The sequence below is a fragment of the Schistocerca serialis genome, chromosome 1 (genome assembly GCF_023864345.2).
Source record: "Schistocerca serialis cubense isolate TAMUIC-IGC-003099 chromosome 1, iqSchSeri2.2, whole genome shotgun sequence".
In the NCBI taxonomy this organism is placed as follows: domain Eukaryota; kingdom Metazoa; phylum Arthropoda; class Insecta; order Orthoptera; family Acrididae; genus Schistocerca; species Schistocerca serialis.
This window is the reverse complement of record NC_064638.1, coordinates 50,463,049-50,535,137: the sequence shown is the minus strand read 5'-3', so window position 1 is coordinate 50,535,137 and position 72,089 is coordinate 50,463,049.

The following is a 72,089-nucleotide window of genomic DNA, read 5'->3' as shown; positions in this document are numbered from 1 at the left end:
GAGTCGAAACAAAGCCCCCGGAGTAGACAATATTCCATTGGAACTACTGACGGCCGTGGGTGAGCCAGTCCTGACAAAACTCTACCATCTGGTGAGGAAGATGTATGAGACAGGCGAAATACCCTCAGACTTCAAGAAGAATATAATAATTCCAATCCCAAAGAAAGCAGGTGTTGACAGATGTGAAAATTACCGAACTATCAGCTTAATAAGTCACAGCTGCAAAATACTAACACGAATTCTTTACAGACGAATGGAAAAACTAGTAGAAGCCAACCTCGGGGAAGATCAGTTTGGATTCCGTAGAAACACTGGAACACGTGAGGCAATACTGACCTTACGACTTATCTTAGAAGAAAGATTAAGGAAAGGCAAACCTACGTTTCTAGCATTTGTAGACTTAGAGAAAGCTTTTGACAATGTTGACTGGAATACTCTCTTTCAAATTCTAAAGGTGGCAGGGGTAAAATACAGGGAGCGAAAGGCTATTTACAATTTGTACAGAAACCAGATGGCAGTTATAAGAGTCGAGGGACATGAAAGGGAAGCAGTGGTTGGGAAGGGAGTAAGACAGGGTTGTAGCCTCTCCCCGATGTTGTTCAATCTGTATATTGAGCAAGCAGTAAAGGAAACAAAAGAAAAATTCGGAGTAGGTATTAAAATTCAGGGAGAAGAAATAAAAACTTTGAGGTTCGCTGATGACATTGTAATTCTGTCAGAGACAGCAAAGGACTTGGAAGAGCAGTTGAATGGAATGGACAGTGTCTTGAAAGGAGGATATAAGATGAACATCAACAAAAGCAAAACAAGGATAATGGAATGTAGTCTAATTAAGTCGGGTGATGCTGAGGGAATTAGATTAGGAAATGAGGCACTTAAAGTAGTAAAGGAGTTTTGCTATTTGGGGAGCAAAATAACTGATGATGGTCGAAGTAGAGAGGATATAAAAAGTAGGCTGGCAATGGCAAGGAAAGCGTTTCTGAAGAAGAGAAATTTGTTAACATCCAGTATTGATTTAAGTGTCAGGAAGTCATTTCTGAAAGTATTTGTATGGAGTGTAGCCATGTATGGAAGTGAAACATGGACGATAAATAGTTTGGACAAGAAGAGAATAGAAACTTTCGAAATGTGGTGCTACAGAAGAATGCTGAAGATTAGATGGGTCGATCACATAACTAATGAGGAAGTATTGAATAGGATTGGGGAGAAGAGAAGTTTGTGGCGCAACTTGATCAGAAGAAGGGATCGGTTGGTAGGACATGTTCTGAGGCATCAAGGGATCACCAATTTAGTATTGGAGGGCAGCGTGGAGGGTAAAAATCGTAGAGGGAGACCAAGAGATGAATACACTAAGCAGATTCAGAAGGATGTAGGTTGCAGTAGGTACTGGGAGATGAAAAAGCTTGCACAGGATAGAGTAGCATGGAGAGCTGCATCAAACCAGTCTCAGGACTGAAGACCACAACAACAACAACATATAGAGAAACGTAATGTAATTTTAATCGATCGGGTTTGAAGCTTATTTTCTTTTTATAGTAGTCCAATGTAGGACCACGCCGGATTTATTGTAATGTCGTCGCCTCCTTACGTTTTTAGATAATCTGATGATGCACTGTACGGGCAAAACGCGTCGTTCTTTAGTTAGTGCAATGCTGAGTTCATAAAAAGGGTATGTCCTTCATTAGACAGAGACGATCTTATAACAAATATATGTTGCTTTGCGTAACGCTTTTCCTTGGTTTTCCACATTTCTGATCGTTGGTAAGAAGATGCACACTTCCACTTACAGCACTGTTATGTTTCGTGTACTAGTAATTCTGTCACTAGTTGGTAATATATTTACCTGTAAAATTCACCCAGGTCCATTTTGTAGCTGAATTTTTTTATGATTATGATGGTTCTTCCTACCTATTCATCAATCTGAAAGTGCCGTGCTGGCGTCTCGTCGCCGCGCCTGTCCGCTGTGGCTTAAGACTCGGCGTCTCAACAGGTTGACTGCAGCGGCTGCAGTGATTGGGGGGCGGAATGTGTTAGCTTTGTTACGGAAGTAGTTTGGGAATACTGTGACTTAATCGGAAGTATCCGGCATTTCTTGGATTCGCAACTCACCTTAAATGTTCGGAGAAACTGTATACCTTACATTAATGAGTCATCTCTGGGTTCAGTCAACTCATACAACAGTGTAACAATGTGTGAATTCAGCTTCATCCGACCACAAACAGTCTTAGAACAACGGAAAATATGAGGCCTCCTTAAGTGACCTGTATTAAGCTAGAAAACTGCAGTCGTCGAAGGAGATTACGCACAAGACATTCGTTTGACCTATCCTAGCCGGCCGCTGTGGCCTATGATTTCTAGGCGCTTCAGTCCGGAATCGCTTTGCTGCTACGGTCGCAGGTTCAACTCCTGCCTCGTGCATGGATGTCCTTAGGTTAGTTAGGCTTAAATAGTTCTAAGTCAAGGGGACTGATGACCTCGGATGTCCCATAGTGCTTAGAGCCATTTGTTTGACCTATCCTAGAATGCTGGTCAAGTGTTGGGGACCCTTGCTAAATGCTACTACAAGATAAAGAAGGTGTCCAAAGTAGGACAATACAAAATTTAGATAGAGAACAAAAATAAGTTACTATTTAGATGCTGGATTTGGTCGACTAAGTAGTTAAATCACGAGTATTCGCAGTTATTATAAAAATCTTCGGTTGAATAAGTCAGTGCTCGGCGGTTAGTAATTCAACGCAATGAATTATGTGCCAGACAGTAGAATGTGTCACACTGCACTTGTTTTCGCCCTGCTCTTGTTTACACTTGAAATGGATTACATGCACATTGTTTTGTTTACTAGTGGTCTATGTCTAGCTCCAGGCAACACACGTAACAGACAACACAGCTGACTACCTGGGTTGCTGGGCCCAGTAGGAGCAGCACTTAAGCTTCTAACTACTCCTAGAAACACCACATTCAAAGTTTCAGAAACTAGCACTACGTGGCAAATCTGGGAGTATATTACTACCCAGTGCTTCCCTCCCATACGGCCCGCAAAGACGAGAGTAAACTTGTTACAGCGTGCACAGAGACAGTTAACCAATTGCTCAGCCCACACTTCATTTTTGGCAGTGAGACACCTTTGACCACAATTATTGTCAAGTATATGTACCGCTGAATGGTGAAATTGAGAAATAGTCTCAGAACTGCCTCCTCCAACCTACGTCGTCCAAAAAGACCGTAGCTGACCAGACGTTTCATTCCCACCTATACTTCACAAATTACCTGAGGTATACTCGATAATGCAAGCGCACCTTAAGAGACGCGAAGGCTTTTTCTAGAATAAGTTTTCTGCAACGTCAAGTTACGCAAGATGTCTGAAGTCTTCAGGAAAATTTGAATACATTGTAGGGAAAGACCCGCAATATTCAACGTGTGTGAGACCCAAAAAGGTAACAACAGTAATAGCGACAGTGATTTAAGAACTCAATTCAGGACCCAAGGTACTGTTGATCGTCTTTCCAACCTGTGTACTGAGGAAGAAATTAAGGACTTGATAACGTTCTAACGTGGGGGGTCATAATTCAAGGTGAAAAGATATCAATCTTCAGAGAATCTTAAGACATCCTCTCATGTCAAACTGTTCAGTGGAATGAATTGTCTAGCAGAAGACAAGGTGGACTGAGCACAAAACAAATAGTAAACATTAGATATGCGTCAATTTCTGATGTTCTTCAAACTTAACATTGAAAGTGTCGACGACCTAGTAGGAAGAGTGAAGGAACAATGCTGCATTCGAAGCATAATGCATACTGGATTAAGAAAAACGGAAATAGGAACCAGACTAGCATAAGCAAATAAACATTTGTTGCTAAAAGGAATGTGGTACTATTACTTATAGTCCTTACTCTGAGAAACATTAGCCGGTGAATGTTTGTTTGGAACAAGATATTGCATCGAGGTAACTCATGGACTAGGGAAAGTCGGAAAACTAAAACAGGAAGTCTAATTTTATGAGTTTACTGTATACTGCGCATCCTTCTCTAATACCACCTCTAAAACTATCGTCGTGCTCACCGAACAAACTGATTCGAGATAGTCCTGTACTCGGCTACTTCGCAGAAAACATCATTTACAGTAATAGAGTTGTACCTGTCAGCTTTTGTGGGCGGGTTAGGCAACGCAGCCTGAATTTAATTAACAAGTAGTATTACCTGCAGTCTCACCTTCACTACAAGCTGAAAGAGTAAGAAAGATGTAGCAGTCATCCTACATTCATAAAAAACTCTTAACAAAGCAGCTTTGATCTGCTGTATTAGCCGTCTTCAGAATGAAGACTTGACATCGGGCAAGCTGAGTTTCGCACGAGCGATGCTTTCTAAAACTCTGCTGATTCGTGAACTTAAGCTTCTCCGTGTCAAGAAAGATTAATGTATTCCCACTGAGAATATGTTCAAGGATTCTGCAGCAAACCGAGGTAGTAATGTTGGTCAGTAATGTTGCGGATCCGTTCTTTTAGCCTTCTTATATACTGAAGTCACCTGGGTTTCTTTGCAGCTCACTTGGGACTTTGCCGTTGGCGAGACATTCACGATAAATGCAGGCTAGGTGGGGGCCAGTGCCATAGGGTAGTCTGTTTTTTTTTTTTTTTTTTTTTTGTGGTTTTAGGGCGCACAACTTCAATGGTCATTAGCGCCCCGACTACGTTAAGAATGCACCGCGAGGCACAAGTTTAAAACAACAACTAAAAGGGAAAACGTGATAAAAGACAGACTGACAGGCATAGAATTAAAAAACAGCATCATCAAATGTCCTTAGAGAGGTTTGTCAAATTGATAAAACGAAGAACGCGAGCAGCTGCTCGTGGGTCATCAGCTAAAATGGCATCTAGAGTACACGGCAGGCCAAGATCAAGACGCAGTGTGTTAAAATCCGGACAGGACATTAAAATGTGGCGGACCGTCAGCAATTGCCCACATGGGCAGAACGGCGCCGGCGCAGCCGTCAGCAGATGGCGATGGCTGAACCGGCAGTGTCCAATGCGTAACCGGGCCAGAACGACCTCCTCCCGCCGAGAAGGGCGGGAGGAGGACGTCCAAGCCGCGGGAAGAGGTTTCAAGGCCCGAAGCTTGTTGTCTGTAAGTGCAGCCCAATCGGCATGCCACAGCGATAAAATGCGCCGACAAATTACCCTGCTACAATCCGACGAAGGGACACAACAAGAAGCTGTCCGACGCTGGAGGACCGCAGCCTTGGCCGCGGCATCTGCAGCTTCGTTCCCAGGGATACCGACATGGCCACGGACCCACATAAAGCTAACCGGAGAACCAACGTCCACCAGCTGCTGAAGAGAGCGTTGGATCCGGTGCACGAAAGGGTGAACCGGATACGGATCACAGAGGCTTTGGATGGCGCTCAGGGAATCGGAGCAGATGACATAAGCAGAATGTCGGTGGCGGCAGATGTAAAGAACAGCCCGGTAGAGGGCGAAGAGCTCAGCTGTGAAGACCGAACAATGGCCATGGAGCCGGTATTTGAAACTTTGTGCCCCGACAATAAAGGAACACCCGACCCCGTCATTGGTCTTTGAGCCATCTGTATAAATGAAGGTCATATTAATGAACTTCGAACGAAGTTCAACAAAACGGGAGTGGTAGACCGAACCGGGGGTAACCTCTTTTAGGAGCGAGCTGAGGTCAAGGTGAACGCGGACCTGAGCCTGGAGCCAAGGTGGCGTGTGGCTCTCGCCCACTCTAAAGGTTGCAGGGAATGAAAAATTAAGGTGTTGAAGGAGGCGACGAAAGCGAACTCCACGGGGTAGCAGGGCAGAGACATACAACCCGTATTGACGGTCGAGAGAGTCGTTAAAAGAGGAACGATGAGACGGATGGTCGGGCATTGACAGTAGCCGACAGGCATACCGACAAAGCAGTATATCGCGCCGGTACGTGAGTGGCAATTCGCCAGCGTCAGCATGAAGACTCTCTACGGGACTAGTATAAAACGCTCCGATCGCAAGTCGTAAACCCCAATGTTGTATGGAGTTTAGGCGGCGTAAGATGGATGGCCGTGCAGAGGTGTATACGAAGCTCCCGTAATCCAGCTTGGAGCGGACGATCGACCGATCTAGACGAAGTAGGACGGTTCGATCCGCTCCCCACGACATACCACTGAGAACACGGAGGACATTTAAGGTTGGTTGGTTGAGGTGTAAGGGACCAAATAGCAAGGTCATCAGTCCCTTGTTTCAAATATACTCCATTCTGCTAACAGGACATCTCACAAAAGTAAGAACAATAAAACGGAAAAAGAGAAAAACGTAAAAGGGCAGTCACGTTGTCATTGGTAAAAATCAAATGAGGTAAGTTGGCAAGAGAAACCAACCCAACACTATGCTGAAGCAGCATAGGCAAGACCACCTGTGACTTAAAAGGTACAACTGCTATAATGCACAAAGTACGTATGGGAATAGAAAGACAAACCAAGCCTTAAAGAAGGGGGGTAAAAACAAAGTAAAAGGGGAAGAAAAAAGAAATTCCGGTCAGGGAGGTGAATCGGGAATCCCTGAACACTGCCTACAATGGGAGACACCCAAACACTCACCACCCCGCCCCAACACCAGAGAGAGATTAAAAACCTTAAAACTGAGAATAAATACCACTCTTCCGGAGGAAACCGAGAACCAGAGAGACCATCCGGGAATCGTCAGCCAACATCAAAGGTAAAGTGTGGGGGAGTCTGTACTTAGCACGCAGAGCCAAGAGAAGGGGGCATTCAACCAAAACGTGGGCCACTGACTGGAAGGCTCCACAACCACATAGCGGGGGTGGCTCATCACGCAAAAGAAAAACATGGGTCAGCCTGGTATGGCCAATGCGGAGACGACACAGTGTGGTCGAGTCCTTGCGGGAGAGGCGAAAGGAAGAACGCCATGGGCCTGGTGTCACCTTAATAGCACGAAGTTTATTAGACAGTGGAGTAGCCTCCCAAGAATTGGCCCATGACTGTGAGAAGTGGGATTTGATGTGAAGCCGTAAATCCGCTGCAGGAGGGGTTACAAAAAACGGGGGGTAAGTAACTGCTCCCCCAGCCAAACGATCAGCGAGCTCATTATCTGGGATACCCACATGGCCAGGGACCCAAAGGAAGTCAATGGAACAAGCAGCACAGTGAATATCAGCGAGATGGTCATGGATGGCAGAGACCAAGGGATGGCGCGAAAAACACTGGTCAATAGCAAGAAGGCCACTCCGAGTCCGTACATAACAAAACGCGGTTGTGTTGGGATTGTTTAATAAAGGTAAGGGCCCGGGAAATTGCCATCAATTCCACAGTAAACACCCCACATGTAGGTGGCAGCAGATGATTTTCCGTTCCAACAGAGGACGTGAAGGCATACCCAACATGATCAGCAGATTTAGAGCCATCAGTGTAAAAAACAACAGCATCCCGAAACTCCCATAAAATTTGGCGGAAAAAGGTACGGAACACCACCGGGGGGATGGAATCTTTCGGACCGCGGCGGAGATCCATCCGAATTCGAGGCCGAGGAACTAACCAAGGAGGGGTGGAGGGGAGGGAGCGAGGAAGACAGCACAAAGAACGAAGCTGAAAATCACGGTAAAGAGACGCAAGGCGCAGCCCAACCGGTAAACCCGCCCAAGGGCGGCAGTCGGGTGGGCGACGGCCATGGTCTGGGAACAGGATAGAATAGGAAGGATGAGTGGGAGAAGAACGGATAGTGAGGGCATAAGACACCAGAAGCTGGGACCGCCGAACTGAAGGGGGGGGGGGGGGGATCCCAGCTTCAACCAGGAGACTATCAACAGGGCTAGTAGGGAAGGCACTGGTGGCCAAACGGACACCACGATGGTGGACTGGATCCAGCACGTGCAGTGTGGAAGGAGCAGCTGAACCATAAACTTGACAACCATAGTCCAAACGAGACAGAACGAGAGCACGATAAAGACGGAGGAGGAGGGAACGGTCCGCACCCCAAGAGGAGTGGGCAAGGAAGCGAAGGACATTGAGTTTACGGAAACATCCTACCTTCAGGAGTGTGATATGGGGCAGCCAAGTGAGCTTGTTGTCGAAAAGAAGACCCAGGAAATGAAACTGTGGAACCACAGGCCATCGTTGTGCAGCGAGATAGAGCTCTGGATCAGGGTGGACCGTAGTACGGCGACAGAAGTGGACCACCCGCGATTTTAAAGGAGAGAATTGAAACCCGTGTGAGTGGGTCCATGTAGAGGCACGCCGTATAGCCACCTGGAGCTGCCGTTCTGCAGATGCCATCGAGGAGGAACTAACCCAAATGCAGAAATCATCCACATACAGGGCAGGAGCGACCAAGGGACCGACAGAGGCCACAAGTCCATCGATAGCAATGAGGAAAAGAAGGACACTCAAGACAGAACCCTGTGGGATGCCCGTCTCCTGGGTCCATGGAGAACTAAAAGCAGTACCAACTCGAACTCTGAATGACCGATGGATCAGGAACTGGCGGATAAAAATCGGAAGTGGGCCCCGAAGACCCCACTGATGAAGGGTTAGTAAGATGTGATGGCGCCAGGCCGTGTCATAGGCCTTGCGAAGGTCAAAAAACACTGCAACCAAATGGCAGCGCTGGGAAAAAGCCTGCCGAACGGCGGATTCCAAGCGAAGTAAATGATCGATTGGAGATTGTCCCTCGCGAAAGCCGCACTGGTAAGGGGACAATAGATCCCAAGATTCGAGGACCCAAGTGAGCCAACGGGCTACCATCCGTTCAAGTAACTTACAAACAACATTGGTCAAACTAATTGGCCGATAACTGGCAACAGATAGGGGGCTCTTACCAGGCTTAAGGACAGGAACCACAATGCTATCCCTCCACTGAGAAGGGAAGTCACCCTGGAGCCAGATACGGTTAAACACCCGAAGAAGATGTTGCCGTTGTGGAGCACTGAGATGTTGAAGCAGTTGGTTATGAATGGAATCTGTGCCAGGGGCCGTATGATGAGAAGAAGATAGAGCAGAAAGAAATTCCCATTCAGTAAAAGGTTCGTTGTAAGATTCTGGCTCACAAGTGGTGAAACATAAGGTGAGAGCTTCAGCCTGCTGTTTTTGATGAAAGAAAGCAGCTGGATAGGAGGCTGACGCTGATGCCACTGCAAAATGGGTCGCAAGATGTTCTGCAAGAACTAATGGGTCCATACAAATGCCATCTGGGAGGTGAAGGCCTGGGAGGGTGGACTGCCAATGGCAACCTTGGAGAGAGTGAAGTGTAGCCCATACCCGTGACAGAGGGACAGTGGAACCAAGGGAAGAAACGAATCGTTCGCAACATATCCGCTTGCTCTGTTTGATTAAATAACGGGCTTTAGCGCGAAGGTGTTTAAAGGTAGTAAGACTGGCTACGGATGGGTGCCTCTTGAAGTGTTGCAAAGCTCGACGGCGATCACGGATTGCAATGGCAATGGCCGTATTCCACCACGGGACTTGCCGGCGACGAAATGGTCCAGATGAGCGCGCGACAGCAAGGTTAGCAGCGCGAACAATGGCGTCAGACACGTCACGTAGAACGTCATCAATACAACCCGACAAAGAGGGAGAAAACTCGACCTGTGCAGTGTATAGAGGCCAATCGGCGCGGTGGAAAGACCAACGAGGTAACCTGTCCATCGGGGAGCGGGAAGGGAGCGTGATAATCAACGGGAAATGGTCACTATCACAAAGGTCGTCGTGTGGCGACCAGTGTAATGAAGGGAGGAGAGAGGGAAAAGAAAGAGAAAGACCAATGGCAGAAAAGATACCATGACCGGCACTGAAATTAGTAGGGGAGCCATCATTAAGAACGCACAGGTCGTGGTCTGCAATAAATTGGTCTATAAGAAGACCTCGTCGAGATGGAAAAGCACTGCCCCACAAAGGATGACGAGCATTAAAATCCCCAAGGAGGAGGAAGGGAGGAGGAAGTTGCTGAAGAAGGGTGGTTAAGGCAGCAGGGGTAAGAGTCCTGTCAGGAGGGAGATAAAGATTGCAAACTGACCCTGCAGAGTCTAAGTGGACCCTAACAGCAACCGCTTCCAATGTAGTTTGGAGAGGAATCCATGTGCTAGCAATGTCTGTACGGACCAACGTACAAACGCCACCAGAAGCCCGTAAGGGTCAGACACGATTTTGACAGAAATCACGGAACCCCCGGACGGTTGGTGAGTGAGCATTAATAAAATGAGATTCCTGGAGAACCACACAAGCTGCAGAGTAGGACGAAAGAAGGGATTTCAATTCCGGAAGGTGACGATAGTAGCCATTAGAATTCCATTGGAGAACCACAGAATGATGGTTTAAATGAGGGCTGAACACGCTAAATCCAGTCATACCGCCGGGTCCCCACCCGTCACCGACAAGGATGGGGTGACATCCATGAACGACAGGTCAGAATCCGGTTGTGAAGTCGGGGAAAGGACCTCTGGTGACACCAGACGCTCTTTGTCCCAGGACTGATGTTTCTTCTTCTTTTCAGGCTGAGATCGAGGAGGGCTGCATGGCATAAAGGAGCCAGCTACAGCAAGATCAGGAACAGAAAGAGACCGGGTGACCTGGGGGCCGACAGCCCGCGGCTCTCGCGGTCGCCGCGCGGCAGCAGACCTGTGACCTGGAAGGTGCCGGGAAGGGGCATCCCATGAGAGGCGCCCTTGACCGGCAGACGCCGAAGGAGTGAGACACTTCTCCGGCTGGGGAGAGGGAGCAGCGCCCAGAGGAGAAGGTGTGGGAGCCGCAGGGGTGGGGGGGAAGAGAGGGGTCCGGGATGGGGGTAAGGAAGGGGAAGGAAGGGGTGAAGATGTAACCAAGGCGTAACTAGATGTCATGGACACAGTGTGCAGTCGTGCATATTTCTTACGGGCCTCTGTGTAGCTTAAACGATCGAGGGACTTATACTCCTGTATCTTTTTTTCTTTCTTATATACTGGACAATCTGGTGAACGTGGAGAATGACTACCATGACAATTTACACATTCAGGAGGGGGAACACAGGGACTCCCCTCATGGAGTGGACGTCCACAGTCACCACAGAGAGGGTCCTGAGAACAGCGAGAAGACATGTGGCCAAAACGCAAGCACTTAAAACACCGCATAGGAGGTGGGATGTATCATCACATCACAGCGATAGACCATAATCTTAACTTTCTCAGGAAGGGTATCCCCTTCAAAGGCCAGGATAAAGGCACCAGTATCAATACGATTATCTTTAGGACCCTTCTGAACACGACGAACAAAGTGAACACCCCGCTGTCCGAGATTTTCCCGAAGTTCCTCATCAGTTTGAAGGATGAGGTCCCTGTGAAAAATCACACCTTGTACCATATTTAGAGACGTGAGGGGGTAATGGACACAGGAATTGTGCCAAGATGGGTACAGGCACGAAGGGCCGCAGATTGGGCAGCTGAAGCGGTTTTTATCAGCAACGAACCCGACCGCATCTTGCTCAGGGAGTCCACTTCGCCGAACTTGTCTTCGATGTGTTCCACAAAGAATAAAGGTTTGACACTGGTGAAAGTATCTCCATCAGTCCTGGTGCAAACTAGATAACGGGGGAAAGGTTTTGCCCCTAGATGACGGGACTGACCCTCTTCCCAGGGGGTAGCCATGGAAGGGAAGGCCGAAGGGGCAAGAGAAGCAGCACTTGAGGAATCAGTACCACGCAGAGAGACGGCCGCAGAAGAACGGCCAGAGTTTTTGACCCGTATGCGTTTCATCTGCATAGTGTCCGCCCTGATACCACCCACTCCGATCAGAGGCTCTCCTCACGGGCGCCACCCAGCCACAGCAAGGGCCGTCTGGCACGGCGGCCATTGCCGGGAGTTCCGATGCTCCAGAATGACGATCAACCACTCCAAGGCATGCATGAGAAGGTCACAGCTCAGGTATCAGAAGTGTGATCCCTGTGTGTTCAGGGGGCTCAACCAAAAGGGTACATAGCGACCCCACCACACGGGCTGGCTACCGTGCCGGCTATGCACCCTAGCATCAAACAACGACGTGAAAGAAAAGGTGGAATGTACTAGGAGGGCGCACGTCGGAGACACTAGGTAAGGTGCTCTTCCCCAAATGGCTCACACTATGGAGGAGAAATTTTGTAATGGAGGTCAAACCCCAGAGGGGGACCAAGGAATGCCAAACGGAGGAGACGATTACGCAACAAAGCTGGAGTGTAAAACCAACAGAACCATGAGGATAGCAGGGGCCAACATAAGCAAGGACACCAATAGAGGGAGAGGAGAGGGCGAGGGGAAAGAAGCATGGAGGGGAAAGGAGGGGAAGGGAAAGGAAATGCAGCCCGGGAGGGAAAGAAGGCTGCAACGGCTCGGGGCCCCGTGCTCGCCACGCACATATCCACAAAAGAGTTGTGGATCCCCTGGGGGGGAGGACATTTAAAGAACAGGTTCAACGGGCAACCAAATATGACACATGTGGAGACCAGCTAAGTTTCCTGTCGAATGTAAGACCTAAAAATTTTGTTGTCTCCACGTTTGGGAGAGCAACGGGACCGAGTCGTAAGGACGGTGGGAGAAACTCTTTGTAGCGCCAGAAGTAAATACAGACCGTCTTCTCGGCAGAAAAACGGAAGCCATTGGCGACACTCCAGGAGTAAAGACGGTCAAGAGAACGCTGAAGACAGCGCTCCAGGACACGTGTACACTGCACGCTGCAATAGATGGTAAAATCGTCCATGAAAAGGGAGCCTGATACAGCAGCTGGGAGGCAATCCATTATTGGATTGATCGCGATGGCGAAGAGAGCGACGCTCAAAACTGAGCCCTGTGGCACCCCATTCACCTGGTGAAAGGTGTCTGGCAGGTCAGAACCCACACGTACCCTGAACTGTCGATCCATTAAAAAGGAACGAATAAAAAGAGGGAGGCGACCGCGAAGACCCAATGTATGCATGGTGCGGAGAATGCCCGCCCTCCAACCGGTGTCTTAAGCCTTCTCCAAATCAAAGAACACAGCCGCGGTCGGGCGCTTCCGCAAGAAGTTATTCATAACGAAGGTCGACAAGGTAACCAGATGGTCAACAGCAGAGCGGCGCCCACGAAATCCACATTGTGCATTGGTAAGTAGGCGTCGAGACTCGAGGAGCCAAACCCAACGAGAGTTAACCTTTCGCTCCATCACTTTACAGACACAGCTGGTAAGCGAGATGGGTCGATAACTGGAAGGCAAGTGCTTGTCCTTCCACGGTTTAGGAATCGGGACAACAATAGACTCGCGCCAGCATGCGGGAACATGTCCCTCAGTCCAGGTGCGATTGTAAGTACGAAGAAGAAAACCATTACCCGCAGGAGAAAGGTTCTTCAGCATCTGAATATGAATAGAATCAGGCCCTGGAGCGGAGGACCGTGACCGGGCAAGTGCGTTTTCGAGTTCCCGCATGGTGAATGGGGCATTATAACTTTCACGATTCGAGGAGCGGAAGTTAGGTGGCCTAGCCTCCTCTGCCTGTTTGCGGGGGAGGAAGGCAGGGTGGTAATGGGCGGAGCTCGAAACCTCTGCGAAAAAGCGGCCGAAGGCATTGGAGACATCCTCCGGGGCCACAAGGATGTCATTCGCGACCATCAAGCCAGAAACTGGGGAGTGGACCTTAGTGCCAGATAGCCGGCGCAGGCTACCCCAGACAACAGAAGAAGGAGTAAAACTGTTGAAGGTGCTTGTAAAAGCAGCCCAGCTGGCTTTCTTGCTTTCTTTAATAATACGACGACACTGTGCACGTAATCGTTTGTAAGTGATACAATTAGCCACTGTAGGGTGGCGTTTAAAGGTGCGTAAAGCACGTCGACGAGCACGTAAAGCGTCTCAACATGCTGCGGTCCACCAGGGGACCGGTATGCGACGTGGAGAAGAAGTAGGGTGAGGGATGGAATATTCAGCAGTAGTGAGAATGACTTCCGTGAGGTGGGCAACCTGAGATCGCAGCTTGTGAAGGTTTGATCCTGAAAAGTCGCCCTGGAAGAGAAGAGCACCTAGTCTGCTTTGGAGATGTTCCAACTAGATGAGCACGGGGAGGTGGTATGCTGCAGGAGATGGATAACACACGGGAAGTGGTCGCTCGAATATGTATCAGAAAGTGCATACCACTCAAACCGGCGTGCAAGGTGGGTAGTACATATAGAGAGGTCTAAATGGGAATAGGGGTGAGATGTGTCCGAAAGAAAAGTAGGGGCGCCAGTATTGAGGCAGACAAGATTGAGCTGGTTGAAAAGGTCTGCTAACAGGGAGCCCCTCAGGCAGGATGCCGGAGAGCCCCAAAGGGGATGGTGGGCATTGAAGTCACCAGTTAACAAAAATGGGGCAGGTAGCTGAGCAATAAGCTGCATCATGTCTGCCCTGGTAACGGCAGATGACGATGGAGTGTAGACGGTACAAATGGAAAATGTAAAAGCGGGGAGAGTAATGTGGATGGCAACTGCCTGCAGGCCGGTGTGCAATGTGATAGGATCGTAGTAAATATCATCCCGGACCAGCAACATAACCCCTCCATGAGCCGGAATACCTACCACTGGGGGTAGGTCAAAACGCACAGAGGTGTAGTGTGCCAAGGCAATTTGATCGCATGGGCGTAGCTTCGTTTCCTGGAGAGCTACGACGAGCGGACGGTGCAAGCGGAGCAGCAACTTCAAGTCCTCTCGGTTGGAGCGAATGCTGCGAATATTTCAGTGAATAAGTGCCATCGTAAGAAGAAAAGGAAGATGAAAGAAGGGATCACCTCAAATGCCGCTGAGGGCCTGGCTTCGAGCGAGCACTGCCGCCGCTATCAGTAGACGGACAGTGATCGTCCATTGGGTCTATAGGTTCATCGGCCATCTTGGTAAGATGGCCGGGAGGGGGAGCTTCCTCCGCCGGTGAGCGGCCAGATGTTCGGCTACCAGCGGTGCGGCCAGGCGAAACGAATGACGGCCTGCGGCGGCAACCGCTGGGTGGCGCAGGAGAAGAAATGCGCCGTGGCGGAGAAGGAGAACTGTGCTTCCTATGAGCCTTCTTGGAAGGTCGTTTGGTGGAAGTACCAGTCGAAGGCTGGGAGGTCGAGGTACGTAGGAAGTCAGCACAGGACGGTTCCTTCTTGAAGGCCCGTGCATCTGACTTCTGGGTCTTCGTCTTAGCAGAAGCTGATGAAGGGGCTGGTGTCTGTGGGGTGATGGGAGGAAGAGGAGACGTCGACCACGCGATCTTAGCACTGGCCGAACTGACGACCGTGGTGCTGAAGGTCAGATCGCATGTCTGGGTTGCCACCTCCCTGGTAGTCCGAGGAGAGGCGAGGACAGTACTGTATTTCCCAGCTGGGAGCAGCGTGGGCTTCCTACTAGCCAACAGCTTGCGAGCAGCCGAGGTGGACACTTTCTCTTTGACCCGAATTTCTTGGATACAGCGTTCGTCCTTATGGACAGGACAGTCACGGGAGGATGTGGCTTGGTCACCCTGACAGATCACACAACGAGGAGACGGAGGTGGACTGTCAATCTCATGGACATCCCTGCCACAAGTGACACATTTAGCCACATTGGAACAAGACTGTCGAGTGTGATTGAAACGCTGACACTGGTAACACCGCGTAGGTGTCGGGACATAGGGGCGAACAGAAATAACCTCGTAGCCCGCCTCGATGCGCGATGGCAGCTTAACACTATCAAAGGTCAAGAAAAGTGTCTGGGTCGGTACAAGGTCATTGTTGACCTTTTCCATGACCCTATGGACAGCCGTCACACCCTGCTCAGCGAGGAAAGATTGAATCTCCTCGTCAGTCAATCAGTCGAGGGATCTAGTATAGACAACACCACAAGACGGATTCAAAGTTTGGTGAGCCTCCACCCGGACAGGGAACGTGTACAGGAGTGTGGCCCGAAGCAGTTTTTGTGCCTGAAAGGCGCTCTCAGTTTCTAGTAATAAGGTACCGTTACGCAACCTGGTACAAGATTTGACAGATTCGGCTATGGCATCTATGCCCTTCTGGATAACGAAAGGGTTGGCAGAAGAAAAATCCTTTCCGTCCTCAGAGCGAGAAACGACGAGGAACTGTGGGGCAGGCGGTAGTACTTTTGTCACTGGTGGCTGGTCAAGTTTCCGTTTTTTGGCAGAAGTCGAGAGAGATGGAGTGAAATCCATTGCGGAGGAATCCCCCATGATTTCCAGCGTCTCCGATGGCGCGCTCCTTCCTTGTGGCGACCCTCTCAGAGGGCACTCCCGCCTTAGGTGAATGTTTACACCTCAGGTCACACCTCCCGTGATACAGACGGAGGGACCAATCGGCATGGTCAGAAGGTATCAGCTCAGGCAATCACCCCTCCCTGGGCCTGGCCTTTACCAGGGGGTACGTGCGTGCCTTACTTGTCTACCCAGTGTGGGGAATTACGCGTTACCCCGTCACCGGCTACGCGTGCGAACGCGTGGGTCGGCCTTCAGGCGCGCACAGGGAGGAAGGGAGAAGAGGAAAAAGAAGAGAGAGAGGGAGAGAGAGGACAGACTGTCTCAAACGCCGAGGCGGAGACCAGAGAAGGCAAGGAGGAGAAGAAGGCAATGAGAAGGCAAGGAGAATGAGGCAACGAGAAGGAAAGGAGAAGGAGGCAACGAGAAGGAAAGGAGAAGAAGGCAATGAGAAGGCAAGGAAAAGAAGGCAAGGGAAAGAGTAATGAAGACAGTGAGGTGGTAAAGAGCAAAGAAAAGAACCAATCAAAGGAAGGAAGAAACGAGAAGTGAAAAACCAAAAAGACCACAAATATAGGTCGTGGAACCGTCCGTCTCCCTACGCAGGCGCTAACTACCCCCTTGAGGGGGATGGACTTCTTTTAGTCGCCTCTTACGACAGGCAGGAATACCTCTGGCCTATTCTAACCCTCGGACCCGCAGTGTGCGGGGGGGGGGGGGGGGGGGAGGGGGGTAGTCTGTGTAAAACCTAAGTGGGAATCCATCCGGACCTGGTGGTTTATTCGGTTTAATATCTTTCAGCTGTTTATCTGCGCCAGGGTTGCTTATTACAATGTCGTCCATAATGGAGTCTGTCTGATGGTCAAATTATATGTTTTCACGATTCTCCAGTGTGAAAGATTTTTTGATCGTGAATTTTAATACTTCGACTTTCGTTTCGCTGCTACACCATAACGAGTTTGTTTTGAATAAGACCAGTCAACTGTTGAAAATTTATGTTCATATTTAGCGACGTATTACCTTCCAAGAGCCGTCTGTCACTTGCGTCGGAAGAGCTTTATCGTCTGACAGATGTTTAGCCTACACTCGCATTCGGAGACTACACACGATGATTTGTCGCGTCATTCTTATTCTCTAAGGTTTCAAAAAATGTTCGAATGTGTGTGAATTCCTAAGGAACCAAACTGCTGAAGTCATCGGTCCCTGGACTTACGCACTGCTTAAACTAAATTATTCGAAGAACAACACACACACACACACACACACACACACACACACACACACACACACACACACACACACACACATCCGAGGGAGGACTCGATCCTCCGGCGGCAGGGACCACGCAGTCCGTGACATGACGCCTCTAATCGAAAGAAAATGTTGCTCAGTTACGAAACCTTGGCGCCGAGCGTAGTGGACGGGCGGTTAAAGTGTTTTTATGGAATATGTAATTTACATCCGCTTTTAAAGGTATTTCATCACACTATGAATGGATTACAACTTGTTGTCGGAAAGGATACTCAGGAAACGAAACTGTGTGACATCAGGTAATCGTGGTGCATCGAGTTAGAGCTCCGGATCGTGGTGGATTGTAGTACGGCGACATAAGTTGACCACCCGCGATTTTAAAGAAGAGAACTTAAACCCGTAAGAGAGGGTCCATACAGAGGCACGCCGTACAGCTCCCTGGAGCTGCCACTCTGTATGTGGATGATTTCTGCATTTGCAGTGGTTATCGAAGAGGAACTAAGCCAGAGCAGGGGTGACCAAAGTACGAAAGGACATCACAAGTCCATCTATAGCAATGAGCAAAAGAAGTTCACCCAATATGGCATCCCACAGGTTTCCATTGTCCTGGGTCTGTGGGGAACTAAAAACAGTACCAACCCGAACCCTGAACAACCGATGGAACAGAAACTGGCGGATAAAAACCGGGAGTTGGCCCTGAAGACCACACTCATAGATTCGTGCCATTGTATCTTACTTCATGTCATAGGCCTTGCGATGGTCGAAACATACTGCAACTAAATGGCGGCGCTGGGAATAAGCCTGCCGAACTGCGGATTCCAAGCGAAGTAAATGATCGATCAGAGACCGTCCCTCTCGGAAGCCACACTGGTAAGGGGACAATAGATCCCTAGAGTCGAGGACCCAACCGAGCCGACGGGTTACCATCTGTTCAAGTAACTTGCAAACAACGTTTGTCGAAAGCTATCAGCCAATTAGTCTGACAGACAGGAGGTTCGTACCATGCTTAAGGATGGGAACCACGATGCTATCCCTCCATTGAGAAGGGAAGTCACCCTGCGGCCAACTACGGTGTAACACCTGGAGAAGATGTTGCCATTGTGGAACACTGAGATGTTGAAGCAATTGGTCATGAATGGAGTCTGTTCTTCTCCTGATACACAGCCCCTGGCCGAAAGTGCGGAAAGACGTTCCCATTCAGTAGAAGGTTCGTTGTAAGATTCTGACTGACAAGGGGTAAAACATAATGAAGCTTCGGGCCGCTGTTTCTGCTGAAGGAAAGCAGTCAGATAGGAGGTTGATGCTGATGATGTTGCAAAATGGGTCGCAAGATGCTCTGCGACAAGCAACGGGTCCATGCAAGGGCCATCAGGAAGGGCAAGGCCCAGGAGGGTATACTGGTATGGGCTACACTTTATTATCTCCAAGGTTGCCATCGGCAGTGACAGAGGGACAGTAGAACAGTTTGCTCCGTTCGGTTAAGTAACGCGATTTGGCGCGAAGGCGTTTATTGGTAATAAGACTAAGAGGCACACATCCGCTGTCAAAGTCTTACAAAGCTCGACGGCGATCACAGATGGTAGTGGCAATGGCAATGGACGAACTCCACCACGGGACTTGCTGGCGATGAAATGGACCAGATGAGCGTGGGACAAGAAGGCTAGCATCGCGAACAATTGCATCAGACACGTCAAGTAGGGCGCCATCAATAAAACCGACGAAGAGGGGAAGACATCACCTGTCCAGTACATAGAGGCCAATCAGGGCGTAGGAAAGACCAACGAGGTAACCTGTCCATTGGGCAGCAGGAAGGGAGGTAGAGAGAGAGAGAGAGAGAGAGAGAGAGAGAGAGAGAGAGAGAGAGAGAGAGAGAGAGAGAGAGAGAGAGAGAATCAATGGGAAATGGTCACTATTGCAAAGGTCGTCGTATGGCGACCAGTGCAATGATGGGAGGAGAGGGGGAGAAGAAAGACAAACATCAATGGTAGAAAAGGTACCATGACCGGCACTGAAATGAGTAGGGGAGCTATCATTAAGAAGGCACAAGTCGTGGTCTGTAATAAACTCATCTAAGAGAAGACCTCGTCTAGATGGAAATGCACTGCCCCACAAGGGATGATGAGCATTAAAATCTCCAAGGAGGAAGGGAGGAGGCAGTTGCTGAAGAACGGCAGTTAAGGCAGCAGGTGTAAGAGTCCTGTCAGGAGGGAGATAAAGATTGCAAACCGTGACCTCAGAGTCCAGGTGGACCCTAACAGCAACTGCTTGCAATGTAGTTTCCTAGCACGTAGATTCCTCTTCAGTGTCTGTACAGACCAGCATACGAACGCCACCTCGTGATGACTGGGTGTTGTGTGCTGTCCTTAGGTTAGTTAGGTTTAAGTAGTTCGAAGTTATAGGGGACTTATGACCATAGCTGTTAAGTCCCATAGTACTCAGAGCCATTTGACCCATTTTGAAAGAACGCCACCAGAAACCCGCAAGGGTCCGACCCGAATTCGACAGAGACGGAATCCACAGAGGTTCAGTGAGTTATCATCAGTAAAATGAGATTCCTGTGGAACCACACAAGCTGCAGAGTAATACGAAATAAGGGATTTCAATTCCGGAAGGTGATGGTACTATCCATTACAGTTCCATTGGATAACCACAGAACGAGGATTTAAATGGTGGAACAGGCTAAAGCCAGTCATACGGCCGGGTCACCACCAGTCACCGACAAGGAGGGGACGACATCCGTTAACAGCAGGTCAGAGTCAGGTTGTGAAGCTGGGGACAAGACCTCTGGTGACATCAGAGGCTCCTTGACCCGAGACTTATATTTCTTCTTCTTTTCTGTTTGAGACAGAAGAGAGCTGTGCTGTAACACTGAGCCAACTGCAGCAAGATCGAGAACAGAAAGAGCAGGCGACCTGGGGCCCACAGACTGTGGTTCTCATGGTGGTCATGTTGCAGCAGACGTTTCGCCTGGACGGTGCCAGGATAGGGAGTCCCAGGTGGGGCGCCCTTGACCAGCAGACACTAAGAAGTGGAACACTTCTCTGGCTGGGGAGGGGGAGCGGTGCCTGGAGGGGAGGGTGTGGGAATCACTAGGGAGGGGGGAAGGAAGAGGGTGAAGATATAATTAAAGCTAGATGTCACTGCACTACTTCATCCTGTGTCATACTTCTTACAACCCTCAGTGTAGGTTAGACGATCAAGGGACTTATACCCCCGTATCTTCTTATGAGCTGGGCAATCCAGTGAACGTGGAGAATGATTGCCATGACAGTTAACACACAGGAGGGGGAATACAGGAAATACCCTCATGGCTTTGGGCATTCACTCCAACACAGAGAGGGGTCAGCATACAGAGGGAAGACGTGTTCAAAACACAAGCACTAAAACATCGCACAGGTGGTGAAATGTACAGCCTCTCATCACATCGATAAACCATTATCTTGACCTTCTTAGGGAGGGTATCCCCTTCAAACGCCAGGGTAGAATCACACATTGCGATTGTCCTTCAGACCGTTCTGAACACGCCGAACAAAGTGAACACCCTGCCATCCGAGTTTGTCCGTAAGTTCCTCATCAGATTGAGTATGGTTCAAGGTGTAATCTTTCACTGGGACCTCATCCTTCAAAGACTGCAGCCCTTCGTACCTGTAACCATCTTGGCACAATTTCTGTGTTCTTTACTCGCACCAGACTGGGCAGCTGAAGCAGTTTTTATCAACAAACAAACCTGACTGCATCTTGCTCAGAGAGTCCACTTCGCCAAACTTGTTTTCAATGTATTCCACCAAAAATTAAGGTCTGATATTGGTGAAAGTATCCCCATCAGTCCTGCTGCAAACCAGATAGCGGGAGAGGGGTTTCGCCCTAGCCAAACAGCCTGACCCTCCTCCCAGGGGCAGCCATGGATGGGAAGTCTGAAGGGGCAGAAGAAGCAGCACCAAAAGAGTCATTTCCATTTAAAGTCACTGCCGTAGAAGAACGGCCAGAGCTCTGGGCCCATATGCGGTTCATTTGTATAGTGTCTGCCCTGATACCACCCACTCCAATCACGGGGTCTTCCCACGGGTGCGGCCCAGCCACAGCAAGAGCCATCTGCTATGGTGGCCATTGCCGGGAGTTCAGATGCTCCCCATTCAGATGCTCCCCAAAAAGATACCTAGCGACCCCACCACATGGGCTGGCTATCATGCTGGCTATGTACCCTACCATCAGACAATGATGTGAAGGAAAAGAGGGAACTAAGAGGGAACACGCTGGAGACATAAGGTAAGTTGCTCTACCTCCAATGGCTCACACTACAGAACAGAAATTTAGTAACGGAGGTCAAACCCCAGAGGCGGACCAGAGTATACATCTATAACCAGATTCCTCAAGCTTTTCTGATACTCCGCAAGCCACCTGACGGTGTGTGGTGGAGGGTATCTTGAGCACCTCTGCCGGCCAGTGTGGCCGTGCGGTTAAAGGCGCTTCAGTCTGGAACCGCGTGACCGCTCCGGTCGCAGGTTCGAATCCTGCCTCGGGCATGGATGTGTGTGATGTTCTTAGGTTAGTTAGGTTTAGGTAGTTCTAAGTTCTAGGGGACTGATGACCACATATGTTAAGTCCCATAGTGCTCAGAACCATTTGAACCATTTTTTGAGCACCTCTATCGGTTCTTCCTTCTATTCCAGTGTCGTATTGTTCCTGGAAAGAAATATTGTCTTTGTGCCTCAAACGACTGTGGGGAACTGTATCACACGCCTTGCGGAAGTCAAGAAACACGGCATCTACCTGTGAACCCGTGTCTATGGCCCTCTGAGACGTGGACGAATAGCGCGAGCTGGGTTTCACACGATCGTCTTTTTCGAAACCCATGCTGATTCCTACAGAGTAGATTTCTAGTCTCCAGAAAAGTCATTATACTCGAACATAATACGTGTTCCAAAATTCTACAACTGATCGACATTAGAGATATAGGTCTATAGTTCTGCACATCTGTTCGACGTCCCTTCTTGAAAACGGGGATGACCTCTGCCCTTTTCCAATCTTTTGGAACGCTACGCTCTTCTATAGACTTACGGTACACCGCTGGAACAAGGGGGGCATGTTCCTTCGCGTACTCTGTGTGAAGTCGAACTGGTATCGCATCAGGTCCAGCGGCCTATCCTCTTTTGAGGAATTTTAATTGTTTCTCTATCCCTGTATCCTCTATTTCGATATCTACCATTTTGTCATGTGTGCGACAATCTAGAGAAAAAACCACAGTGCAGTCTTCCTGTGTGAGACAGAGGATGACAGACTAAAGACCGAAATACTAAATGTCTTTCTCCAAAGCTGTTTCAGTACCGTTTTGGTCACAGAATGTGTGGACATTTTGTTTCGATCCACCTACCGCTTTGACATCAGACCAAAATTTCTTAGGATTTTCTGCCAAGTCAGTACATAGAACATTACTTTCGAATTCATTGAACGCCTCTCGCATAGCCCTCATCACACTGCATATCGCTTCGCGTAATTTTTGTTTGTCTGCAAGGGTTTGGCTATGTTTATATTTGCTGCGGAAGCAAAGGGAACTTCACAGCAGTTTTCTAACTCGGAAAAGAGCCACCATGGTACAACAACCATCTCTTAAGCATTAGATGAGTATGTGCCAAGCAAAATCGTATTGCACGATGATTCTGAACTTTGTCCACTGATCCTGAAGACTATCTGTACTTGAGATAAAACGTTGTGTGTTGAGCCATCAAGTACTCTAAAAATGCAGGAAGATTTTTTCTGTTTAGAAAAAGTGACAAAAAGCAGATTTGAGTCGTAAATAGAAATATTGAAATCACCGATGCAGTAACCGCTTAATGATCGCTGACTCCCTGTTCTGGTGACTCAAATAGTTCAGGTCTGTTAGACCTTCTGCGTTAACTGTTTAATATGTTATTGCCACGAGTCGGTTCTCTGTTTACCTTGAGTAGTTAGTTTTCAGTAAATGCACTTAGAAACCAGTTAATTTTTTTTAGTCCCTGCTACCCTTTAGAAACGTTTGGGTCTCCTAGTCTGTATCTGGTAAATTAAACTCTCCACCCAGAACTATAACATTTCGGGTAAATTTCCCGACCATATTTTCCTTCGGGTGCTCTGCCACAACAGCTGCTGAGCCAGGGTCACTATAGAGAGATCCAATTACCATGTTTGGGTGAAGGTTACGGATAAAGCAGGCTCACATTTCGGATCTCCATCAATTTCCTTCGATACTATTGCACTTTTTATCGCTATAAACACGCCTCCCCGTCATTGCCCAGTCTCTCTCTGCGGTATACACTCCAATCCGAATTTCGTTACTGTTTACATCTGGTTTCAGCCAACTTTCCGTTCCAAGTAGTATGTGGGCATTCTGACCGTTTATTAATGAAAGCAGTTCTGGGACCTTCCCTGTAGACGCTCCTGCAGCTTACTATTAGCACATTAATATTGTTATTCCCTGTTGCATTTTGCCTACTACCACCTTGTCGCGTCGCAGAAGGCGTCTTTTCGGGCCTAGGGAGGGAATTCTCTAACCTAAAAAACCCGCATGTGCACTCAACACGTACTACGCTACCCTTGTAGTCGCTTCCTGACCTATTCAGGGGGACCCTACATTTCTCCACCCGATAGCGGAGGTCAAGAAATTTGCCCCACAGATATCCGCAGAATCGTCTGGGCCTCAGGTTTCAGACTTCCACTCGGCTCCAAACCAGAGGACCGCGATCGGTTCTGGGAACGACAGTGCTAATAGTTAGCTGAGATTCCACCCTGCGAGCGAGGCTTTCCGTCTTCACCAACTCCGCCAACCGCCTGTAGGAACTAAGAATGACCTCTGAACCCAGACGGCAGGAGTCATTGGTCCCGACATGAGCAACAATTTGCAGTCGGGTGCACCCAGTGCCCTCTATCGCCGCCGGCAGGGCCTCCACATCTCCGATGAGACACAAACGCCCCCCCCCCCCCCCCCCACGGGCAAGCAGACAGGGAAATAGTGAACACTGGCCTCCTTCCGCAAACTTTCCGCTAAGGGGTTCCATCACCCGCCTATCATTGGAGCTCCTAATCACTAATAAACCCTCCCCCATGTGCCTGTTTGGACCTTGCTGCACGGAAAGCCTCCACATTGACCCTCAGCCTCGTGCGACGTGAACGCCGCTGAACCCGGAACTCCCCTTGGGGAGAGAGTTGCCCAACCGCGCCTGGTACCCGCGAAGATGTCTCGACAGCAGGGACCGTGGGTGAAGCATGTAACATCTGGGGCGTACCATGCGACACAACGGACTCCCTACTGCCGCTACACTCCGAGGCAGCAGCCTGAAGACGGCTGACCGCGGCCATCAGCACGTTCAGCTGTTCGCGAACAGTGGCCAGCTCCTCCTGCGTCTGTACACAGGAGTCACACATCCTATCCATCCTAATAAATCAACACTTAACTCTCTACAGTAAATTAATCAACTTTTAACTAGACTGCTAATTCGCTAAATGCGGCTGACAGCTGAGTAAACTGTGGCTACTAGATATTTCTTGTTGGAAACAAAATAAGCACTCCCTGTCTCTGGACTGTATTCAAACCTAACACGAAATCTATGGAACACTATTACTAGTACTCGAAAATTAAAGCTTCCTAAAAACAAAAACACAAGGAAAATGAAAACTCAGTGCAGCTAGCTGCACATCAGATATGAAGCAGACGGCTGTTACGACGACAGGTAATTGCGCAACAAGACCAAACCCCAAAGCCAAGATAACCAGGAGGATATTGAGGACAACTTAAACAAGGACACCAAGAGAGGTAGTGGAGAGCACAGGGGGGAAGGGAAAGGAAATGCACCCTGGGAAAGAAGGACGTCTGCAATAGCTCGGGGCCCCGTCCTCGCCACCCACCTGGTGGTTGCAACAGTGGTATGTGCATGAGCGTTGTCGTGTCGGAAACAGTCCGGTGATTCTACCGGTTGTGCTACCATTCGTGATCAGCTTTCTAGCGGCTGAGACACAAATCTGAGGTCAGGGTGGGTGGGACAACCACAAGTGTGCTCCTGCTGACATACGAAATCTCACCCGATACGGAAACTCCAGGTGTAGGTCCAGTATGTCTAGTATACAGGTTGGGGGCCAGTTAAAGGCCTGCGACCATCTGGCATTCTTTAGATATGAGATTCGACGTGAAGGGCTGATGTTAGTAACTTTCGTTCACGAACGCTACAGCGTCTGTTTGAAGCAAACCTGATTTGTATCCTCAAATTGGCGCTACTAGCGCATCTCTTATGCGTGTGGAACGAAATCTGAATAGATAGTCATCTTTATATCTGAAAAATAACAGCTTTCTTTTACGCGTAACAACGCTTCCTTGTCGCTGCGATTTTTTCCCTCAGTGTAGAATAACTGATAAATACGAGGAAGCCTTAGTAAACTAGGCATTTGGAAAGAACATTTCTTTTACTTTCAGTGCTAATTATACCGATTCCACCAGTTCAGCGTCTTGGGAACATGAGTAACAGACACACGTTTATTCACTGCTGATGGAAGTCATCGCTTGGTCGCTACATCTGAAAAATTTGTCAAATTGCACTCGTAGGCAACACTGTCTCGCTTTAGAACAAATCAGCGCAAGTATTCCATTTATTAGGTTGACGCCTAAGTTCGTACCATTTTTCTGTGACCATCTTTAGTGAATGATGATATAGTATCTAAGATGGTATGTATAATAAACAATTTACAACTGTTTGCCAACCCTAGATAACTTTCCGATTCGGCAGCTGTAGAATAAAGTGGTTTGGTGACTTAGTCGCCTCAAAATCATGTTCGAAGTGTATTTTCATCAGGAAAGGAAACTCCATGGAGGCGGTTTGAAAGGGCTGGAAAAGTTTTTGATCCACAAAGAATTTTTTTTTTTTTTTGTTTTAGGGCGCACAACTTCAGTGGTCATTAGCACCCTGACTACTCTAAGAATGCACCGCGAGGCACAAGTCGACCACAACAACTAAAAGGGAAAACACGATAAAAGACAGACTGACAGGCATAGGATTAAAAAACAGCATCATCAAATGTCCTTAGCGAGGTTTGTCAAATTGATAAAACGAAGAACACGAGCAGCTGCTCGTGGGTCATCCGCTAAAATGGCATCGAAAGTATTTGACAGGTTAAGATCGAGGCGCAGTGTGTTAAGATCTGGACAGGACATTAAAATGTGTCTAACCGTCAGCAAGTGCCCACATGGGCAGAACGGCGCCGGCGCAGCCGTCAGCAGATGGCGATGGCTGAACCGGCAGTGTCCAATTCTTAACCGGGCTAAAACGACCTCCTCCCGCCGAGAAGGGCGTGAGGAGGACGTCCAAGCCACGGGAAGAGGTTTTAAGGCCCGAAGCTTGTTGTCGGTAAGTGCAGCCCAATCGGCATGCCACAGCGATAAGATGCGCCGACAAATGACCCTGCTAAAATCGGACGAAGGGACACAACAAGAAGCTGTCCGAGGCTGGAGGACCGCAGCCTTGGCCGCGGCATCTGCAGCTTCGTTCCCAGGGATAGCGACATGGCCAGGAACCCACATAAAGTTAACTGGAGAACCGACGTCCACCAGCTGCTGAAGAGAGCGTTGGATCCGGTGTACGAAAGGGTGAACCGGGTACGGATCACTGAGGCTCTGGATGGCGCTCAGGAAATCTGAGCAGATGACATAAGCAGAATGTCGGTGGCGGCAGCCTGGTAGAGGGCAAAGAGCTCAGCTGTGAAGACCGAACAATGGCCATGGAGCCGGTATTTGAAACTTTGTGCCTCAACAATAAAGGAACACCCGACCCCAGCCACAAAGGAAAACAAACCCCTCAGATTATCACAACTAGGATCATACGCGCCCAAGTCAGACCTGGGTAACACGAAGACATAGTAGTAAAAAAACGACTACACGTTAATCCCAATCGACGGAAGACATTGAGAAAGGTCTGTAAAATACGCCATAGAGAAATGGTCATAAACTAAAAATTAAAAAAAATAAATAGTTTTCGCCGTATTGCTACGTCCGATAGGAAGTAAAACGCGGTCGACAGCGAAACGGCCAATACCTAAGACGACAAACACAAAGGAGAACAAAAGTCGATTAAAAAAAAGAAATGCATTCCTCAGGAAAAGCACCGCATTACAAATGACGATAGCTAAAAAGACTGTGTCCGATACGCAAACTAGGTAAAACGATCTCGCGACGAGAGGGCCAAGAGGAGGTCGTCAAGCCGTTTGGCAGGCTTAATATCCCATGAAGAGAGGCCCAGTGGTGATGCCAAAGTGACACAACCTGCTGACAGACGGAAACATAACTGGAGGGAATGTAAAAAGTAGTGGGCTGGGCTACGAGGATTACAGCCTTGGCAGCACGGGAGTACTCCTTCTGTTCTTTCCTTTGAGCCAGTCTACTGGTTATGTAGCTGGTGGCTTCGCCCTTGAGGCGGGAGTTTGACGGTTTGTAGCACAGCGAGATGGGAGGATTGGCGCTGTTGACTTGACACTGGGCGATTTCACTACCTCACAGCTGAATCTGAGGTCGCATGTCCGCATGGCCATGTCCTTCGTGAAGGAAAGCGAAACAAGAACAGAAATATGGGTGCTAGACGGGAGACCACAGGGTTTCCGACTAGCCAGTAACTTGCTAGGTAACTGGGTACGGCTTCTTTTCCTTTACTCAAATCACTGGGACAGCCTGATCATCAAGATACACGGGATAATCCCGAGAGGAGGAGATGTGGCCACCATTGCAGTTAATACAGCGGGGAGGAGGCGGCAGACAATCGCCCTCGTGTGCAACCTTACCACAGGTTACACATTTGGCTGGGTGCAGACGACACGTTCGACTGTGGTTGAAACGATGACACTCGTAGCAGTGCATCGGGTTCGGACTGAATGGCCGGACTGTGACAATTTCAGAGTCTGCTTTGATCTTGGACAGCAGCACCACTATCAAAAGTGACAAAAAAGAGTGCAGGTGGGTACTAGGGAGGAATCCACCTTTTTCATTACACGATGGACGGCAGTCATACCCTGATCAGAGAGGTAAGGTTGGATTTCAGCCTCAGTTAGACCATCGAGCAGCCTGGTGTAAATTACACCATGGGAAGAATTCGAAGTTGTATGGCCTCGACACAAACAGGGCAGCCGTGGAGAAGCAAGGCAGCGAGCAGTTGGCTTCTGATTCTCAAGTGCATCTCCAAAAGCAAAGTGCCATTCCATGAACGAGAGCAGGATTCCACAGGGCCAGCAATCGCATCAACACCTTTCTGAATAATAATCGGATTTGCCGTGGAGAAAGACTGACCGTCTTCAGCACATGAGACTATGAGCAACCATGGTGCAACGTGAAGGGTCTTTGAATCATTAGCCTCATGATGTTTAAGTTTCGTAAACGTTGTTTGGGAATATGATCGATTCATTGCGAGAAAATCCCCACGATTGGCAGCATCTACGACGGCACGCTCCTTCCAATTGGGGGCTCCATTCACGAGGGGGTGCACCCGCCTTAGGTGATACTTCACACCTCAGGCCACACCTGAGGGAGGGACCAATCGGCAATTTGGGAAGGTTGCAGCTCAGTGGGTACGTGCGAACCGTACCTGTTGACCCGTAGCTGGGAATTAAGCATTACCCAGTCACCCGTTACGCGTCAGACGCCTGAGCCGGCCCTCAGGAGCGCACAAGGAGGACGAAGAAAAAGATGAACCTCAAACGCCGAAGCAGAGGAACGAGAGGAGAAAGGGAACGAAGAAAGGAAAAGGGAGCGACAAACATAGGTGACACTGTTGTTACCTCGGCGACAGACATTGCAGAAGAATCCCAATGACATCCTAGACATGTCGCCCAAGGGAGGGGAGAAAGTATAGCAAGAGGATGGACATGGAGCAATGAAGGGCAAAAACACTGCGAAGGCTGGGGCCCGATGTTAGCCAAGTACGAACACGCCAAAGTGTGGCGATCGCCATTAGGAGGGGAGGGGGGGGGGGGAGGGAGGGAGAAGGGGAGAATCGTTCGGAATGAAACGAATGTAGTACGTCAACTTCCCTAGCACTGACTATAGTTCAGATACATTGCGAGGAATATCCAGGTCAAGGATTGGAAGCAAACGAGATTGGAGGGGGTGCATGCCCTGACTATCAGACGGCGTAAGTACTGTACCCCTGTCTAAAGAAAGTCATTGTCCAAGACAATATCGTCAAGGTAGTTCGAACAGAACGGCACTTAAGCAGTCAGCTGTTTAAAAGTAATGTAGGAAAATGGCGGGTGTGGAAGCACAGCCGAAGGGCAAATGCAAATACTCTAACAGGCCTAAGTGTGTAACAACAACAAACACATACCTGCATAAAACATATTCTGTGATTCTTCATCTAGTGGTATTTGCAAATATCTTAGAAAAGTAACGGCCTGTGCCAAGTCTATCCATAAGTTCACAGGGCGAGGCAATGGGTAAGTGCCAATGGCTGTGTATTGACGATAGTTTTGAAGCCTACCAAAATGCGACCAGGTGGCGTAAGCATCGAAACCAATGGACTTGCCCACTGATTGCAAGACAATGGTGTGATTGCTCCAATATAAGCTAATTTTTTAATTTTCTAGCTTCTCTCGTAGAGCAATGGGAACGGGTCGAAACCAGAGAAATGTAGGCTGTGCATTGCCTTTCAGGGTAATGTGCGCTACAACATTACAAACTTTTCCAAATCCATCAGAAAATAATTCATTTCCTAAATTACCTACACTGCTTTTAATGCAAAAGACGGTCACTGAAAGTACGTGGTCTCGGATGATAAGGAGAAACTAGTAAAACGAAGCTAAGCCAAAAATATTTTCATTATCTCTTGATGGCAACACAAATCTCACACTACGACAGTGCAATTTACTGTACGTGGACTATACTGTCCAGGTACTGGGATTTAATGTCTGCTTAATAGTGCCACATATGAACAGACTCACCACGCCAGTCAAAATGTAGCACGCACCTAAATGTATACAACAAAGTTTCAATTGGACACGGGAGCATGTGTAAGTCAACACGATGGCCAGCAAGATGTACTGTTACAAAAGTGTGATGTGCTCCAGACGTACGATGTCAGTGTTTGATTTTGGCATACTTCCCTTGGCCAGGAATGCACTCTGTGGCTGTGCTAGCCGCCTTGATCGATCCTCTTTGCTACCTTGGTAGCAGAAAATTTATAAAGCATGGAACGGAGTACCTTCACTTCTTTTACTTAGTGGTTTTTGTAAGCTCACTTCTGCTTCTTCCAGAATATAAATTTTTATTCCGTTTACTGCACATTATGTTGGTTGGTTGCTTGGTTAAAACCACGGGTGGGGGGGGGGGAGGGAGGGAGGAAGTTACCAAGCTACGAGTCATCGGTACCTTGTTGCTAATAAGACAATGCCACAAGTTATATTCTCAGATACTCATAACACAAAACGAAAGAAAGGAAAAACCACAAGAAAGGCAACGAACACTACTGTTTCAGCGGTTTTTTTTTTTGTTCCATTTAGAGAGTAAAACAAGAAAGCCGATTACAGCGGCTGGCCGACCACGAGAATAAAAAGGAAAAGCCAGCCACCCTGCAACACATTAAAATCTCCACCCTAGAAGCACTACAGTGGCCGACACAGAGGGACAATGGACATGCGCTGAAACTTTATTCGTGAGGGTGAGTTCTCTCATTTGATCAAAATGGTGAACTGACAACGCCTCATTTGCTGATTCAGATAAAATGAGCAGCAACGAATCCAGAAACTCAATATTTCGTCACTGGGCAGTCAAAGTGGGACAGTGCACCAGAATATGGGTCACCCATCAACCGGGCACCGCACCGACAATGAGGTGTGTCTTTACGGCGCAGGAGGTAACCGTGGATCGCCCAAGCGTGGCCAATGTGGAGCCGGCGGAGAACAACTGATTCCCTGCGAGAGGCCCGCATGGAAGACTTCCACACATCCATAGTTTCCTTAATCACACGAAGTTTGGGAGACGGAATGGCATAACAGTATGCACAACAAAGCCAGAAAACTCTGAACCTGACCTGCGTTCTAATGTACGCCGCAGAGATCCCATCTCCAGAAGCGGTTTCGGCGTAGCCTGTTTGGCAGGCCTGTCGGAAAGTTCGTGGCCTGGGATGCCGACATGCGCTGAGATCCACACAATCGTCGACTGGTCCCGTCGTTCAGTGCTACCTTGTAGGCTGCGCATGGTTGTTTTTTTTTTTTTTTTTTTTCGTGGTTTTAGGGCGCAAAACTTCTATGGTCATTAGCGCCCAGCCCGTGACGTAGAAAACAGGAAAAAAACGAAATTTAAAATCAGCAGCAATGGAAACAAAGTCAGAAAATTTGAGAAACTAAAGGCAGAAGGAATGCTTAAAAGTCCACTATAGAAAGGGGTTGGTTGTCCCCCCAAAAAAAACTTCAAATGACTGACGTCATTTCACTGTCTCTAATAAACTGTAGAACGCGGTCAGCTGAGCGCGTGTCATCTGCTAAAATCGACGATAGATCAGGCGATAGCTGTAGACGGGAGCGTAACGGATTAAAATAGGGGCATTCAATTAAAAGGTGTCTGACCGTCCACAGCTGAGAGCAGTGGGGACAGAGTGGGGGAGGATCACCGCTTAAAAGGTGTCGATGACTAAAAAGACAGTGCCCTATCCGGAGTAGGGCTAAAATTACCTCCTCCCGACGACGCGTTCGGGAGGAAGAGGTCCAAGCGCAAGGAACGGCTTTCACTTCCCGCAATTTATTGTGGGGAAGTGTTGACCAATGCGCATGCCATAAATGAGTAACTTGGCGACATAAACCGCTCCGTACATCGGTAAACGGAAGAGACTGAAGAGCTGGCCGAGGAAGAGAGACTGCAGCCTTGGCTGCTATATCGGCCGCCTCATTTCCACAGATACCAGCGTGTCCCGGGAGCCAGAGGAACGCCACTGAGACGCCCCCCAGGTGGAGCAAGCGCAGACAGTCCTGAATCCGGTGGACCAGAGGGTGCACAGGGTAAAGAGCTTGGAGACTGAGGAGAGAGCTGAGAGAATCTGAGCAGATTAGGTACTGTATCCGCTGATGGCGGCGGATGTAGTGGACAGCCTGGAGAACAGCGTAAAGCTCCGCAGTATAAACCGAACACTGGTCGGGAAGCCGAAAGTGATTTGGGGTGTCGCCAACAATATAGGCACTCCCTACACCTAACGGTTGTTTTCGAGCCATCGGTGTAAATAAATGTGGCTTCCGTCATTTGTGCACATAGAGCAGCAAATGCCCGACGGTAAACAAGTGTAGGGGTACCATCCTTGGGAAATTCACATAGGTCTCTGAGCAAGTCGATCCGGGGACGGTGCCAAGGCGGTGCTGTACCCCAAGTTGTCAAGAAGGTTTTAGGAAAGCGGAAGGAAAGAGAATGGAGCAGTTGACGGAAGCGGACTCCCGGAGGTAGTAGGGAGGAGGAGCGGCCTGCATACCCGACATCAAAGGAGGCGTCGAAAAAAAGGTTATAGGCTGGATTAGCAGGCATGGAAGACAGATGGCTAGCATAACGACTCAGAAGGACTGCCCGCCGATTGGACAGCGGAGGTTCAGCAGTCTCAGCATAAAGGCTTTCCACAGGGCTGGTGTAAAAAGCTCCAGACACTAAACGTAATCCACGGTGGTGGATAGAGTCGAGACGCCGAAGAATAGACGGCCGAGCAGAGGAGTAGACTATGCTTCCATAATCCAATTTCGAGCGCACTAAGGCGCGATAGAGGCGGAGAAGGACCACCCAGTCCGCTCCCCAAGAGGTACCATTCAGGACACTGAGGGTGTTAAGGGAACGCAGACAGCGAGCCGAAAGATAGGAAACGTGGGAGGACCAGCACAGTTTTCTGTCAAACATAAGACCCAAGAATTTTGCGACGTCGGAAAACGGAAGGTTGACAGGACCTAGATGTAAGGAGGGCGGAAGAAACTCCTTACGTCGCCAAAAATTAACACAAATGGTCTTACTGGGTGAGAAACGGAAGCCGGTTTCGATGCTCCACGAGTGGAGGCGATCGAGACATCCTTGAAGACGTCTTTCAAGAAGGCTGGTCCGTTGAGAGCTGTAGTAGATCGCAAAATCGTCCACAAAGAGGGAGCCCGAGACATCAGGAAGGAGACAATCCATAATTGGATTAATGGCGATGGCAAACAGTACAACACTCAGCACGGAGCCCTGGGGTATCCCGTTTTCTTGGGAGAGGTACGGGAGAGAGTAGTGTTCACCCGCACCCTAAATGTGCGCTCTGCCATAAATTCGCGAAGAAAAAGGGGCAGCCGGCCTCTGAAGCCCCAAGAGAACAGTGTGCGGAGGATGCCTGTCCTCCAACAGGTATCGTACGCTCTCTCCAGATCAAAAAATATTGCTACCGTTTGGCGTTTCCGGAGAAAATTGTTCATAATATAAGTGGAGAGAGCAACAAGATGGTCAACAGCAGAACGATGCTTTCGGAATCCGCATTGGGCTGGTGTTAAAAGACTGCGGGACTCCAGCCACCAAGCTAAACGGTAATTCACCATACGCTCCAAAACCTTACAGACACTACTCGTGAGAGAAATGGGGCGATAGCTAGAGGGGAGATGTTTGTCCTTTCCAGGTTTCGGAACGGGAACGACAATAGCTTCCCGCCATCGCCTGGGAAAGGTACTGTCGGTCCAAATTCGATTATAAAGGCGAAGGAGGTAACGCAGGCTATGTGTTGATAAATGCAGCAACATTTGGACATGGATACCATCCGGTCCTGGGGCGCAGGAGCGAGAAGAAGAGAGTGCATGTTGGAGTTCGCGCATGGAGAAAACAGTATTGTAGCTTTCGCGATTTTGAGAGGAGAAAGCAAGATGTCGCACTTCCGCTGCACGTTTCTTCGGGAGAAACGCTGGCGGGTAATTTGAAGAGCTCGAAATCTCAGCAAAGTGCTGACCCAATTAGTTAGAAATTGCGACGAGGTCCACTAAGGTATCATGCGCGACAGTGAGCCCAGAGACCGGGGAGAAACTAGGCGCGCCTGAGAACCGTCGAAGCCGACTCCAAACTTCCGAGGAGGGAGTGAAGTTGTTAAATGAGCTAGTAAAGAATTTCCAGCTTGCCTTCTTGCTATCGCGGATGACGCGACGGCATCGCGCACGGAGCTGCTTATATCGGATACAGTTGGACAAAGTTGAATGGTGACGGAAAATGCGAAGAGCACGTCGCCGCTCACGTATTGCGTCACGGCATGCCTCGTTCCACCAAGGAACTGGAGGGCGCCGGGGCAATTCGGAGGTGCGTGGTATTGAACGTTCCGCAGCGGTGAGAATAACGTCGGTAAAATGTGTGACCTCATCGAGACGCTGGGAAAGCGACGGTCATCGAATGTCGCTAGAGACGAAAAAAGTGTCCAATCGGCTTGGGCAAACTTCCAGCGTCGCGAGCGCATATATGGCAGTTGAGGCTGCAGTCGAAGAACACATGGAAAATGGTCACTCGAGTGTGTATCATCAAGGCCGAACCATTCGAAGCGCCGAGCTAGCGGAACAGTACCGACCGCAAGGTCCAAATGGGATAAATTTGCCGTGGAGGCAGACAAAAATGTGGGGACCCCAGTGTTGAGGCAGACTAGATCCGCTTGGTGGAAGACGTCTAGCAATAGTGAGCCACGTGGACAAGGATGTGGAGATCCCCAAAGCGGGTGGTGGGCATTGAAGTCCCCAACCAGCAAATAGGGGGGTGGAAGCTGATCAAGAAGATGAAGGAGATCAGCTCGTGCCATTGGTGTAGACGATGGAATGTATACCGTACAAAGAGAGAACGTGTGTCCAGAAAGGGAAAGACGGACGGCGACAGCTTGGAAGGAAGTGTTTAAGGGGATTGGGTGATAATGGAGAGTATCATGGAGCAGAATCATGAGTCCTCCATGGGCTGGAGTGCCTTCAACAGAGGGGAGGTCATATCGGACGGACTGAAAATGAGGGAGAACAAAGCGGTCATGGGGACGCAGCTTTGTTTCCTGAAGACAGAAGATGACCGGCGAGTAGGATCGTAAGAGGATCGACAATTCCTCCTGATTGGCGCGAATGCCGCGGATATTCCAGTGGATAATGGACATAGGGTGAACAGAAATGGAGGAACGTCACCAAGGGTGCTGTCAACTCAACGACTGCTCAGAGCTTGCGACCGACAGGATGGAATGGCATTCAGTCGAAGGCAGAAGATCCTGATCCATAGGTTGGTCAGGAGCAGCTCCTGCCACCAACGATCGGCCAGTTGACCGGCCACCAACAGTGCGCCTCGGCGACACAGAAGATGGCCGAGGGCGATTTCCGCCAGGTGGTGCTGTAGATGGGACACGCCTTGGCGGAGAAGGAGAGGAACTGTGTTTCTTCGTAGCCTTCTTGGAGGTATGTTTAGATGAAGGAGGAACCGATGGTTGTGAAGTTGCAGTACGTAAAAACTCTTCACGAGAATGCTCTTTTTTTGAAGACTTGGCGTCTGACTTTTGGGCTCGAGATTTAGCAGAACCCGACGAAGGGTAAGCCATAGAGTGGGCAGGCGAAAGAGGTGAGGTTGAACGGGCGATCTTTGCGCTGGCCGATCTGACGACCTTGGTACTAAATTTGAGGTCGCAAGTCTGCGTGGCCGCCTCCTTTGTTGGCCGAGGAGAAGCAAGGACAGCGCTGTATTTTCCTTTCTGAGGCACGGTGGGCTGTCGACTGGCGAGTAACTTTCGAGCAGCAAAGGTCGACACCTTTTCCTTCACTCTTATTTTCTGGATCAGCTTTTCGTCCTTAAAAACAGGGCAATCTCGAGAGGAAGCAGCGTGGTCACCCATACAGTTGATGCAGCGAGGGGATGGAGGTGGACAAGCACCCTCATGGGCATCCCTGCCACACGTAACACATTTGGCCGGATTGGAACAGGACTGGCTGGTGTGATTGAACCGCTGACATCGATAGCAACGCGTAGGGTTCGGGACATAAGGGCGAACGGAAATTATCTCATAGCCTGCTTTGATTTTTGATGGGAGTTGAACTTTGTTAAATGTCAAGAAGACAGTGCGGGTTGGAATGATGTTCGAGTCAACCCTTTTCATAACCCGATGAACAGCGGTGACACCCTGGTCAGACAGGTAGTGCTGAATTTCTTCGTCAGACAATCCATCGAGGAAGCGTGTATAAACGACTCCACGCGAGGAATTTAAGGTACGGTGCGGTTCCACCCGGACAGGGAAGGTGTGGAGCAGAGAAGTACGCAGCAATTTTTGAGCCTGGAGGGCACTGTGTGTTTCCAACAACAGGGTGCCATTCCGTAGTCTGGAACAAGACTTTACAGGACCCGCAATTGCGTCGACACCTTTCTGAATAATGAAAGGGTTGACCGTGGAAAAGTCGTGACCTTCGTCAGACCGAGAAACAACAAGGAACTGTGGCAACGATGGAAGAACCGTCTGTGGCTGAGACTCAGTGAACTTACGTTTGTGAGCAGACATAGTGGAAGGTGAGGAAACCATTGCGGAAGAATCCCCCATGATTACCGGCGTCTCCGATGGCGCGCTCCTCCCTCGTGGGGGCCCTCACCGAGGGCACACCCGCCTTAGGTGATTGTTCACACCTCAGGTCACACCTCCCGACAAACGGATGGAGGGACCAATCGGCACTTTCGGAAGGTATCAGCTCGGGTAATCACCCCTCCCTGGGCCTGGCCTTTACCAGGGGGTACGTACGTGTCCTACCTGTCTACCCGGGGCGGGGAATTACGCGTTACCCCGTCACCGGCTACGCATGGAAGTGCGTGGGTCGGCCTTCAGACACGCACAGGGAGGAAGAAAGAGAAAGGGAAAGGAAAGAAGAGGGGGTCTCAAACGCCGCAGCGGAGAAAAGGGTAAAGAGAAGAGGTAAGGAAAGGAGAAGGACAAAGGAAGGAAGAAGACATACAAGCAAGGAAGAAGAAGAATGCGGTACATTTACAAGCGTCCGTCTCCGGACGTAGGCGCAAACCATACTCCCAGAGGGGGAGAAAGTGAAGGAAAGAGCAAGAGGTGAGGGGGGGGGGGTGAAGACAGGGGATGGGGAAGGATGCGGAAAGGGAAGGTATGCAGCCCGGAAAGGAAGGAAGGCCACATTAGCTCGGGGCCCCGTGCTCGCTACGCACGTATCCACAAAAGAGTTGTGGATCCCCTGGGGGGGGCTGCTCATGGTGTCAGTACGCAGAAGAATCGATTACTCGGGGCATGAACGGATATACTGATGTGCACGAGAAATGGCTGCAGTGTATTCACTACGGAGCTGGTGGCCATCGGGCAAGGAATGATGGTAATGTTGGCATCGCCTTTGTCCACAGAGGCCATAAAGAAGGTCAGCCATCGAGCCGTCTGTGTAAACCACTTCAGAGCTCCAGAACACTTGAAGAATCGAGAGGAAGTGACAGCGGATAGCTGCTGGGTTAACTAAGTCCTTAGGGCGACGCGGAAGGTCCAGGCGAGGCTTCGGCCTACACCTACACCACGGATGTGTTGGTGAACGGACCTCTAGGAGAGGTGGTGAAGGGAGGGGGACGGACTACCGACAGAAGCAATTGCACGTGAACCGCAATCGTTATTCCTGACGTGGTTCGCCTACGCGGGTGGTGAACCGCAGTAGTTGTGGGAAGAATACGTAATTAGGATGTTCAGGAGAGCTATGAATGTGTGCAACGTAACAGGGGAGCAATTGTGCACGTCTGACCTTCAATGGGGGGGACTCCAGCCTCCACCAGTACGCTTGTCACGGGACTCTTCCTAAAAGCTCCTGTCGCTAGTCCAAATCCGCAATCGTGCATTGGGTCGAGCAAACGCAATGCTGAGGGCGCCAGCGAACTATAAATCACACTCCCATAGTCAAGGCGGGATTGAACAAGGGCTCTGTAGAGCTGCAGCAGCGTGGAGCGATCTGCACCCCAGTTGTTGCTGCTCAGGCAGCTGAGGGCATTGTGGTGCTGTCAACACTTCCGTGTAAGCAGACGAAGATGACATATCATTTCTCAGGTCTGGAATCAAAGTCAAATGAGCGTCGAAAACGTCTCCACTACAGTGGGTGGATCGTCATTAAGATAAAGGGCTGGTTGCGGATGAACGGTTGTTGTTGTGGTCTTCAGTCCTGAGACTTGTTTGATGCAGCTCTCCATGCTACCCTATCCTGTGCAAGCTTCTTCATCTCCCAGTACTTACTGCAACCTATATCCTTCTGAATCTGCTTCATGTATTCATCTCTTGGTCTCCCTCAACAATTTTTACCCTCCACACTGCCCTCCAATGCTAAATTTGTGATCCCTTGATGCCTCAGAACATGTCCTACCAACCGATCGCTTCTTCTAGTCAAGTTGTGCCACAATCTTCTCTTCTCCCCAATTCTATTCAGTACCTCCTCATTAGTTATGTGGTCTATCCATCTAATCTTCTGCATTCTGCTGTAGGACCACATTTCGAAAGCTTCTATTCTCTTCTTGTCCAAACTATTTATCGTCCATGTTTCACTTCCGTATATGGCTACACTGCATACAAGTAGTTTCAGAAACGACTTCCTGACACTTAAATCTATACTCGATGTTAACAAATTTCTCTTCTTCAGAAACGCTTTCCTTGCCATTTGCAGTCTACATTTTATATCCTCTCTACTTCGACCATCATCCGTTGTTTTGCTCCCCAAGTAGCAAGACTCCTTTACTACTTTAAGTGTCTCATTTCCAAATCGAATTAAAACGCGTGATGCTGAGGGAATTAGACTACATTCCATTATCCTCGTTTTGCTTTTGTTGATGTTCATCTTATACCCTCCTTTCATGACACTGTACATTCCATTCAACTGCGCTTCCAAGTCCTTTGCTGTTTCTGACAGAATTACAATGTCATCGGCGAACCTCAAAGTTTTTATTTCTTCTCCATGGATTATAATACCTACTGCAAACTTTTCTTTTGTTTTCTTTACTGCTTGCTCAATATACAGATTGAATAACATCGGGGACAGGCTACAACCCTGTCTCACTCCCTTCCCAAACGCTGCTACCCTTTGATGTCCCTCAACTCTTATGACTGCCATCTGGTTTCTGTACAAATTGTAAATAGCCTTTCGCTCCCTGTATTTCACCCCTGCCACCTTTAGAATGTGAAAGAGAGTATTCCAGTAAACATTGTCAAAAGCTTTCTCTAAGTCTACAAATGCTAGAAACGTAGGTTTGCCTTTTCTTAATCTTTCTTCTAAGATAAGTCGTAAGGTTAGTATTGCCTCACGTGTTTCAATATTTCTACGAAAACCAAACTGATCTTCCCTAAGGTTGGCTTCTACTAGTTTTTCAATTCGTATGTAAAGAATTCGCGTTAGTATTTTGCAGCCGTGACTTGTGAAAATTACCGAACTATCAGTTTAATATCTGTCAACACCTGCTTTCTTTGGGATTGGAATAATTATATTCCTCTTGAAGTCTGAGGGTATTTCGCCTGTCTCATACATCTTGCTCACCAGATGGGAGAGCCAGTCCTGACAAAACTCTACCAAGGCCGTCAGTAGTTCTAATGGAATGTTGTCTACTCCCGGGGCCATGTTTCGACTTAGGTCATTCAGTGCTCTGTCAAACTCTTCACGCAGTATTGTATGTCCCATTTCGTCTTAATCTACATTCTCTTCCATTTCAAGAAGATTGTCCCCAAGTACGTTACACTTGTATAGAACCTCTATGTACTCCTTCCACCTTTGAACGGTACGACGCCGAAAGAAATGCGTGACACAAGTCTTCATGCCGGAAAACTGGGAGCTATGGGCGACAGCCCATGACTGCGCTCTCTGTAGGCGACGCTCAGCAACGCCAGTACTGGAGCAGGAGTACGACATGCAGAAGTCGTCTGCATACAGAGAAGGTGAGACGGATGGCCCGACAGCTGCTGCTACACGATTAATGGCCACTAAAAATAGAGACACTCAATACAGAGCCCTGCGGGACTCCATTCGCCTGGATGTGGGTGGAACTACAGGAGGCACCAACTTGGACACGGAAAGTACGGAGAGACAGGAAGTGTTGGAGAAAATCGTGAGCGAACCTTGGAGACCCCAGTCATACAATGTGGCAAGGGAATGATGTCGCTAGGTCATGTCATATGCTTTACGTAAGTCACAAAAGACAGCCACCAGGTGTTGGCGCGTAGAAAAGACGTGTCTCTTGAGTCTGTTCGGATGACAAAGATTATGAGTGGTAGAGCGTCCCTGGCGAAAGTCTCCCTGACTGGCCTAATGACTCTAGGACCCAGCTGACATACGTTCCAGCAACTTACAAAGAACATTGGTGAGGCTAATTAGCCGATAGCTTGTAACGCCGGAAATGCATATCTCCCTATTTCCATTTATTGTACTATAACTTTTTTCCTTATTTTGTTACCTGAAGATATGACATTTCTGTGTATATAGGTATAACGTTTTGTAAATATTTGTAGTTTTGTGCTGGGTCTGGCCTATGAAAACTATGGTTCTCCACACGACCCATCGATGTAAGCGTTCGATAGCGAAGTGTCTAGGATCTTTGATAGTGTTTGCTCTGCCCGCGCTCCATGTGGCAGTCTTGAGTCTGGCTGCAGTAAGGCGGTGGAGCATGTGTGTTGAGTGACGCGCCCGCGAGTTGCCGCGCTTTCGGGGTTTGGCAGCATGTAACTGCGCTCGACTGGCTATGATAGTTTCTGACACGGTGTCGCGGACGGGAAGCATTAGCTGGCACACATCAAGAGCCCGTTTCACCTGGTGACCGTGTCGAGAAGAAGGCGCGCCAACATCCAGCTTCTACAACAGCGAAGGCCGACCATAAGTGATTGTCGCCACCTCCTCGATCGACGACTTCAAACTTTCAATCAACGAGCCAACAAGGAAGACTGAAAAGCTGAGGTCTGAAAGCACGTAAAGCTTTAGAACTGTATGGCAAACTGTTCCATTTGCATCACAAAAATACAGCAACTTAGCATGAACCTAAGTTGCTCATTGTCCCAATTACATTACCAAGCAGGGTCCCTTCCTTTTCCGTAATGAACACGAGTGTCGTTGAAATTCAAACGCCAGCATTAAAGTAATATCATTCCATTTCACTGCTTTAATTTTAAAGTTCAGTTAAAGTATTCACATGTTTAGATTACGCAAGCACAAATTAAGAGTGCGAGTATTGTTACAGGTAAGCTAAAATATGGTAACTGCAGCTCAGCTTGGTATGTAGTAAATTTTACTATTGTTAATTGTCCAAAATCATGTAATTCAAGTTCAAAGTTTAATCTTAGTTCCACATTGCGTAGATTCAAGTTGCTTTTGATATGATAGTCTTGGGCTTCCTCAACAAACCTTATTTTGCTTCTGATGCACTAAGAAATTAAATAAAAGTTCACAATTAATTTCAGCCACTAAATTAACTTTCAGTTTTCCGGTTTTGTTAATTATTTTGCCAAATTATGTCAGTGTAGCGAAATTTATTACTTCTGACAAACATTCAGTCGTCACACAACACGTGCCAACCGTCAGTGGCCACGCTTTTAGTGCTAATTAAATGTGCATTAACATTTCATTTTCAGTTACCATAGTAGTTGTCCATAGGACTGGGGACCGTACTTTTTCTCAAATATCTAATTAATGCCAGTTAATTGTTAACGTAACGACCGCATTTTTACCTTCTTTATTAACGTTACCATTTTTCCAACTGAATTTCACCAATTTCATTTGCATTTGCATTGTTCCTTTCATTGAGGTGTAACCCTCCCTCTTTACCGACAGTTTAAACCGCATGTACCTAATGGAAATTAGAAAAAAAGCAATCGTCACCGACGTTAATTTTTCAGTGACATTAAGGCCACTAAGTGAGGGGGAGGTTACAAGCTATCCACATCAAGTGGGTTTTTACCGGGTTTGAGCACCGGAATGATGGTGCTCTCCGCCATTGCGATGGAAAGAAGCCATCGCAACAGATCCGGTTGAACTTGATTAAACATCTCTCATCTGACTACAAGCGACATCTTCTCGTCGTCTGGCTGTGGATCCGCTCAGGCCCAGGAGCTGTGTTGGGGCAATGGGCTAGGGCACTGAGGAGCTCCCACTCTGAACCCCATAACGCCTCATTTACACTGTGTAGTGAATGAGATGACTTTTCCAGCTGCCGTTTAAGAGTGCTAAAGGCTGGGGTGTAATTCTCAGATGCAGAGGCTCGAGCATAGTGCTCAGCAAAGTGCTCGGCAATCGCGTTAACGTCGGTAGATATCATAAATGACGTGTTTTAGGGTACCACACCCCCATCACCTTCCCAACAGGTTTTCCCAGTGTTAACACAAGTCTGGACAAAGAACAAACGTATGGTACCCAAAGGTCGAGACGTATCTCCCCCAACACTCCTGCTTCCGTCGTTTGTCACGTAGGCAAATGCGGTCGCACACAGCCGTTTAAATACTATAAGGTGCTCTAGGGAAGGGTGCCGCTTATGCCACTGTAGAGCTCGTCTACGCTCCTTAATTGCTTCAGCGACTTCCGGTGATCACCAACGGACTGCCTTACACTGGGGACACCTTAAAGTGCGAGGGATTACGTTTTCTGCCACAGAAACAATTGTTGTTGTCACCTGCTCAACCATTACATCGATATTACCATGTGGGGGGGGGGGGGGGGGGGAGATTTAACAGTGACAGCAGAGGTAAACGTTTCCCAGCCCGCCTTGTTTGAAGCCATATCTGGGCAGGCGTCTGTGGACCAGACGCTGGGGCAGTGATAGGAAGCTCGGGAAGTAGTCACTACCCCACAGGTCGTCATGTGCTCTCCAGTGGATAGATAGGCGAAGTCCTGGGCTCTAAATGGATGAGTCAATGGCCGAGTAACTACCATGAGCCGCACTGAATTGTGTGGCGGCCCGAGTATTTAAGAGGCAGCGGTCGAGGTGTGACTAAATTTTCGGCATCTCTTCTTTGGCCAGCAAGCATGGTGCCGCCCGCCCCTCTCCCCTCCTCCCCCCCCCCCACCCCCCTCACACACAAGGGGTTTTGGGAGCTAAAATCTCCTTAAAATATGAAAAGTTTAGGGAGTTGATCTGTGAGTGCAGCTAATACTTTCAGGGATACTACACCATCTGGAGGAAGATATACATTGCAGACAGTTGTTTCCCGCACCATCCTCATTCTGACAGTGCCCCTTCAAACCGCTCCTGAAGCTGTGACTGTTTGTGTTTGTCCTAAACTCAGTCTGTAGGTAAACTCCACCTGACACTATTATAGTCGTTACTGTTCCTGTAATATCCCTTATAGCCACGAAGGGCAGGGGTCCACATTGCCGGGAACCATGTTTCCTGAAGGACAATGCAGATAGCAGGTGTAAAGCTTAACAGTTGCCGTAGTTCAGCCAGGCGGTGATAATAAACCACCGCAATTCCACTGGAGAATGACGTCATCGTGAGATTGTGAAGGCATGGAACATTCAATAAGGCCGCTTGGCAGCAGGTGACTGCTCAGGCAATAAATCAGTACGCGTAAGTCTATATCCATTGTGCCTGAGGGTCTGGCGAGATATAGGTCTTCAGCAGAAGACATTCTGTCCACCTCATCCTCAGATTCAGAGCTTGTAGGTAGCGGTGGTGTGGGTACTGATGTGTTGGCAGAAGAGCCAACACCGTGTTGCTAAAGGAGGCCGAAATGCACGCGTTTAATTACATGCAGAATGGCGTGAGGTCTGGAACATTACAAGGAAATGAGAACTTAGAAAATGGACGCAGTTGCTGTAATACTTAACTTTAATCCATAATTGGTGAACATTGGTCTGACTGTACATGCATCCCACTATAAATAACAATCTCAATATAAACTGTTAATGGCGCCTTGCTAGGTCGTAGCAAATGACGTAGCTGAAGGCTATGCTAACTATCGTCTCGGCAAATAAGAGCGTAATTTGTCAGTGATCCCCTTCTGGCAAAGTCGTCTGTACAACTGGGCGAGTGCCAGGACGTCTCTCTAGACCTGCCGTGTGGTGGCGCTCGGTCTGCTATCACTGACAGTGGCGACACGCGGGTCCGACGTATACTAATGGACCGCGGCCGATTTAAAGGCTACCACCTAGCAAGTGTGGTGTCTGGTGGTGACACCACAGGTACCACCGCAATTCCCTTTGTCGTGGGAGCTGTGTTTTTGGATTTCTCTCGCTGCTCCTTGGCTTTTCCTGGCTGGGAGGACTTCATTAGCTCAGGGCTTCCAGCTCGTCCTCAGTCACGGAGACTATGACCAGCTGCTTTTGAACTCTTCACTCTTCAGCCACTGGAAGGTGTCATCTTTCCCACTAGCAGAAATCTGGTGATTGACCCAAGGGACACCTTCCTAGCTTGTGAAGCTGAAGAATACTTACACTTCTCTGGCTTAGAAGTGGAGATGGATTCACTGATGGTTGGTTGGAGGGGGGTCTCTTGCACCCAACGTAGGTGGTGCGGATGCAACAAGGAGGGAAACTCCCCTCTACCATTAAGGAAGGCAGGTGTAGTTTTTCTGGCTCAGAGGTGACTGGTGTTCGCAGAGCTGATGGTGCCAGCACTGCTGTAGCGGCGGCATGAGACTATGTCATAGGTACAGAATGCAGGCATTTAAATTTTTTTGTCCTCCGTGTAGGTCAGTCGGTCTAGGGTCTTGTACAACATGATTTTCTTTTCTTTCTGGAGAATCCTGCAGTCTGGCGAGCAAGGCGAATGGTGCTCTCCGTAGTTGACACAGATGGGAGATGGGGCACATTGAGTATTGGGATGTGATGGACGTCAGCAATCTCGACAAGTGATGCTAGAAGTACAGCAGGAAGGCACATGGCGTAATTTCCAGCACTTTAAGCACCGCATTAGGGGAGGGATATAGGTCCTTCCATCACAGCGGTGGACCAACAGTATTCAATTTATCAGTACTTTTAAGCTAGCTTTATGCGACGGTTTCACGATGTGTGCCTTTGTGATTTGTCCACCTGACAGCAGCTTTTCTGATTTGGGAAGGTGAAACTTTTCTTGCAACACATCCTTCATTTCTTTGTCCTCCCAGCCTAGATCTTCTCTAATTCTAATCCCCATCTCCCTCTATCCGCATCCCTGCTCCCACTCCACCTTATACATCTGGTTGCTCCCTCAGGCAGCACTGCAACACCTTACACCACTCTTTTCCTGATAACATCCTCCCTCTTAGTCACCCACTTCCCCGTGTACTGCCAACTTCCGCCTGAGTGAATATTGCTGGTCTCCCTCCGTCTCCCTCCATCCGTCTCCCTCCCTCCCTCCCTCCCTCCCTCCGTCTCCCTCCCTCCCTCCGTCTCCCTCCCACTGTCTCTGTCTCTTTTGTGTGTGTGTGTGTGTGTGTGTGTGTGTGTGTGTGTGTGTGTTTGTATCTTTGATGCAAGCAGTTTAGTTCATGTGTAGTTAAGAGTTAACGCTTATGTTTCTCTTCCCTGCAGGTTAAGTTATTTAAAACTGTGTGCTCGGAACAAGAGAATGAGCCATGTATTCTTTGTGTCTCGTGTGGCTGTGAACAATGATGCTACTCTTAATATTATTTGAAGCTGCTGTTTTGTTGTGTGGTTCCATTGACGAAGTGCAAGCAGGCTCTGTCAGATGACAGTTTGCCCAGCCTGTGCCGATGGCAGCATCTGGCACCTTCTCATCAGATTCTACTTCGAAATAAGTATTCGTCGAATTTTCGTGCATACATTCAATAAACATGATGGGCACTGCATGCTGCTGCACCTACATTACAGTGGAGTCCTACAGTTGTCACATATAAAGAACTTATGACTATAGGAACTAGCAGATACACATTTAGACACGGAGTAGGCAGTACTATGTGGCTTTTAGAGACAGTGGTACAGTAATGTTTACCAGGCAGAAGTTTTGCTGCAAAACGTAAGCAAAAAAGCAGTGGGACTTCGTATTAGACAGTCGAAAATTTATTGAGGGTACTTTAGGAGCATGTAGAATGCATCACGTACTATGACTCACAGAGCCAAATGCTTAACATCTTGAAGCCAACTGACCAAAATGTACCATAGTGAAAGAATGAAACAGCTTTTCATATTCGTCATTAGAGTGGCGTGCAAATAGAAACAGCTTTGTTGGCTGGCAGCTCATCGTTGCCCTTGAAAGTTCAGGTGACTTACCACCTGTGAAGGATCTTTTTCCACATAATTAAAACATCACATCATCACAGAGCCATTTCGAGCTAATGCTGTCTTCTGGAAGGCTACTTGAACTCTGGTATTACAAGAAGCTGCAAATGATTGATTTATTGGCAGAGAAAACAGTGTATTTCTGTGTGTTAGGGTGGGTCATCAAAATATCACACTCTAATTGAATTGGCCAGTTATTATCTTACAGCAAGGACGCGTGATGACTAAACCCATTGTTTCGTGCGCATGTCTCCTTCCCATGCAAACTACTTGGCTAAACATTCTCAGGTTTTCTCAATGCAGTCCATCAACGGTGTACTCGTGAAATATATGCAGTTTCACAAATTACTTTTCTGCTCTACCTTCGAATTGTACATGGTTTATATCCTAATATTCAATCATTCCAGATACTGAGGATCTTTCCAGAAGTAGGGCTAACTAGTACGAGTAAGTTGCAAAATCCTGCGTAACATAAAATAAATTTGTAGTGTTCATTCAGAAACCATGCAATAGGCTCACAGCTTGCAAGTCCTTAGCTGCTTGTAGTGCGGCAATACTTAGTTGAGAGTTTCGACCCGTATCAATATTCCCCTTCTGTTAGGTTCGCTATTTGTCTGCGATTCAGACCCAAATGCTTTGTAGATCGAGATGTCTATCTTTCCTCATGAACTTGTCCTGTGGTGTGTGGTGGTACATCTATAAAATCTGCTAATTCATTAAAAGGATCACCTTCTGTACATCTATCATCAATAACATGAATCTAACTTGCCACGTCGGTGTCATATATACTCTGTCACATGTGGTGAAAGAAACTGGTACTGGACACTACAAACACCAAAAATATAATCTGTTACCATTGGAATTAGCAAGTGCACCAATTTTATGTCACCATCTCCTTTGTATGTACACTTTGTCCTATGTTCACAGCCTACATCTCAGTTTTACAAACACTCATTACCAGCTCCAGCACTTTTAGTTAGCATTGTTATTACACATCTGTTCACTGTTCAACACCTCATCTGTACAGAAATAGTTAGGTCTCCTGTAATACAAACTGTAAACAATTAAGTTTAAACTTTTCCAGTCTGTTGTGGTTTCTTTTGAGAATTGTCACAATTTGCAACAGCTGTTGATTTAAATATGAATTCAATCTTTTCTCTTTTTATACAGGAAGAGACGTATCACAATCATTAAGACAACTTACCATGGGTAAGTTGTTTACATCAGTAATTTGCTTATCTTCCACTGTTTTTCTGACCAAAGCATGCTCTTTGCCAAAGGCTGCTGTGATACGGAAGTATACAATTCAAAATTATGAATTTTCTTTTGGTGTGTAATTGTATTAGTTAATTTTCTTATGAAATTAACTGAAAGTTGTGTAAGACATCTAAATTTAACAATAAAAAGTTGATAAATGAATAGTTTGAGTGCGACTGTAAATGACTTCTCCAAAATCCGGTTTATACAATATGCACTTTACAGGTGAAGCAAAATGGAACAGCAACATTAAGTAAATCACTGCTGCTTCAATCCCTTGCAATTACCCTACCACAAGAGTGTGTTAAATGTCTTGGCATGTAAATACCACAAATGATGGCAAGGTATAGACCACACAATGGAATTATAAAACATTGTTACTTGTTTAACTGAAGCAACAACAGAAGTAGGAAATACAGCTTCGTGGTCGATACAAAATATACAAGTGAATGTACAACCTAGTTTAAGCGTTAATGTATGTCGTCAGTGTAGTGAATATTTGTCTGATAATTTGACAGAAATAAGAATGGAAACCACAGCACCAGGATGTAATGGAACTCCTGTCATGCTTGGGAGACTCCACATTTTTTTTCTGTGAAGAATTTCTCTTTTTAATTGCAAACAACAAAGCAAGAAAAAATAACAGCTATATTATAGCTAAAGATTTTCTCCAGTCACGTTCAAATGTTTGTGATTCCTCTGTGTCTAACAGACATTTCAAAATATCTAAGGAAACAATATTTGTGTATTCGATACAAAATATGAAACTCAAATCCTCACTCTAATTCTGATAAACTGGTCTAGTGTGCTGTGTAATATGACATACATGACAGTAAGGAGAAGTGGGCTACAGAGTGGTGCAGGAAACGTCATCGTAGGAAATCTTATCACTTCTGCTCCTGTTAAGTGAACAAGATATCACAATAAAGAGATTTACTCCACTCATGTTTCTCAGTGCATGAAGACTCATTACAAATTATGCAGCAAGAAACAGTCCAGCTATCAAATTTTGAATCAGGAAGAGACTCACTCCACTAAGTATAAGCAACGGTTTTGTGGTGAAGTGGCTCACAGTGCAGGTGAGCTGTGTGGCTGGCGCCAGCCACCCTGTACTGCAGTGGCAGAGAACTGCACGAGATGTGGACAATTGTGCGCATTTGCTGAGCCACCAGTTTGGTGTCAGGCAGAAACTTGCCATTCCGTTACCAGCCTTGATAAGCTGTTCAGTTTGTATCAATGCACAATATTATGTATTTCGAAAACCTCAATCATTTTGCTGCAGCAAAACACACGATTTCAGGGTATAAAAGCTCTGCATCAAATGGTTTGTTTCTAGTGTACACATTAACAGTCATGTCGTGCCCTTCTGGAAATATTACATATCTAGTTACTTCCCAGTCAGAAGCGTTAGCTGACAAATGCCACGGAAAAAGATTACATAACACGAAGAATGGAAAAAAAGAAATTACAGAAGTTTCCTCTAGATTGTACAGTATTTGTACGTCTGCAATTAGTGTTGATGAATCTATCTCACTGCTAGGATATTGGTCCTCTGTCACAACTCTTGACTTCATTTGTGTCTCGGTGGGATCTGGCGGCACCCACTTATCTAGATCGTAAGGAACTCTTCCCTTAAAAATGTATCACCATTCCATTAAAAGAAACGTTTGTAATCCACATCAACCATGGTTTTTATTTAGTAAATGTAAAATGTGCCCTGCCCTTCAGTGCTGAAAAAATGCTGAATCTGTTCTCCAGTTTCTTTTAGTGGATCCAGTGTATAAAGAGTGGGTAATGACTGAAAGAACATAATTGCAGACCTTGGAGAAACCCACAAATCAGTTTATTGGCGTCATATTGCAGAAGACATTTGTTCATTTCTAGCAAAAATAGTACTACAAATAAGCAGCCTGGTTGCAAGTGAAATTCCCATTTTAATGGATTTTTTTGTAAAATTACTTATATCTTAACCAAGATGAGATTCCTGGATTTCCCTGTATAACCAGGTCACTCTAAATCCTTTTGTTGAGCGTTTCTGACCAGCCCAGTTCAGAGTCTGTGCGCAGAGGCTGGTGAACAGCCACTCTGGATTTGACGACGTATCCTTTCGGCTTAACAGGTAGTGAAAGTGTTGGAGTCACCTCAGTCATGGCAATTTAGTGCAGTGGTCCATACCAAATTTGAATTGCTGTTCAGTAATCTTTCCTCTGTGTAAAAGAGCCATTTAGTGTATGTGCAACGGGCTGCCTCAACGATCTGGATCTATCAGACGTAAAAATACACCGCCACAGATGGAATGCATTGTCGCCTTGGTGTCTTCAGAGGCACAAAGTGATTTTAAGCTTGACGCAATACAAGAGAACTTGTATTCCAGATTACGTTTTTAGAACTTTGTGTTTTCTTCTATTTTAAGTATGTAAAAACAACAGAACAGGTACTGATGCCTCCCAGCAAGAGAAAGTCCTCAGCGAAACAACTGTTTTCCCTGATAGGGTTCTCAACGTGCATCTTCTGGAACAAGTAAGAAATCATGATGCTGAATTACATGGCACTATGATGGCACTGGAGAGGATTCACAGATGTCACCATACGAGATTTCTTGTCTGTTAAGACTCGTTTAGGTGCAGTGCTTGTAGTGCACTAATGTATCAAGCAGACCAGTTGAATCAGTCCATCCACAACTCCTTACCAGGGCTCCAACACTGTGGCAAGGACGTGATCTCTTGCTGGGAACCTGACCACATTGGCATACATGGAAACGACACAGCTGACAAAGCAGCCAAGGAGGCATGTTGCATCTCTCAGAAAATGAGATGATTGTGTGCAACAGGATAAAGCACTGCCAGACACCACCACGCATCTTGCATCAGTGGGAGACTGCAACCATTCAGTTTGCAGTTTGTTTTCTGTCGTCACTCAAATCGACCACACCGGCATGGCGGACTTTATGTCAGCCTCACCCAGGAGGTGGTTTTGCTTACCAGGTTGCACGTTGGACATAGCTCCTCAACACATGGCTTTCTCCTCCATTGGGGTGATCCACCACTCTGAAGTTTGTGGTGTGTCACTTTCAGTGCAGCGTATTTTGGCGACGTGTGTCTTGTATACTGATATTAGGGCAGCCCTGAATCTCGTTGGGATCTACCCACCATCCTCACCGATACTGAGCACTGTGTTAGGGATGAGGCCTGACAGTTAACGAAATTTCACTATTCTTAACTGATGAGAAGGAGGCAGACTTTATAATGCGTTAAAGTACATAGCATGTGGAGATAGCATGGAATCACATAGGTGGGGACAAAGGCTGAATTTTCATCAGGGCACTGATGACCATAATGCTGAGTGCCCCTCTCCTCAAATCACCACTACCATCGAAATCCATTTGTTACCCATTACAATGTTGGTGGTTCTGTCAATTGTGTGTAACTTGCTGCAACTGCCAACCATTTAAGACACGAAACTGTCACAGTTCACTTGTGTTCAAGATATCTTTAGCCCTTTTTTGAAAGTTCATCAAAGTTGTTTGCATAAATTTGTGTGTTTCCAATTGTTATATCATATTTATTAAATATTTGGATAAAGCACCACCAGTAAAGTAGTCGTCTTGAATACTTCACAATAAATACAGAATGGCTCATTTTTTGCAACATATTATGGAAAGAGGCCATGTAGGGGTGTTAGAGAACTTTCAAGAGACCAACAGCTGGAGCAAATCTCCAATGTCCAAGATGAGATCAAATAACATCTTAACAATTGTATCAGTAGGCATCAGCCAGTTTGTACTACTCCTTCAGAATTTAACAATGTGTAATGTAATTGACGTATTTGTCAAAGTTGAGGAACTAGTGCTCAGTCCTATGTTCGAACATGGCACATAGTTCCAGGGATACTAACGTGTGTGGGCTTTCCGCTTTCGAAATCAAAAATGTTGAGACATTCTTCCACACCCTGACTAGTTACGAAGCCCTTTCTGTGCTAAGTGGTAGACAACAAGCCATCGTAACCCAAGTACAGGGTGAGCTTGAATATTTATTATTTTTTTCCACCTTTCAGACAATGGGCCTCATAAAATCTATTAGTAAAATCAATGTATAATAATGTTCAAACCTATGTAAATGTAACCTTTATGAAAACTGAAAACCCATTTCTTCCATGTACTAAGCATAAACAACCATTGTATTAGTTATTGTTATGGTATTGTTGTATACCTTCATACACAGGTAATCGGCTTCAAAATGAATGAAAGCGGACTGAAATCAGATAAAAGTTCTTCATACATAATAAGGGAATGTAATTTTGCCTTTGTCAAATGCAGTTCTTGTGGTTTTAATACCCAAACATGTTTTGGAGAGGGTTCTCCATCTTCTGTGACTTCATTTATTCATGCCAGTTGGCCTTTGCTGTTTTTTTTTTTTTTTTTTTTTTTTTTGTGGTTTTAGGGCGCAAAACTTCTATGGTCATTAGCGCCCAGCCCGTGACGTAGAAAACAGGAAAAAAACGAAATTTAAAATCAGCAGCAATGGAAACAAAGTCAGAAAATTTGAGAAACTAAAGGCAGAAGGAATGCTTAAAAGTCCACTATAGAAAGGGGTTGGTTGTCCCCCAAAAAAAAAAGCTTCAAATGACTGACGTCATTTCACTGTCTCTAATAAACTGTAGAACGCGGTCAGCTGAGCGCGTGTCATCTGCTAAAATCGACGATAGATCAGGCGATAGCTGTAGACGGGAGCGTAACGGATTAAAATAGGGGCATTCAATTAAAAGGTGTCTGACCGTCCACAGCTGAGAGCAGTGGGGACAGAGTGGGGGAGGATCACCGCTTAAAAGATGTCGATGACTAAAAAGACAGTGCCCTATCCGGAGTCGGGCTAAAATTACCTCCTCCCGACGACGCGTTCGGGAGGAAGAGGTCCAAGCGCAAGGAACGGCTTTCACTTCCCGCAATTTATTGTGGGGAAGTGTTGACCAATGCGCATGCCATAAATGAGTGACTTGGCGACATAAACCGCTCCGTAGATCGGTAAACGGAAGAGACTGAAGAGCTGGCCGAGGAAGAGAGACTGCAGCCTTGGCTGCTATATCGGCCGCCTCATTTCCACAGATACCAGCGTGTCCCGGGAGCCAGAGGAACGCCACTGAGACGCCCCCCAGGTGGAGCAAGCGCAGACAGTCCTGAATCCGGTGGACCAGAGGGTGCACAGGGTAAAGAGCTTGGAGACTGAGGAGAGAGCTGAGAGAATCTGAGCAGATTACGTACTGTATCCGCTGATGGCGGCGGATGTAGTGGACAGCCTGGAGAACAGCGTAAAGCTCCGCAGTATAAACCGAACACTGGTCGGGAAGCCGAAAGTGATTTGGGGTGTCGCCAACAATATAGGCACTCCCTACACCTAACGATGTTTTCGAGCCATCGGTGTAAATAAATGTGGCTTCCGTCATTTGTGCACATAGAGCAGCAAATGCCCGACGGTAAACAAGTGTAGGGGTACCATCCTTGGGAAATTGACATAGGTCTCTGAGCAAATCGATCCGGGGACGGAGCCAAGGCGGTGCTGTACCCCAAGTTGTCAAGAAGGTTTTAGAAAAGCGGAAGGAAAGAGAATGGAGCAGTTGACGGAAGCGGACTCCCGGGGGTAGGAGGGAGGAGGAGCGGCCTGCATACTCGACATCAAAGGAGGCGTCGAAAAAAAGGTTATAGGCTGGATTAGCAGGCATGGAAGACAGATGGCTAGCATAACGACTCAGAAGGACTGCCCGCCGATTGGACAGTGGAGGTTCAGCAGTCTCAGCATAAAGGCTTTCCACAGGGCTGGTGTAAAAAGCTCCAGACACTAAACGTAATCCACGGTGGTGGATAGAGTCGAGACGCCGAAGAATAGACGGCCGAGCAGAGGAGTAGACTATGCTTCCATAATCCAATTTCGAGCGCACTAAGGCGCGATAGAGGCGGAGAAGGACCACCCGGTCCGCTCCCCAAGAGGTACCATTCAGGACACGGAGGGTGTTAAGGGAACGCAGACAGCGAGCCGAAAGATAGGAAACGTGGGAGGACCAGCACAGTTTTCTGTCAAACATAAGACCCAAGAATTTTGCGACGTCGGAAAACGGAAGGTTGACAGGACCTAGATGTAAGGAGGGCGGAAGAAACTCCTTACGTCGCCAAAAATTTACACAAACGGTCTTACTGGGTGAGAAACGGAAGCCGGTTTCGATGCTCCACGAGTGGAGGCGATCGAGACATCCTTGAAGACGTCTTTCAAGAAGGCTGGTCCGTTGAGAGCTGTAGTAGATCGCAAAATCGTCCACAAAGAGGGAGCCCGAGACATCAGGAAGGAGACAATCCATAATTGGATTAATGGCGATGGCAAACAGTACAACACTCAGCACGGAGCCCTGGGGTACCCCGTTTTCTTGGGAGAAAGTACGGGAGAGAGTAGTGTTCACCCGCACCCTAAATGTGCGCTCTGCCATAAATTCGCGAAGAAAAAGGGGCAGCCGGCCTCGAAAGCCCCAAGAGAACAGTGTGCGGAGGATGCCTGTCCTCCAACAGGTATCGTACGCTCTCTCCAGATCAAAAAATATTGCTACCGTTTGGCGTTTCCGGAGAAAATTGTTCATGATATAAGTGGAGATAGCAACAAGATGGTCAACAGCAGAACGATGCTTTCGGAATCCGCATTGGGCTGGTGTTAAAAGACTGCGGGACTCCAGCCACCAAGCTAAACGGTAATTCACCATACGCTCCAAAACCTTACAGACACTACTCGTGAGAGAAATGGGGCGATAGCTAGAGGGGAGATGTTTGTCCTTTCCAGGTTTCGGAACGGGAACGACGATAGCTTCCCGCCATCGCCTGGGAAAGGTACTGTCGGTCCAAATTCGATTATAAAGGCGAAGGAGGTAACGCAGGCTATGGGTTGATAAATGCAGCAACATTTGGACATGGATACCATCCGGTCCTGGGGCGCAGGAGCGAGAAGAAGAGAGTGCATGTTGGAGTTCGCGCATGGAGAAAACAGTATTGTAGCTTTCGCGATTTTGAGAGGAGAAAGCAAGATGTCGCACTTCCGCTGCACGTTTCTTTGGGAGAAACGCTGGCGGGTAATTTGAAGAGCTCGAAATCTCAGCAAAGTGCTGACCCAATGAGTTAGAAATTGCGACGGGGTCCACTAAGGTATCATGCGCGACAGTGAGCCCAGAGACCGGGGAGAAACTAGGCGCGCCTGAGAACCGTCGAAGCCGACTCCAAACTTCCGAGGAGGGAGTGAAGTTGTTAAATGAGCTAGTAAAGAATTTCCAGCTTGCCTTCTTGCTATCGCGGATGACGCGACGGCATCGCGCACGGAGCTGCTTATATCGGATACAGTTGGACAAAGTTGGATGGTGACGGAAAATGCGAAGAGCACGTCGCCGCTCACGTATTGCGTCACGGCATGCCTCGTTCCACCAAGGAACTGGAGGGCGCCGGGGCAATTCGGAGGTGCGTGGTATTGAACGTTCCGCAGCTGTGAGAATAACGTCGGTAAAATGTGTGACCTCATCGTCGACGCTGGGAAAGCGACGGTCATCGAATGTCGCTAGAGACGAAAAAAGTGTCCAATCGGCTTGGGCAAACTTCCAGCGTCGCGAGCGCATATATGGCAGTTGAGGCTGCAGTCGAAGAACACATGGAAAGTGGTCACTCGAGTGTGTATCATCAAGGGCGAACCATTCGAAGCGCCGAGCTAGCGGAACAGTACCGACCGCAAGGTCCAAATGGGATAAATTTGCCGTGGAGGCAGACAAAAATGTGGGGACCCCAGTGTTGAGGCAGACTAGATCCGCTTGGTGGAAGACGTCTAGCAATAGTGAGCCACGTGGACAAGGATGTGGAGATCCCCAAAGCGGGTGGTGGGCATTGAAGTCCCCAACCAGCAAGTAGGGGGGTGGAAGCTGATCAAGAAGATGAAGGAGATCAGCTCGTTCCATTGGTGTAGACGATGGAATGTATACCGTACAAAGAGAGAACGTGTATCCAGAAAGGGAAAGACGGACGGCGACAGCTTGGAAGGAAGTGTTTAAGGGGATTGGGTGATAATGGAGAGTATCATGGAGCAGAATCATGAGTCCTCCATGGGCTGGAGTGCCTTCAACAGAGGGGAGGTCATATCGGACGGACTGAAAATGAGGGAGAACAAAGCGGTCATGGGGACGCAGCTTTGTTTCCTGAAGACAGAAGATGACCGGCGAGTAGGATCGTAAGAGGATCGACAATTCCTCCCGATTGGCGCGAATGCCGCGGATATTCCAGTGGATAATGGACATAGGGTGAACAGAAAATGGAGGAACGTCACCAAGGGTGCTGTCAACTCAACGACTGCTCAGAGCTTGCGACCGACAGGATGGAATGGCATTCAGTCGAAGGCAGAAGATCCTGATCCATAGGTTGGTCAGGAGCAGCTCCTGCCACCAACGATCGGCCAGTTGACCGGCCACCAACAGTGCGCCTCGGCGACACAGAAGATGGCCGAGGGCGATTTCCGCCAGGTGGTGCTGTAGATGGGACACGCCGTGGCGGAGAAGGAGAGGAACTGTGTTTCTTCGTAGCCTTCTTGGAGGTATGTTTAGATGAAGGAGGAACCGATGGTTGTGAAGTTGCAGTACGTAAAAACTCTTCACGAGAATGCTCTTTTTTTGAAGACTTGGCGTCTGACTTTTGGGCTCGAGATTTAGCAGAACTCGACGAAGGGTGAGCCATAGAGTGGGCAGGCGAAAGAGGTGAGGTTGAACGGGCGATCTTTGCGCTGGCCGATCTGACGACCGTGGTACTAAATGTGAGGTCGCAAGTCTGCGTGGCCGCCTCCTTTGTTGGCCGAGGAGAAGCAAGGACAGCGCTGTATTTTCCTTTCTGAGGCACGGTGGGCTGTCGACTGGCGAGTAACTTTCGAGCAGCAAAGGTCGACACCTTTTCCTTCACTCTTATTTCCTGGATCAGCTTTTCGTCCTTAAAAACAGGGCAATCTCGAGAGGAAGCAGCGTGGTCACCCATACAGTTGATGCAGCGAGGGGATGGAGGTGGACAAGCACCCTCATGGGCATCCCTGCCACACGTAACACATTTGGCCGGATTGGAACAGGACTGGCTGGTGTGATTGAACCGCTGACATCGATAGCAACGCGTAGGGTTCGGGACATAAGGGCGAACGGAAATTATCTCATAGCCTGCTTTGATTTTTGATGGGAGTTGAACTGTGTCAAATGTCAAGAAGACAGTGCGGGTTGGAATGATGTTCGAGTCAACCCTTTTCGTAACCCGATGAACAGCGGTGACGCCCTGGTCAGACAGGTAGTGCTGAATTTCTTCGTCAGACAATCCATCGAGGGAGCGTGTATAAACGACTCCACGCGAGGAATTTAAGGTACGGTGCGGTTCCACCCGGACAGGGAAGGTGTGGAGCAGAGAAGTACGCAGCAATTTTTGAGCCTGGAGGGCACTGTGTGTTTCCAACAACAGGGTGCCATTCCGTAGTCTGGAACAAGACTTTACAGGACCCGCAATTGCGTCGACACCTTTCTGAATAATGAAAGGGTTGACCGTGGAAAAGTCGTGACCTTCGTCAGACCGAGAAACAACAAGGAACTGTGGCAACGATGGAAGAACCGTCTGTGGCTGAGACTCAGTGAACTTACGTTTGTGAGCAGACATAGTGGAAGGTGAGGAAACCATTGCGGAAGAATCCCCCATGATTACCGGCGTCTCCGATGGCGCGCTCCTCCCTTGTGGGGGCCCTCACCGAGGGCACACCCGCCTTAGGTGATTGTTCACACCTCAGGTCACACCTCCCGACAAACGGACGGAGGGACCAATCGGCACTTTCGGAAGGTATCAGCTCGGGTAATCACCCCTCCCTGGGCCTGGCCTTTACCAGGGGGTACGTACGTGTCCTACCTGTCTACCCGGGGCGGGGAATTACGCGTTACCCCGTCACCGGCTACGCATGGAAGTGCGTGGGTCGGCCTTCAGACACGCACAGGGAGGAAGAAAGAGAAAGGGAAAGGAAAGAAGAGGGGGTCTCAAACGCCGCAGCGGAGAAAAGGGTAAAGAGAAGAGGTAAGGAATGGAGAAGGACAAAGGAAGGAAGAAGACATACAAGCAAGGAAGAAGAAGAATGCGGTACATTGACAAGCGTCCGTCTCCGGACGTAGGCGCAAACCATACTCCCAGAGGGGGAGAAAGTGAAGGAAAGAGCCAGAGGTGGGGGGGGGGGGGGTGAAGACAGGGGATGGGGAAGGATGCGGAAAGGGAAGGTATGCAGCCCGGAAAGGAAGGAAGGCCACATTAGCTCGGAGCCCCGTGCTCGCTACGCACGTATCCACAAAAGAGTTGTGGATCCCCTGGGGGGGGCCTTTGCTGTGGCTGAGTGGCGCCTGTGGGAAGAGCTCCCTGATTGGAGTGGGTGGCATGAGGGTGGATGACCCACAATGAAGTGAACTAAGTCATCTCTTGCTGGTGACTGCTGTCATCATACAGTCTCGGAGAACAGCATGATCGAATACAGTACTGACAGGTATGACCCTAAATCTTTTCCCTCCCTCAGTACTCCATGGGAGGAACGTAGGGATACAGAACAGAGAGAGTCATATTTTCCTCGTTTGTTTAGTCTGTAGCAGAACTGATGGGGACTCCTTTCTACCTATAAAGCCTCACTTTTTCGTTGAACACCTTGAGGATAAGTTTGAATCAAGACCGTGCTGTTTCGCATCTTTGGAGAAGTGACAGCACTGCCAGACAGCATCCCCAGACCAATCCCAGGCGTTACTCACCTGTGACAAGCTGGGTGATATTCTGTCACTCCTCATAAAAGCCTCAGTATGGTCCAGGGGTTCATCTTCCATCATGATCTCCTCTTTCAGTCTGATGATGAACACCCCACCATTCTCAATTGTCACAGTGCTCGTTTCATCTGGCGCATTTACAGGGGACCCAAAGCCAAAGAAAAGGGAGTTGGTACCAGTGTCAGTATCTTGACCTTTTCAGGCAATGAATCATGAAGAGCCAAGGTGATGGTTTACCACTATGATGTTAAACCATACATCCCTCCCCATATGCACTAAGTTCTGGCACATGTCTTCCTGCTGCACTTTTAGTGGCACATGTCGAGACTGCACCCAGATACTCCATGTGCACCTACTTCCACTTGCTTTATCCTTGGAGAACACCAATCCCCCTGCTCGGCAGACTACCCAGTACTTCAAAAGGAGTGTAAAATCATGGAGTAAAAACCCTTGACCAGTTGACTTAAACAGAGTCTAAACGTAAATTTGAAAGATTACACTTCGTTCGGTTCACGTCTACATATGCTGCACCTACATCATCATTGCTGTCCCAAATGCCAGTGGTTCCTCACTCTGCCATGAACAGTGGACCCTCAGGGCCACCAGAATACATCTGCAGCGTTGGTGGTAGGGAGAAAATCTTCCCCCATTGGTCCCAAAGCACCTACTTTGGGAGCAAGGGCCCCCGCAAACACAGGGGACATCAGTCCCCTTGCACCTGCCAGAGGAGCAACTGCCTCCTTCTGCTCCTCTTGTGCGGATGGTGTCCCTTGGGGCCCCCTCTCTCTCTCTGCATCTCGACTAATGCTATGGTGGACAATCGGCAGTGACTCAAGGAGCCAAAAGCTGCTGGATGAAGAGCTTCATAGTTTCCCTCCATGCCTGAAGCTAATTCGGAGAAATCTTCCCAGCAAGCCCCTAAAGAAAAGAGAGAGAGCAAACAAACTAAGACGGACATCTGTGTCCCCTGTCGATCCAGAACTCACTGAAGTCTCATCCACCATAGAAGTGGCTCTAAACACTCAACCGGTGGCAGCTGGTGACCCTGAGGCATCACCTGTCACCTTCCATGCTTCATGCCTTCCAAGCCTCAAGATAGCCACAATTCCACTGGAGGATGACGTTTTTTCAACCACCTGGCTGAGCTATGGCAACTTTACACCAGCTTTCTCCATTGCCCTCCAGGAAACCTGGTTCACAGCAATGCGGACCCCTACAGTACATGGCTATAGGGGATAGGGGATATTACAAGAACTGTAGTGACCATAATAGTGTCAGGTGTAGTTTGTGTCTATGTCCTGAACTCAGTATGCAGTGAACCCATGCCCCTTCAAACCACTCTTGAAGCTGTGGCTGTCAGGATAAGGAAGACACAGGAAATGACTGTCTGCGCCGGCCAATGCGTTCAGTGGTACTGGACCATCTAGAGGAAGGTATACGTTGCAGTCATTAAGTATCTGGATGGTTGTAGCCCCGCTGACCATGCAGGGATCACGCTGTTGGTACCTGCACTGCACCCTCCGCATGTGTGCCCTAGAGAATGTGCCAGTCCTGATTTTGCTATGGGCAGTGGATTGCTGGCAACTGCTGTGGCTGGGTGGCATCAATGGTGAGACCCATGTTGAGTGGTTGACACGTGACATTGTTGGCACATGCAGTGATTTAAACTTTCTCCTGCAGGATATCACAAAGCCCAAGCAATCTCTTCAAATGGGAAGACCTAGTATGATACAAAGAAGTACAATCCCAATATGTTCCTTTCCCTTGCCATGCCATGGGTGGAATGCAGGACTAAACAACAAGGAGCAAGGTCCTCCCTCAAATACCCAGTCTGCACCAGGAATTATGGGGACACCATTTTGGCCAAAAAGTCTTTATTTTTGTAGAACACATTGAAGACAAATGTGGGGAATTTCTTCATATTAGAGATTGCTGCAGTGATTGCCTCCTGATTAAAACATCCTCTCCTGCTCATGCACAAGAGCTGCTCTCTTGAGGAAAGTTTGGTGACAATCCTGTGACTGTTATTCCCCACAAGTGTCTCATTATGGCCCAGGGTGTCTTCTTTCACTCTGGTCTGCTCTTGAAATCTGAATGAGCAGCAGGCCGTCTTAGAATTTCATTTCAGATTTTGAGAGTGATACGTTGCCTGAGAAGGTCATGTCATTGTGACATCAAACTATGTTCCTCTTCCTATGAGATACTTCAGTTGTATGAGGCTCATACATATTCCTTCCCATTCCACTGATACACCTGGCTTTGGGGATTGTGGATGTCTGCTGAACACCAATGTTCCTTAAGCCCGTCCCCCATCTGCATAAACTGTGGTGAGCTCAATTCTCACTGCTGACCAGATTGCTCCAGTTTTAAATGTGAGAAGCAAATCCATGTATATAAGACCCTGAACAAGGTCACTAAGACCCTGAACAAGGTCACAATCAAAGAGGCCAGAAAAAGGATGAGCGTCATAATCCCATATAAATGACACACACAGCAGCCTCAAAGTCATTGGCGTCTGTCAATGGGGCCTTCCTCTGTTGTGCCTCTTACAGTGGGCCCTTGGAGCTGGTGGATAATGCCTGGTGTCTTATGGGACCCACCTGGTGGTTACACAGCACTCGCTCCAGGAGCATAGGCTCCCCCAGCTATCGAGAACACTGAACCCTATCCCTCAGTCAGAGGTTCTCAGTGTTCTCCAGGCTTCTCTGCCTAAGAAGAGGTCCTCAGGACTCTCCCTTCCACAGCTCCTGCTGGTTCACAGCCAAATGCAAGCAAGTAGCTGAAGGGTCCACAGCCTGCTGGCCATTGGACTTCTTGTTCTTCCTCTGTCCCTGAAACAAAGTCAAGGACACCTTTCCAGTCTCTCTCTTCTAAGGAGAAAAAGGACAAGGAAAACAAGAAGTTGTCTACGAAGGGAACTCGAGTGGACCCCAGGCCCATAGTGGAGACCCTGGTGTCAGATCTCCAGGCAGTGTGCCAGAGAACCCATGTCAGTGGAACCCCCAATGTTTCAAAAAGGTGGCAGCATATGAGACACACACACACACACACGTACACACACACACACGTACACACACACACACGTACACACACACACACGTACACACACACACACACGTACACACACACACACACGTACACACACACACACGTACACACACACACACGTACACACACACACACGTACACACACACACACGTACACACACACACACGTACACACACACACACACACACACACACACGTACACACACACACGTACACACACACACGTACACACGTACACACACACACGTACACACACACACACACACACACGTACACACACACACACACACACACGTACACACACACACGTACACACACACACACGTACACACACACACGTACACACACACACGTACACACACACACGTACACACACGTACACACACACAACTCGCAAGTCCTTTTATGTTCCCGCAGCCTGACCCTCCAGTGGAATTTTAATGGAATTTTCACCACATGGCTGAGATATAGCAGCTTAGCCTGTATTCTGTATTGCCATCCAGGAAATGTGGTTTCCAGCAATTTGGCCCCCTTGCCTTTTGTGGTTACTGAGATTATTTTAAGATTCGTGCTGAATACTGACTACGAGAGGGTATGAGGTTGAGTTTTCTGGTGTCTATACTTTGTGCCTGTTGATCTACCTTCAAAGTCACTGAGGCCTTGACTATTTGGCCAAAGGCACATCAGGATCTAACCATCTGTAATGCTTATCTACCACCTGATGTCTGCATTACTCCCACAGTATCTTACTCCTACTCCTCCCCGCCTTTCCTAGTCTTTGGCGACTCCAATGCCCATAATCCTCTGTGGGGTGGAACAATGATCACCAGCCATGGTAAAGACGTTGAAACTTTACTGGAATGGCTCAATCTTTGCCTCTTGATCTCTGGTCCCTCCACACAATTCAGTGTGGCAACTTACTTGACCATTGAATTATCGTTTCACAAGCTTCATCTTCTATCATCTATCCACTGGAGGGTCCACAGTAACCTTTGTGGTAGTGACAACTTCCTGGTCTTCCTGTCCCTCCCTTAGCACCCTTAGCATTGCTTCCCTGTACACACTGCCACATGAGTTCTATATAGTGTTGACAGGGGTGGGTACACCTCTGCTCTCTGCTGTCATCTTTAGATCCCCATTACAAGGCAGTATTGATATGGCGGTCCACCACAGAAGTGCATCAAAGCAAGCCATTCCCTCTTCCTCAAGATCCGCCCCCGCATCCCCCGCCTCCCGCCCCTTTGGAAGACAGTACCCTCATGGACTCCAGAGATCACTGTGACTGTTAGATCGTAGGTGGGGTCTCCAACACCATAAGTGGCACCTTCCACTGGAGTTTCTCTTTGCCTGTAAATGGATCCCTGCCCACATCCACTACCTATTAAAATGGTGACAGCAAGAATCCTGGGAATGTTAAATATCCGTCATTGGATCATATGCCTCTCCATGACAGGTATAGGCAAATACAGATGTTTCTACAGCTTCCAGTCCCCTGCAGGTGCACAAACTACTTCCTTAGATGGTGCCTTTTATACTAATCGAGACACCGTTGCTGAACAATTTGCTGAGCATTATGCTTGCTCATCTGTGCCCAAGAATTACTGCCCCACGTTTCAGCTCAAAATAGTGGGTGTAGGGACTGCATTTACGTTTCACTACGTGGCACCTGGAGCAATATAATGTTCTAATTAGTGAATGGGAAGTCTCTAGTGCACTAGCGCATTTCCTTGACAGAGCCCAGTGTCCACACTGCATCCACAACCGAATGCTGAAACATCTCTCAGTGGATTGGCTGCAACACATCATTGCCCTCTTTAATTGGATTTGGACTAAGGCGTAGTTCCCATCTCAGTGGTAAGAAACCACAATAGTTCTGGAACTGAAACTGGGTAACAACACCATAGACATGGACAGTTAATGTCCAGTCACTCTTACCAAAGTTACCTGTAAGTTGTTCAGATGCATGGTGAGCAAGCAACTGTGTGGCATCCTTCAGTCTCAGGGTGTTTTGGATGCGTGTCAGGGTGGTTTTCACAATGACCGCTAATTGAATCCCTGTGAACCAAATTGTCAGCAATCATCCGGATGACCTGTGCATGTCATCACTGTCGTTTTGACCTGTAGAAAGATTGACTTGACATGGCATGGCATGGCATGGCATGGCATGGCATCACTACATCCTTACTATGTTACACGAGTGAGGTCTCTGGTGTCCACTCCCAGTTTTTGCCAAGATCTATCTGTCGCACTGCACACTCTGGGTTCAAGTGTGCCCTTCACTCAGTACCTCACTATACCACCAGAAAACTGGACTCCACAGGGTTCTTTACTCTACTGTCTGCTGGCCAACAATGGTCTAGCGGTGGCTGTGGGGCCTTTGGTATATCCCTCCTTATAGGCCAACAAGTTTTGCTTTTATTGTTGCTCCTGTAGTATGGATGTTGCTGGCTTTGCCTACAAGGTGCTATATGAAAGGTGCACTCATTGGCCCTCACCCACGGCTTAGTTTTCAGTCGCCCAAACTTTTCACGCACTTCTTTCACTTTCATACTGCCCAGCCACACCCAGAGCTTAACCCAGACCATAAATTGCCACTTGTAGTTGAGGCGCACCACTTTTCGGGACTGGTCTGCGTGGGGAAGCCACATCAACCACAAATCATTCTCCAACTTAAGAAAAAGTACTGGCAACACCTCAATCCATTTCACTGGCTCAGTAACATTAGCTGTTTAGCACAGCGGTCTATGGTTTCACATATGTACAAAGCCGTTTCTGTCCATCTAAATTATGGAAGCCTTGCATGTGGTTCATTAACAGTCTCAGCATTGCAGATACTGGACCCACATAAGAAGCCTTCCAATATCGCCCAGTGAACAGCCTACTGGTCAAGGCTGGAGTCCCTCCGTTACCTGTCAGACACCAAAAACAGCTACTGAATTACAGTATTTGAGGTGTTCAGGGAAGTTATGAATGCATATAATGTGTCATTTGCCCTGCAAGGAAGTTCCAACTCCCATAACTGCAACTGCCTCCACTGTTGCCTCTGATCAGGGAGACATAGCACCTGCCCCATGGCTTGTACCCAGACCTCGGATTTGTCTGTCCCCATTTGTCCAAAAGATTCTGTTGCCCCTATGATTTTTGGCTGTCTGTTCTTGGCTCGCCTTGAGCCATCAGTGAACACCATGTCCAAGCTGTGATATGCCTTAACAGTTGGCAAAGGGGCTTTGCAAACACAAAAGCACAGTGTAATGAACTATATTCTCTCCCAAATTGCTGTTGTGTGTTCACTGCTGAATTAACGGCAACTAAACTAGCCCTTAGCCGTATTCATTCTTGCACTGGCAAAAGTATTCTAATCTGCAGCAACTCCCTGTGCAGCCTTAAGGCTGTATTTGTTTGTTTGTGGTTTTAGGGCGCAATACTTCTATGGTCACTAGCGCCCAGCCCCTGAAGTAGGAAACAGGAAAAAAACGAAATTTAAAACCAGCAGCAAGGGGAACAAAGTCATAAAATTTGAGAAACGAAAGGCAGAAGGAATGCTTAAAAATCCACTATAGAAAAGGGTTGGTTGCCCCAAAAAAAAAAAAAAAAAAAAAAAAAAAAAAAAAAAAAAAATCAAATGACTGACGTCATTTCACTGTCACTAATAAACTGTAGAACGCGGTCAGCTGAGCGCGTGTCATCTGCTAAAATCAGCGATAGATCAGGCGATAGCTGTAGACGGGAGCGTAACGGATTAAAATAGGGGCATTCAATTAAAAGGTGTCTGACCGTCCACAGCTGAGAGCAGTGGGGACAGAGTGGGGGAGGATCACCGCTTAGAAGATCTCTATGGCTAAGAAGACAGTGCCCTATCCGGAGTCTAGTTAAAATTACCACCTCCCGACGACGCGTTCGGGAGGAAGAGGTCTAAGCACAAGGAAGAGCTTTCATGTCCCGCAATTTATAATGGGGAAGTGTCGACCAATGTGCGTGCCATAAAAGAACGACAGGACGACATAAAACGCTCCGTAGATCGGCGAAGGGAATCGATTGAATAGCTGGCCGAAGAAGAGGGACTGCAGCCTTGGCCGCTATATCGGCCGCCTCATTTCCACAGATACCGACGTGTCCTGGGAGCCATAGGAACGCCACCGAGGCGCCTCCCAGGTGGAGCAAGCGTAGATAGTCCTGAATCCGGTGGACCAGAGGGTGGACAGGGTAAAGAGCTTGGAGACTGAGGAGAGAGCTGAGAGAATCTGAGCAGATTACGTACTGTATCCACTGATGGTGGCGGATGTAGTGGACAGCCTGGAGAACAGCGTAAAGCTCCGCAGTATAAACCGAACACTGGTCGGGAAGCCGAAAGTGATTTGGGGTGTCGCCAACTACACTCCTGGAAATTGAAATAAGAACACCGTGAATTCATTGTCCCAGGAATGGGAAACTTTATTGACACATTCCTGGGGTCAGATACATCACATGATCACACTGACAGAACCACAGGCACATAGACACAGGCAACAGAGCATGCACAATGTCGGCACTAGTACAGTGTATATCCACCTTTCGCAGCAATGCAGGCTGCTATTCTCCCATGGAGACGATCGTAGAGATGCTGGATGTAGTGCTGTGGAACGGCTTGCCATGCCATTTCCACCTGGCGCCTCAGTTGGACCAGCGTTCGTGCTGGACGTGCAGACCGCGTGAGACGACGCTTCATCCAGTCCCAAACATGCTCAATGGGGGACAGATCCGGAGATCTTGCTGGCCAGGGTAGTTGCCTTACACCTTCTAGAGCACGTTGGGTGGCACGGGATACATGCGGACGTGCATTGTCCTGTTGGAACAGCAAGTTCCCTTGCTGGTCTAGGAATGGTAGAACGATGGGTTCGATGACGGTTTGGATGTACCGTGCACTATTCAGTGTCCCCTCGACGATCACCAGTGGTGTACGGCCAGTGTAGGAGATCGCTCCCCACACCATGATGCCGGGTGTTGGCCCTGTGTGCCTCGGTCGTATGCAGTCCTGATTGTGGCGCTCACCTGCACGGCGCCAAACACGCATACGACCATCATTGGCACCAAGGCAGAAGCGACTCTCATCGCTGAAGACGACACGTCTCCATTCGTCCCTCCATTCACGCCTGTCGCGACACCACTGGAGGCGGGCTGCACGATGTTGGGGCGTGAGCGGAAGACGGCCTAACGGTGTGGGGGACCGTAGCCCAGCTTCATGGAGACGGTTGCGAATGGTCCTCGCCGATACCCCAGGAGCAACAGTGTCCCTAATTTGCTGGGAAGTGGCAGTGCGGTCCCCTACGGCACTGCGTAGGATCCTACGGTCTTGGCGTGCATCCGTGCGTCGCTGCGGTCCGGTCCCAGGTCGACGGGCACGTGCACCTTCCGCCGACCACTGGCGACAACATCGATGTACTGTGGAGACCTCACGCCCCACGTGTTGAGCAATTCGGCGGTATGTCCACCCGGCCTCCCGCATGCCCACTATACGCCCTCGCTCAAAGTCCGTCAACTGCACATACGGTTCACGTCCACGCTGTCGCGGCATGCTACCAGTGTTAAAGACTGCGGTGGAGCACCGTATGCCACAGCAAACTGGCTGACACTGACGGCGGCGGTGCACAAATGCTGCACAGCTAGCGCCATTCGACGGCCAACACCGCGGTTCCTGGTGTGTGCGCTGTGCCGTGTGTGTGATCATTGCTTGTACAGCCCTCTCGCAGTGTCCGGAGCAAGTATGGTGGGTCTGACACACCGGTGTCAATGTGTTCTTTTTTCCATTTCCAGGAGTGTATATAGGCACTCCCTACAGCTAACGATGTTTTCGAGCCGTCGGTGTAATTAAATGTGGCTTCCTTCTTTTGTGCACACAGAGCAGCAAATGCCCGACGGTAAACAAGTGTAGGGGTACCATCCTTGGGAAAGTGACATAGGTCACGGAGCAAGTAGATCCGGGGACGGAGCCAAGGCGGTGCTGTACCCTAAGTTGTCAAGAAGGTTTTAGGAAAGCGGAAGGAAAGAGAATGGAGCAGTTGACGGAAGCGGACTCCCGGGGATAGGAGGGAGGAGGAGCGGCCTGCATACCCGACATCAAAGGAGGCGTCGAAAAAAACGTCATGGGCTGGATTAGCAGGCATGGAAGACAGATGGCTAGCATAACGACTCAGAAGGACTGCCCGCCGATTGGACAGCGGAGGTTCAGAAGTCTCAGCATAAAGGCTTTCCACAGGGCTGGTGTAAAAAGCTCCAGACACTAAACGTAATCCACGGTGGTGGATAGAGTCGAGACGCCGAAGAATAGACGGCCGAGCAGAGGAGTAGACTATGCTTCCATAATCCAATTTCGAGCGCACTAAGGCGCGATAGAGGCGGAAAAGGACCACTCGGTCCGCTCCTCAGGAGGTACCATTCAGGACATGGAGGGTGTTAAGGGAACGCAGACAGCGAGCCGAAAGATAGGAAACGTGGGAGGACCAGCACAGTTTTCTGTCAAACATAAGACCCAAGAATTTTGCGACGTCGGAAAACGGAAGGTTGACAGGACCTAGATGTAAGGAGGTCGAAAGAAACTCCTTACGTCGCCAAAAATTAACACAAACGGTCTTACTGGGTGAGAAATGGAAGCCGGTTTCGATGCTCCACGAGTGGAGGCGATCGAGACATCCTTGAAGACGTCTCTCAAGAAAGCTGGTCCGTTGAGAGCTGTAGTAGATCGCAAAATCGTCCACAAAGAGGGAGCCCGAGACAACAGAAAGGAGACAATCCATAATTGGATTAATGGCGATGGCAAACAGTACAACACTCAGCACGGAGCCCTGGGGTACCCCGTTTTCTTGGGAGAAAGTACGGGAGAGAGTAGTGTTCACCCGCACCCTAAATGTGCGCTCTGCCATAAATTCGCGAAGAAAAAAGTGCAGCTGGCCTCGAAAGCCCCAAGAGAACAGTTTGTGGAGGATGCCTGTCCTCCAACAGGTATCGTATGCTCTCTCCAGATCAAAAAATATTGCTACTGTTTGGCGTTTCTGGAGAAAATTTTTCATGATATAAGTGGAGAGAGCAACAAGATGGTCAACGGCAGAACGATGCTTTCGGAATCCGCATTGGGCAGTCTTTTGACTGCGGGATTCCAGCCACCAAGCTAAACGGTAATTCACCGTACGCTCCAAAAATTTACAGACACTACTCGTGAGAGAAATGGGGCGATAGCTAGAGGGGAGATGTTTGTCCTTTCCAGGTTTCGGAACAGGAACAACGATAGCTTCCCGCCATCGTCTGGGAAAAGTACTGTCGGTCCAAATTCGATTATAAAGGCGAAGGAGGCAACGCAGACTATGGGTTGATAAATGGAGCAACATTTGGATGTGGACACCATCCGGTCCTGGGGCGGAGGAGCGAGAAGAAGAGAGTGCATGGTGGAGTTCCCGCATGGAGAAAACAGTATTGTAGCTTTCTCGAGTTTGAGAGGAGAAAAGAAGAGGTCGCACTTCCGCTGCACGTTTCTGCGGGAGAAACGCTGGCGGGTAATTTGAAGAGCTCGAAATCTCAGCAAAGTGCTGACCCAATGAGTTAGAAATTGCGACGGGGTCCACTAATGTATCATGCGCGACAGTGATCCCAGAGACCGGGGAGAAACTAGGCGCGCCTGATAACCGTCGAATCCGACTCCAAACTTCCCAGGAGGGAGTGAAGGTGTTAAATGAGCTAATAAAGCATTTCCAGCTTGCCTTCTTGCTATCGCGGATGACGCGACGGCATCGCGCACGGAACTGCTTATAGCGGATACAGTTCGCCAAAGTAGGATGGTGGCGGAAAATGCGAAGAGCACGTCGCCGCTCACGTATTGCGTCACGGCATGCCTCGTTCCACGAAGGAACTGGGGGGCGCCGGGGCAACGTTCCGCAGCTGTAAGATTAACGTCGGTAATAAGTGTGACCTCATCGTCAACGCTAAGAAAGTGACGGTCATCGAATGTCGCTAGAGACGAAAAAAGTGTCCAACCGGCTTGGGCAAACTTCCAGCGTCGCGGGCGCATATATTGGCTGTTAAGGCTGCAGTGAAAGGACACATGGAAAGAGGTCACTCGAGTGTGTATCATCAAGGGCGAACCATTCGAAACGCCGAGCTTGCGGAACAGTACCGACCGAAAGGTCCAAATGAGAGAAATTTGTCGTGGAGGCGGACCAAAATGTAGGGACCCCAGTGTTGAGGCAAACTAGATCCGCTTGGTGGAAGACGTCTAGCAATAGTGAGCCACGTGGACAAGGATGTGGAGATCCCCAAAGCGGGTGGTGGGCATTGTAGTCCCCAACCAGCAAAAAGGGGGGTGGAAGCTGACCAAGAAGATGGAGATCAGCTCGTGCCATTGGTGTGGTGGATGGAATGTATATAGTACAAAGAGAGAAGGTGTATCCAGAAAGGGAAAGACGGACAGCGGCTGCTTGAAAGGAAGTGTTTAAGGGGATTGGGTGATAATGGAGAGTATTATGGAGAAGAATCGTTAGTCCCCCATTTGCTGGAGTGCCTTCAACAGAGGGGAGATCAAATCGAACTGAAAATGGGGGAAAACAGAGCGGTCATGGGGATGCAGCTTTGTTTCCTGAAGACAGAAGATGCCCGGCGAGTAGGATCGTCAACTCATCCCGATTGGCTCGAATGCCACGGTTATTCCAGTGGATAATGGACATAGGGTGAACAGAAAATGGAGGATTGTGACCAAGGTTGCCATCAACTCAACGACTGCTCAGAGCTTGCGACCGACAGCATGGAATGGCATTCAGCCGAAGGCAGAAGATCCTGATCCATAGGTTGTCCAGCAGCAGCTCCTGCCTCCAGCGATCAGCCGGTTGATCGGCTGCCAGCAGTGCGCCCGGCGACACAGAAGACGACCGAGGGCGATTTCCGCCAGGTGGTGCTGTAGCTGAGACACGCCTTGGCGGAGAAGGAGATGAACTGGGTTTCTTAGTAGCCTTCTTGGAAGTATGATGGTGTAGATGAAGGAGGAACCGATAGTTGTGAAGTTGGGGTACGTAAAAAAATCTTCACGAGTATGCTCTTTTTCGAGGTCTTGGTGTCTGACTTTTGGGCTCGAGATTTAGCAGAACCCGATGAAGGGTGGGCCATAGAGTGGGCAGGCGAAAGTCGTGAGGTTAAACGGGCGATCTTTGCACTGGCCGATCTGACGACCGTGGCACTAAAGGTGAGGTCGCAAGTCTGTGTGGCCACCTCCTTCGTTGGCCGAGGAGAAGCAAGGACAGTGCTGTATTTTCCTGTGTGAAGCACGGTGGGCTGTCGGCTGGCGAATAATGTTCGAGCAACAAAGGTCGACACATTTCCTTCACTCTGATTTCCTGAATGAGCTTTTCGTCTTTAAAAACTGGGCAATTTCGAGAGGAAGCAGCGTGGTCACCCATACAGTTGATGCAACGAGGGGATGGAGGTGGACAAGCACCCTCATGGGCATCCTTGCCACACGTAACACATTTGGCCAGATTGGAACAGGACTGGCTGGTACGATTGAACCGCTGACATCGATAGCAACGCTTAGGGTTAGGGATGTAAGGGCAAACGGAAATTATCTCATAGCCTGCTTTGATTTTCGATGGGAGTTGAACTTTGTTAAATGTCAAGAAGACAGTGTGGGTGGGAATGATGTTCATGTCAACCCTTTTCATAACCCTATGAACAGCTGTTACCCCCTGGTCAGACAGGTAGTGCTGAATTTCTTCGTCAGACAATCCATCGAGGGAGCGTTTGTAAACGACTCCGCGCGAGGAATTTAAAGTGCAGTGTGCTTCAACCCGGATAGGGTGGGTGTGGAGCAGTGAAGTACGCAGCAATTTTTGTGCCTGGAGGGCACTGACTGTTTCTAACAACAAGCTGCTATTCCATAATCTGCAACAAGACTTTACAGGACCTGCAATTGCGTCGACACCTTTCTGAATAATGAAAGGGATGACCTTGGAGAAGTCGTGACCTTCGTCAGACCGAGAAACAACAAGGAACTGTGGCAACGATGGATGGAACTGTCTGTGGCTGAGACTCAGTGAACTCACGCCTGTGAGCAGACATAGTGGAAGATGACGAAACCATTGCGGAAGAATCCCCCATGATTACCAGCGTCTCCGCTGGCGCGCTCCTCCCTTGTGGGAGCCCTCTCTGAGGGCACTCCCGCCTTAGGTGATTGTTCACACCTCAGGTCACACCTCCAGACAACTGGACGAAGGGACCAATCGGCACTTTCGGAAGGTATCAGCTCGGGTAATCACCCCTCCATGGGCCTGGGCGTTACCAGGGGTACGTACGTGTCCTAGCTGTCTACCCGGGGCGGGGAATTACGCTTTACCCCGTCACCTGCTACTCATGGAAATGCGTGGTTCGGCCTTCAGACGCGCACAGGGAGGAAAAAAGAGAAAGG